The sequence below is a fragment of the Melanotaenia boesemani genome, chromosome 2 (genome assembly GCF_017639745.1).
Source record: "Melanotaenia boesemani isolate fMelBoe1 chromosome 2, fMelBoe1.pri, whole genome shotgun sequence".
Taxonomy (NCBI): domain Eukaryota; kingdom Metazoa; phylum Chordata; class Actinopteri; order Atheriniformes; family Melanotaeniidae; genus Melanotaenia; species Melanotaenia boesemani.
In genome coordinates this window covers 29,741,605-29,813,693 of record NC_055683.1, presented here as the reverse complement: position 1 = coordinate 29,813,693, position 72,089 = coordinate 29,741,605, and the positions used below count along the sequence as shown (strand labels likewise).

Sequence of the window (72,089 nt, the reverse complement as noted above, 5' to 3'; positions counted from 1 at the left end):
AACACATAATATATCAGCATGTCCCTTTTGTGTCCCTGCTTTTTCCAGCTCTACTCAGCGGATTCCCACTTCTGTTTCAGCACAGAATGTAATACCACCTTCTGCATCATTTCAGACTGGCATGGTATAAACACTGCTTACATGACATCACCTCATTAAAAGTATTCACCCATTAAAGAAAAAGCTGACATGGACATGTTGCTCTGGTGCTGTCATTGCAGACAGAGGAGCAGGCTTTACAAAGAGCGCTGGAGATGTCTTTGGCTGATTCCAGACAGACTGTTCAGCCAGCCCTTAGGTGAGTTAACCACATTATAATCCCAGTAATCTCCTGTTTTCATCAATTCAAACCACTACGGAGTATTGAGATGCAAAGGATTGTATTTTTGTATTTGTGGAAATTCATGTGTAAGACCTCTGGCTATTTGGATAAAGTTAAACACACTTCCAACATTTTTTTTTAATTAGTTAACTATAGTTTTAAAATTCCAACCATTTCATTCAGTTTTTATTTTCATTTAAAGCAATAAGAGCTACCTTTCCAGCAACTTTGAGTGTCCGGCATGTTGGATAGTTAGGCCTGGAGTATCATTTCAGAAAGTGCTGCCATATTGCTTAAATATTTAATAACACTGTAAACTAGTAATGCTTAATGGAAATAATATTCTACTAGAGATAATGTTTAAGTTGGCAGACTGCCTGCAAGAAATATTCTTGAGTTTCAGTCCTTCAGTCAACTGAAATAAAACTAAAAGCAATATTAACTCCCATGTAATTTCTCAGAGAAACAGATGGTTTGATTACAAGGTTTAACAAAGAAGGGAATAAGCTCTTATTATTTAGATACTAAGTACTTGAACCACCAATATTTCAGTACCCCATAAAAACTGCCAGAGGGGTAATTTTGACACTGTTTGACAAGGATTAAAATGATACAGGTGACGTTTAAGATGCCAGTCCCAATAATCTTTGTTTGGAAGTAGATAAAGCTTAAAAAAATAAATAATTTATAGATTAGCTTGTGGGATTACTTTGGGGTTGTATTTGTATTTAAAATAGAAAATATTAAATACTAACTAGTTTGCAGCATTCACTTATCAGCTAACATAACAAAATAATTTTTTTTAAATGTATTTATATTTTTTGTCAAATATTTGAGGGGGAACGATTAATGTAAATGCATCATATAATGCCAAAGTAACAAAAAAATTGCTGGATGTCAGCTGATATTAATTTATTGTATCGCACGTTGACACTTCAATAATGAAGGCACACTGGGTCATTCTGGCATCGATGCAGCTCTGGAAGAGGACCCATCATTATAATGTTGTGTTATAAAACACCACAACAGGCCTTCTAGTTGCAGCTGGAGATGAGTACTGCCTCGGCATCGGCGTCAAGGCGTCTCCTAACGTGGTCCAATTGTAGGAAAAGAAGCTCATCATTTCTCCCCCATCTGAGTCTTCCTCATTCATTTGCTGGAGCATAGCCAAAGCTTATTCTGCATTCTTTCTTCTGCTTCTGTTCACTTTTTTTAATATGTTTTCAGCTGTGTTAGTTTGTCTGTCAGCAACATAACTCAATGTTATTTAGATTTTCTGGAATCTGGTGATCTAGAAGGTTCGAAATACAGGAGGTACTTGGTGGGTAGATGGCAGTTGCCTCCGCAGCTATTCACGACCAACAGTGCATGTCAGAAGTGTCCCAGTTGTGCCGTGTGTGTATATATCATATGTGTGTGTGTGTATATATATATATATATATATATATATATATATATATATATATATATATATATATATATATATATATATATAAATAAAATAACCACCCAGTCTCTTAAATTATTTTTACTTTTGTTTGATAACAAACTGAAGTAGTTTTCACACATGCTCTATTGTGGGACTCAAATGGACCCCAGGTTGAATGGCTACGATGTGAAGTTGTGACATTAGAAGTTAACAGTAGGTATTGAGAGTGAATTAGGTAAAATAATTTCAGTAACTTTTGAATCAACCTAATTAACAATTTTCTGCCAACATTCTTTCCTTATTTGCAGCAAGTGTTGCTTTTTATTTTAAAGAAAATACGTTTTACCGCTTTTTCACAAGCTTAACAGATATCCAGGTGTCTCAGTTAAATGTATGTGACATAATTTGGTCAAAATAAAGAAAAAATCCTTTTCTATTCATTTATACCTTTGTTCAGTTAGATCATTTGGGGGGTTGTAGCGTGACCACTAAAGTTCATTCTGCTTTCTTTCTCGGGATCGGCTTCTGTTAAGTTGTGTGGCACTTTATACCCACTAGTGTTACCAATAACAAAGTACTGGTACATGATTATTGTTTGTATTTTTTATTTGTAATAAGATTTGATTTTAAAAACAAAGCAAGAATAAAAGGATTAAAAGAGTTTCAGATTCCCACTTTAGAGGTGCAGCAGTTGCAGCATCATGTAAAGTTGAAACTAAGTGGAGAAAATGAGAAAAGTGATGTAACAGCTCGTTGGATGACACGTTTTCAGGTTCAGATCCTAAAACAAATGGTTGCTTTTATATCCTCGAGCATTAAAGTATCCTTCAGCATTAACATGCATTAAGCTTGACGAAGAAAGCCAGAATAAACAACACAACTGATGTCCAACACCATTGTAGATATTATTTCTGATTGAAGTTAAAAGTTTTTTTTAACCACGGTAAATACTTTCCATCTTGTACTTGCTTCATTGCACAGCCCCCAAGTTGTGAAGAATTTGGGTTAATACTATGTTATTTCAATGAGGCAGTACTAATTATAAATCAGCAATTCACAGCTTCTATTCCCTGGATTCTTTGAGTTTTTTTTCCACTCAGATTGGTTTTATGTGTTATTATGTTTGTGCCTCAGCCCTCAGGAACAGGAAGATCTGGCTCTCGCTCAGGCGCTCGCTGCCAGTGAAGAAGAATACAGACGCCAGCAGCAGAGACAACAGGTACCCGGAAAGCTTAGGCATCAGTAGCATGCTTACAGGAACACATGTAGGTACACAGTTGTCATGGAAACCCATCTTCTTGAACTACTTCTTCCATTGGTTTATTTATTTATTTGAAAGAAGATGAAAGGCAGACTCATTTTAGACACATTTTTAATGCATTTTTTAAACGGTGTGGATGAAAGCTGTTTCTAACTTTTTGTTTTCTCTTTGTTCAGGGGAGGGAGTCCAAACAATCCACCTGCAGCCTTTCTTAATCTCAGAGAACCATTTAGACTTCAAGCTGTGCTAATTATATACTAGAAACCGCACATCTGAGATGTTGCTACCCAGGATCAGTGATTGTTTCATGAAGACATGCTCTTGCTGAAATCTTAACGCCTTCTACATATAAGCACATACACTTTCCAGCAGGAATTGTCATTTTTATTAATGATTTGCCCTGTAAATATTTTATATGCTGATCATGATGAATCCATTATACTGCCTCATATGAATATTGAATAAATTAAAGATGCACTTGAATTTTGAGTTTTTTGCCTTGATTGAGATCAAAGTGATGAGGATGGTCATTAAGGCAATTCAGGAAGTCCCATCAGTGATGCAAGGTGGAGTAATCAGTTTATTTAGTGGGGAGTATCAAGGTTTATACATTTCTACAGACTGTTCTAGGACAGCATTTTAAGGATAAGGCATTAAAAGTTCAAATTCCACAAACACTGATTTTAAGGTTTCAGCCATCAGCCCTTCATTGCTAAAATTAATCATAGTCAAGGATGGCTTACTTAAGACTGTAGGTGCAGGTCTTTTTTCCATTTCTTTTTTTTTTTTTTTAACTCTTGGGGTGTGCATCATTTTATTGCCATAACTGTTCTAAAATATTGCACTAAAATGACAGGATTAAGTTGTAATAGTTTCCACAACTGTCAACAGCGTTACTATGCATACATGGAACCAGTCAAAAGACAAATTGCCATTCATTTTCAATAAGCATCAAAGCTCTGCACACAGTTTACTTTGGGAAAGAGCCACTTTGGAAAAGAATTTAAGGTGGATAATTAAATATGATTACCCTGATCTTGTTTAAAAATCTGAACAATCCTTGATCAAATAATAAAGAGGTTTGTTGTATGTTTTTTTTCCAATAGGGCTGAAACAGTCTTGTTGTAAGATGTTGAACAAAAAGTCTATACACATGATCATCAGTGAATGGTTTATGTAATATATCAGCAATTGAATGCTTAAGTGATTTGACAATCTGTTGCTTAGTTTTTCAGTATTAATATTGTAATATCAAACGAGGTAGCACATAGAGGACATCACCTTGGGAATGTCAGACAGGCATTTTGCAAACAGAATGTTTAAAACTGAAGTATAGGCTTTGATATATTGAAAATAGATGTAATTGGGGCGGCTGCTTAACCAGTTGAGCTACACGCCACCCAAATTTCTCCCATGTGGAGAGGTTACAGCTCTTTAGAGCAACTGGCCCAGGTTTGAGTCCTGGCCTTGGATCCTTTGCTGCATGTCAGTCCTCGCTCTCTCTGACCCGCTTTCCTGTCAAGCTACTATCAAATAAAGGCCACAAGAGTCCAAGAATCTTTAAAAAAAGAAAATGGATACACCTGCAGTAGTGTAATTGTGCAGCTAAAATGATTCAGCTAGTGCACAGCAGAGGGCAGTAAGATACCACTGATGATCCTGTTATTTCCATGGCAATCCGAATTTGTATAACATAACCATTTGTTAAAAGTGAACTCCACTGCATTTCATTGTTGCATTGTCTGTCAATGAAAAGCTGGTGAAGCCTTTCCTTTATACCTTTCCCACCATTTACATGTTAACAAAAATATTCAGGGGCAGTTTTAAACAACCAACAATGACCACAGCTGAAGTGCAGTGCTGGGGAGGAGAGTGTGGTGACAGTAGCTGACCAAAGCCATTTACATAGTGATATTTAAAAAGCACAGCTGAGGGGTATGCAGGTGTTGAGCACGGCCTCTTCAACCTGCAGCAGCTTGAATGTGTCACAAAAAGTCTAATTACCTTTATTGAATGACAGTGATGATATGGTTAGCTGAATTACATTTTCCAGTATACTGTGTGCAGCACCAGTATTATTTACTGACTTAACACAACTAGTATTTTCCAGTTCTGCAATCAGTGCCTGCTTTATCATTAAATGCAGATATTATCTAGATGATCTGATCAATCGTAGCATTTTGCTGCATGAATTTGCATATTCATGAGCAAAATCTTTTTTTTTTTTTCAAATTACTAAATGCAAGCTCTATATAGGACAGCTAGATTTTGTAGTCAGTAAAAAGAGGATCACAAATTATTTAAAGGTTATACATAGCCAGAAATTGGGTAGTTGCACTATATTCTTATTATTCATAAATGTGTTTATTTTGAGATGCAGCAGTGTTTTGTGGCCTTTGTAAAAGCAGGCTTTTTTATGTAGAGAGATGGTTTTTACTGAAAACTGACAACTTTATGAAAGTGGGTAAAAAAAAATTAATCAAATGAAACATTGGTCTCAGTAATAGCTTTAAGCATTTAACATTCACAAAGGAAAGGGTTTATGAGTTTACTGAGACACAGGATGAAAACAAAGAGCTACTTTAAACAGAAATTCTCATTGTGGTTGTTTTAAAGGTCACTCTGTGGGTGAAGAAAACATTCAGACTCTGACATGTGTAACACAGAAGCTTTTCACCTTTGTTGGTTTTTGTCTCTGCAGATTTCAGTCCAGATTGTGACAAGGTGTGTTGAGGCATCTGCGTTCAATGCACCTGCTCCCCCATGACACAACAGCTTCTACTCAGAGAGCCAAACAAGCATGTTGTTAAATGTGGCCATGATCTCCTTGGTGTCCTTTGAATTTGTTTCAGAGTACTTGAAGGTTTTCTGGCTTGTTGCTCATTTGCAGAGAAATTGACAAACTGATGAAAACTCTTTGTAGAAATAGAATTTTAAGACCTGCTGTTGTGGAAATGTCTCCAAATTTTCTCTGTAACAGAAACACAATAAGACCAAAGCATGACAGCATGTTATTGACATATCATATTACATACACAATGATAATTAAAACATTTAAACAAGTGAAAATAAAGTAACTTATAAAAGTAATTTTTTCTAAGAAAAAGCATTAAACACAAACCTACAAACAGTGAAAACCTGTATCAAACAGACAAAAGTACAAAGGAAATTATTTTCTGTCTCTAAAATAGAAAATACATACAAGTGACAAACAGCACAAATTTACTAACAGGTGAGGGTGTCATGATTGGGTGTAAAAGCAGCATCCACCTAAGGTTCAGACAGTGACCAAAATCCCACACTACTTCAGAGTTGTATTAACTGGGATATGTAGTGAACTTATATTCATAATGATAAAACACCTTAAGACACTAACTTAGTATTTTTTTAGTATCATGAATAATGTGATTGCTTTGTACTGTACTGTTCTGTACTGTATATTTCACCTTTTTATATCCAAAAAAATAATCAAATGTTTAATGCTTCAACTTATTTGTGTCATGATTTTCTGCTCTGATCCTAGTAGTCTTTTTGAAATAAGTGAATTTTTCTCACGTATTTAAACGGAGGACCAAACAGATTTTGAGTCCCATGTAATAGTGATGTTAATTTTTAACATCTAATGCTAAGAAAATTAAAGTAAATCACTTTCAAATTCTTAAAAATGCAGATCAAAGATTAATTTTATTGTATGACAGGTTTTGGAGCTGCTGTAGGTCTGTTTGACATGCATTTGGAAACCTTTTTTTCCCTTTATTGTAATGGTAGATAATTTTGGGTTAATGAACAGTGAATTTACATTGCTTTTCTGGCACATTGTGGAATGCTATGAGTACACTATGTCATAATACCTCACCACAATGCAGCAAGCTCACTAAAGTATATTGCAGATGATTTTGGACACAACCTCAACCTTTCCAAACAGATGTGGGTCATGGCTCACAGCTTTGAATTAAACTCCAACTGCAATACCACCTGCAGAAGATCTCCACCCTGATCAACATGGGCAGAATGGATCAGGGTGTCCTTCTTCCATACCTTTGTTTTCTTTCTTGATTCAGGTCCAGGAAGCCAGTTAGATTAGATTTTATGTGCACAGTCTGATAGGTAGCCCCTTGTTCTTGAAAAATATGAATACATGAAAGCATGTACAGATTAAGAAACAGTGGCCCAAGAATTGATCCCTGTGGAGCTTCATACATTACAGCAGCTCTTTCAGATTCACAGTCAGCATACTGACTACATATCCCCAGCCAATCTGAATGAGACATTGTTTTTCAAAGACCGACTAAGGCTTTTAGTCTGTCAAGAGGAAATCAAAAATCCTTACTGTCAAATGCTTTATTAAGATCTAGTAAAACAAACAGTTTGACTCCTTGAATTTTTATTGAGATATTTGGCATTTGCAATCTTTATAAAGTATTTAAAATGCTTTGACATGACCATGAAAGTTTTCAAGGATCTGTTTCTGCCAGGGGTTACTGATTTCAAAACAAGAAAAAATAACATTCTCTCTTATTTTTCTGGTGAAGGAAAGATTGATCCTATTTCTTTTTTAGGACAGATCTGATGACTGTAGTAAACAGAAATCCAAAATATTTCTACAGCATCACTAAATCAGTGAGTAAAGGCCCAATGATATAAAATAGTTCAATGCAAATCTTTAAATAGCAAATGGTTCTTCTTTGCAGTGCGTTGGTATTATCCTTCCCAGAGATTAATGGCCAGGAAGTTCAGGAGGAAAACACTCAGAGCTGTTGCATGGCTGTAATTTCCTAGTATCACAAGTGTCATTTCACAGTACAGCAGGAACGAGAGTGGACCATAATATGTCCTTGTTGTTTCAGCGCTAATGGCAAAGTTGTGAGAAAACAGGCTGACAGTAGCACAGAATCTGCTAAAAAGATCCAAACTGATCCCATATGCACATCTTTATAAGTAGCTTTTTAGAGACTATAACAGAATGTACTTCTGAGGGAACACAGTGACTTGCTTTTGTGCATGTACGATGGACTTAATCATGCAGGAAGCTCTTGAGGTTTTGCCATCAGTGAACTAGATAGATAGCAGTAGCATCTTAATATTGACAGCTGCTCAAACATGTATCTACTATATTTTAGCACAGAAGCCACCATATTCATTACAAGCTGGCTTGATAGAGCGGGGATTTGTTTTCATCTCTTATAAATGTGCAAACAAGAACACCAAAAGACTGAATTGTTTTCAGCAAGAAGAAACCAGGGATTTGTTTTTATATATTTTTAATTTACTGCTGTTATTCTATAAAAAAATGTTTTATGTATTTGACATAAAATTAATTAACGCCATTAAACACTGTAAACAGGAGGCTCGGAAGGTTCTTGAAGCTCAGCATGTATAGCGAGTGTACTTGACACTAACTGAAGTATAAAATTGAGATGTACCGGACAAAAGAAGCTTTGCCTGAGTTTTATTGTTATTTCCCCAATGAGAAATGTTGCGTCATTGAACAGATGAGTGCTGTTCAAGAGGTACAGACATGTGCTACAGCATATAAATTTAGGTTCCTTTGTAGAATACACACGCAAGTGTGCAATGGTGAATTAAATGAGCCTTGAGTTTAATGAGACCTAAGATATTGATTCAACCACTCATCAATCCACAAATCCAATATAAACAACTCAAACGCTGGCTAAAAACAAACCAGTTTTGAGATAACTTTTAACGTGTAAATATATTTCTAAATCTTAATTTCATATTTTCTTTATTTTTTATTAAACCAACATTTTATTTTTTTTTATTGCATTATGTATTCTTTCTTCACCTGCCTAGGGACTACAGATGCAAATTAGCTTGGTGGATATAATCTGACATGTTTACACCTTTTTTTTATTAATATGCACTGTCCTTATTAAATTAGCTAATAAAAAAAAAGATTACTTCACATTAGAAAGCAATGTAAAGTTAAAAATATACTTCTAGACCAGTGTCGGAAGACAACACAAACACAAATGTACAGCAGTATTGTATTTTTGTAACTTTTGACCAATCTTGAGTGCTCTTTGTTTTTCTGCTCCAGTTACCATCAATTGACTTGTCTCTTGTTCTGTGTCTCTGGGCTCCTGCTTATAATTTCCCTGCCTCTCACATCAACACCATAATTATACTCTGAGGAGCCCAAGGACATGGGGAAGACTGCTTTGATCAATAGGCCAGTCTATGTCAGCCAGAGGTGAAAAGCTTTATTGTACCTGAGTATTTAATATCACAGAAAGTTTATTGTCATTGCATGTTTTTTATGAAGAAATATCCATAGAATAATATGTGGTGAAATTACAGGTTTACTCTTCTGCCTTACAGTGGATTTGGCACCAGGGATTTGTTGAAGTGAGGTGTGGCTCCCAAAGGTGGCACTTGAAAAAGACTGCACAGTCAAGCAGAAGATCTCAGTCCATCTCCAAAAGGATGATAGATAGATAGATAGATAGATAGATAGATAGATAGATAGATAGATAGATAGATAGATAGATAGATAGATAGATAGATAGATAGATAGATAGATAGATAGATAGATAGATGGATAGATAGATAGATAGATATCTGTTTAATGATATCAGGATTTTACTGGTTACATGGTGTGCTAATCAAAAAGGGCTTCAAATCTAAACTGATCTCCATCTAATGTTCCAGTCTCCCTGAAACTTTACTCAGTCTTCTCCTTCTTTCCAGTGGATTAAATATGCAAGGCTGTTACTTGATCATGGCGCTGTGATCAATGCCCATCTGTTGTTTGGATAATGTTTTGTGTAAAGCAGTGTTTCTACAGCTAATGGATGCTTGCCTTTGTTGATAATTAATTATGTCCGTTACCCGTGAGGTTTGCTGAAAAATCATCCGCAGAGCATTGTTTGTTCAGCATCACTGAGATGCTACATACAGAGGTTAAAAAACTAACAGACTTGAGCAGCATAGTCTGCTTTTCAGTAAAAGGCTTTCTGCATGGTTCTGAAAAATCTGTAAAATCATGGCTTCAATGTGTTAAGATTGATCTGTGAATCTGCAATGTTTTATAATAGTGAGGAGAAAAACAGGTTTCAGTGTTGTGATGAAGCATACTGACTAATAATGCTGTTGTTGTGATGACATCAGGCCAAACACAACCTTTTTCTTGTTTTCACAGTGTGATCACATGTTGCAGATTTCTAAACTTTACATTTTCAATTAAGTGGCTCTGATAACATTTTGTTAAAAAAAATATTGTCATCTTCTGTCACTTTACGTAGCTGTACAAAAATCTCCAGACAGGTTCTCTTCAGCCTCAACAGCAGCTTTTTTCATATTGCAAAACAAATCCAAAAGATGGACATACCAAGACAAATTTGTTAAGCTCATTATCGAGTGCAGACATATTATCAAATGCATTGGTTTCTATGGCGACAAGGGGATAATCATACACCGTGTTTAGCCTATACCTGGACTGACTCACAGTGGCACTGCAATCCTGTCTTAATTTCCAGCTGTGGTCACATCTCAGTTTGTTACTGTCTTCTGATGATACAACTGTTTTTGTTTTTTTTTTCTTCATATTTATTTTCTCATTGACACTTTATTAGTGTACATTCCCAAAGCTCGCTGCAAAGATGGTTAAACAGATGGATTCCACACAGAGTACTGATAAGCATTTGTATCAAAAGGCAACATAATCCAAAAGTGATCAAAACCCAAAAATAAACATGCTGAAAAGGCCACAGTGACAATACTAACATTCCAGTAAATAATGTTTGCCAACACTGAGCAATGCTTACAATCATGCTTACTATTCGAGCATAAGAATGACATTTGTTAAAAATAAATTACATTTAAAAAGGATATAGTATGCCTTTTGTTTCTTTTTAATGATCTTATCTTTCAGTATAATTCTAACTATGTTGCTTATTATTACCAGCATTAACTATCTATTGACTAATATCTTCCAAGCAAGAAAGTCAGGAATGTGTCTCAGTGTTTTAGTGAAAGATGTTAGACTACCTCTATTTCAGTTATGCCCTTATTTGAAAAGAAAAAGGATAACTCTTGCTGATCCAGTGCATTTTTTTTTTTTTTTTTTTCTTTTGGCTGTCCCGTGGTCCCTTAAGGTGCCTGACTGGGGCATCGGGGTGGGTGCTGACATGCATCGGGTGGCCTGGTTCCCCCGATCATTGGGCAGGGCCTTTCCTTTTGGGGAGTGGGTGGCTTTCAGCCTCCTGGGACCCTGGGCCCTGCACTCTGTCCACTTCTGGGTGACCAGTGCCCAGCGGGTCTGGTGGCTCCAGTCCCTGACCTTCTGGGGCCTGTGCCTCATGGTCCTAGAGCACTGTGGTGTGGGTCTTTCTCTGCTGTCTCCTGGTTGGATGTGTAATCATCTCTTTGGTGGGATGGCTGGGATTTGTGCTCTGGTGTGACGACTGGTTTCCGGGTTTTACCCTGATCTGCCTCTGATCTTTGCATGGGCCCAGTTGTATTTGTAAGATCACTGATCACCATTCATGCCTGATATTTTGTCCCAACTTTTACTAACCTGCATGCTGATAAAGTTATTGTATTGTTTTTTGTGTGTTTAATTACCAATAACTACAGTTTTGTTAATGTTTTTTTTGTAGTGCTGTTGTTTTTGTTATGATTCATGATTTTTTTTCAGCTTGTCTGTTTTTTATAGGTGTTCCTGATCATTGTCAGCTTTGTTTTTCTTGAAGACGTTGCAGGTCGTTTTCTGTTTCCTTACAGGTATAGCAGCTGGTTGTCTGTTTTTTACTTTTTAGACTAAACAGCTGATGATGTTGATTCTAATCTGTTTATCTTTGTCTACTTTTTCTTCACTTCACTGTGTTTTTGTCTTCTGTGCACTCTCTTGTTTATTTTGCCTCCCTTGTGAGGTACAGCATTAATATGTAAATTCAGCAAAAACCTAATTTAAAAATAAAGGAATAATACTTAAGTATCAAGAGGGGCCTTAAATCCATAAAGCTCCTCTTGGCAAAGCAAATATGTTTGGCACAACACAACAGCCAGACTATCATTCTGCTTGCTATGATGGTGGACAGGACAAAAAAAGACCAATATATCTCTTTGGATATTTGCTGAAATCGCTGTGGATAAATTGCTAATGAATATGATGTCTTATGGTGACAAGAATGAATGAATACAGACATGTTCAGGAAAACATCATGCTGTTCAAATATAACTATCCTAGACACAGAAGCCATTTTTCAGCTGAACTTCTTCCCTCTTCTTCCGTCACCAACCTGAACCAATTGATCCATCAGCACAGTGTTGACACTAAGCTTTTACTTCACCAGTCTGTGCAGAGCCGGATCTAGCTAATGTAAATACTCCAGCGATCATGACCAGAAGTGAGACTGTGAGTTTAACACTTCACCTCAGACACACCTTTCATTTCCTCTGAGGACATTGCTTTGATTGATCTTCTGCACAGAGGGAAGACCAATAAAGCGGACTCAAATATAAACCGTGTGCTCACCAGGTAATTGATCTGTACTGTAAAACACCAATCTTTAATGCATGTTTCTTTCTCTAAGCCAGAACACTAATTAGTGGGAAAGTCTGTTCAAAATAACTGTGTTGAGAGTGCCATTTTAATCTTTTTTTTTTCCAGATATTGCCTCTCAAAGATAATGATTCAATCAGTATTTTTGTCACAATTTTATTATTGGAGCAATCTGACAGCTTGTCAACACTGGAGTTGTTATTCCCACAGGCTACACACACAATGGTTTCTCTTCACTGTTATTATCAGTTTAAAGAGTGCCAGCATATGTCACGAGTACACTGAATAATATGCTGCTTTTCCTGAAGAAACCCTCTCTGCATTAGTGGTAACTTTTGTTAATAAATGTTTTGAAATGATCTGTGTTGTGTGCGTTTTGTAATGCTTATAGGATGTTACATGTGACCTGAGGTTTGTCATGTAGCTGAATTTATTAGATTAATCTTGTCTAATCAGTTTCATTTGAGTAACTTTGTTGCCGGCAAACATCCAGAGACTTCCAAACTGTTCGATTCTATAAAGAAATGTTGAGGTTTCAGTCAAAAGAAGAAAAAATATGTTTGATTCTGTGCCTCGAGCTGCTGTTTAATAATTCACTTGTTCACCACATCTTAACATGTTTGAGTCTGAGAAATGTCACACTACTTCTTGTATTCTGTGTAGAAATCAATCCTGTGTTTTTGCCATCCCTTCATGGTGATCCATCGGTCGTTGCCATGGAAACTTTCACATGAAACAACACCCCAAGGTATTTCTGAATGTTAAATTGTCTTATACTGAGGCCAGAATCCATCATTGTCCAAAATTTCTCTGGCGATTGTTCTCATTCTCCTTTTTGAATAGGTGTGGTCTGGTTGAACTAGGAAGCAGCGTGAAGGTGATTTTTTTTTTTTTTTTTTTCTTTGCTGGAATCAGTCTGTTGAGAAAAACTTCATTCGTTGTGAGTGTAATGCATATGTTTACATACATGAACATCCTTGTTAAACTACTTCCAATTATTACACAAGCTTCAGAAATATATGAAAAAATAAATAAATAAATAAATAAAGGCGATACAATGTGACAAAGTGAGAAGCATGTTTTTTTCACAAGTGTTTGCTCCCTGTGGACAATGATGCTTTGTCTGACCGGGTGTCATGCTGGCAGCTGATGGATAGAGGCTGACAGCAGTGCAGTCAACCTGTCAGGGCTTGGGCTTGGAACATAAATGGGCAGAAACGTGTCAGACTGGAGGTTCTGAGGCTGCATCTGAATGTTGTTTGACTTAGGATTCAGGACTCAGGGGGGAGGGAAGCCCACGCCTGGTCCCTAATAATTTGGCAGAACATTCTTTATTCTTAAAGGAGCGTAATAAAGTGAATGACAATACCAGGAGCCTGAGGGACTCATATGGGTTTGCAGACGACATAATCAGTACATATATAAAGTAAAAGTAAATAGATATCATCTTTGTAACAAAAAGGTTCTTTATTAGAACAAACTGAAAGCCGTCTCAGATGATGCTGTGTGCAAGCTTGACAGTGTCATGGATTGGCATATATATATACACACACACACACACACACACACACACACACACACACACACACACACACACACACACACACACACACACACACACACACACACATATACAACAGACCCTTGCAGTGCAGTTTCTATATGTAAAATTTGACCGACTGAATCAGTCTTTGCTGTTCACATTATATTTAAGTTCAGTTTATCATTATTTTGCTCCACTTCCCTTCAGACCACACAGTTGTAGCTATAAAATCATGAGTATGGTGGCTGTTGGAGCTTTCTGTAAGTGGTATTAATACCTATAATTACTATGCTGCTCATATTGTAATATATGTATTTTGTACACCTAGGAATTCAATCACTGTTTGTCACATTGGGTACATCAGTGGAAAGAAATCTTGTAGAGTTTAGTGATCTGCGTAACATTTTAGAGTGGGTGTACTGAGGCTGGGGCCCCAAGACAGTTTACCCCCAAGCATTGGTGATGGCAGGGTGAGTCATAGCTTGCAATGAACATTAACTGGCACTGGCCAGATCTCTCTGTATCCGCAGTATGTCCTCTTATGCAATATTCAACTCAGGTCAGCTTGACCCATTACTGATTTTCAAACCAACTAATTTTACACCGGAGATGAAGCTCATGGCTTAAATTTGTCTTCATTTGGATCCCCATCTAAGCAGTTGCATTATTGCTGATATTCTTCCTGCACTGCTGATATAAAAATATCTCTAGTGACAATTCAATTTGGTCATACTCATTAAGGTTACACAAGATAGAAAACAACATAAAATACTGTAGAGAAGATGAATAATAATCAGATTATTAATCAGAATATTAATCTATAATAGAAACCGTTGCACAATAAAAACAATATCTTGTGGCTTGTTCAGTTTGCTACAACAACTGTACTCTAGATCATTTCTGCACAAAGCTCTTTTTGTTTATAATGAACCCCTAATAGATCCCCGAAACTGCTTTTGGCATCAAGCTAGCAACGATTTCTGTGTTAATTCTCAGTGGAAGTAAATTCTTTTTGAGACTGGTGATGAATAAAGATGGACCAGGGTTTGGTAGTTCTTGCAGATGGAGTCTTTGTTCATCAATCAGAAGATTAGTTGAACCCCCATAGCATGAATATGACTTGTAGTGTTAAGTGCTTTGAGTCATTAGCAAGACTACAAAAAAGCACTTTATAATTACAGTCCATTTACCTCATTTTCCAAGACTAAGAGATGTTACCAGTGCAGAGCTTTTGAATCCTGTCAGGAAGATCTCAGGACATTTATTATGGAGATCCAAAAAGACATTCTTTCTTTCCATGGAACCAAAAGATTTTACAATGAAACAAAAAGCATGTTAAGTTATGTTTTTTTTTAAAGTGTTGATTATATGTATATGTTTAAATTGAGTAAAGATAGAAAACATTATTTTTCCCTTGTCCAAATTTATATTTTTTCTAACAAACATAACTGAAACAGTGTTAAAGCTGTATATAAATGCAAAGATCAGCCTACATTTGAAGATTTAGGTGATTCCCAGAGAGACTATTGGTGCTCAGAAACTTATCCTCAGATGACCTCAAGATTATACAGCAGGCCTGTGCAGAGACCTCTAAAGAAGCAGGGGATTACAGTTAAAAAAAAAGCAGAGCACATCAAACCTGAGCTTAAAAGATTGCATGGGAGGTAGGAGTCTGGTAATGACACATCTGATACAGTTGCAATAAACTACAAACACAATATACTATTATATACTGCAATACAGATAGATTTTATTTTGACATGGACATCACAATTACAAACCAGATGCAAAGGGAAGAGGTGGAAAGAATGGGGATTTTACGTATGAATGGGACCTATTATGTGCGTAAGGGAGCATAAATGGGTTTTAATTCTTCTCAGAAGTGGCTTACTGTGGCTGACTACCATATTTTTTGGAAAATAAGTCGCACTTAGTTTGGCTGGACACATGTGACATCCTCATTGGCCAAAGTGTCTCAGAGAAAGGGCAGAAGAGTGTGAATATAGTGACAACTAGTCAGGCAGACTTCAAATGATGGCATGTAGTGAAGATGGACGGAAAATGTCAAAAGACAAATTTCCTCCCACAGTTGTCATTGCCGTGAGAAAGAAAGAGTGGATGGAACAAGTAATGATTAACTTTTGGCTTACAAAGTGCTACACTGTCCTGATGGCTTCTTTAAAACATGCAAAGCCCTGCTTGCGATGGACAATGTGCAACGCACATAACGGCACAGTTGAAACATAAAATAAAAGCTTGTAGCTCCATACCTGTCATAATCCCTGTAGGCTTAACCAAAGTACTCCAGCCACTTGACATCTCAGTGAACTGGAGCTTTAAGGCAGTCTTGAGTGGATGGTGGATGGAGAGCATAGCTTCATGGCAACCGGCAGGATGCGCCATGCAACTTTCCAGCAAGTCCTTGGGTCCTGATGTCTGACGACAACCCCGCTGAAGAGGAGACAATGCTTCCTCTGGAGTTGGCGGAGTTGTTTGGAAGCGACACCGAGGATGAAGAATTTAATGGATTTAGTGATGGAGAATGAAACTGAGAGCTCTTTGAACTTGCTTGTTTGAGTCGCTGGCTTATGTGACTTTAGCCTATTCAGGTATGTTCTTTATGCTGTTGTGTAGCCAGATAACTGATAATGTATTACGTTAACACACTGGACACATATTCAGCCTGTTGTTCTGTGTTCTTTTGTGCAGTTGAATAACTTCCATTTCCAGATTAAATGTATGTTCTTAGTCTTGGATTTCTGAGACAAATTTCTAAATAAATGCAACTCAGTCAAGTGCTACTTACATGTGTTTTGTTTGTTTGTTTGTTTGTTTTTTTCTGTCTTCATGATGCATTTTTGACTGATGCTTAAAGCAGGTTATATTCTGGAGTGATTTTATAATCCAGAAATTACTTTACATTCGGATTTACCCTTTTGTTTTTGCATGTGTGTTGCTGGTACCTATTATACATCTATTACACACATTTTTTTCTTTTTTTTTTTTTTTTTTTTGCAGAATGTGCCTCTCTTTGCATGAAAGAAGAATGAAATATAATGACTAATAATAGAAAATGAATGAAAATGTGATAAGCACCAGTGTTTTACATTACTTAAAAAGTAATTAATTATAGTTACTAATTACTTTTCCCACAAATTAACAGCATTTGTAACAGAGTTACAGCATTATAAAAATAACTTATTACTCGAGAAAGTATTTATTCCATCACTTTTTTTTAAATGTTCACATATGTTCCCTTTAAGTGTTCTTCAAATTCATTTGCATGTTCATTTTTTCATTGTAAAAGTGAATATTAGCTTTACTGATTAATGAAATGGAAACAGAAAAATGGATGTCGTGGCTCCATCTCCTCGTCAGAAGAGACACGTGATTCTAACTGCTACCAGCCAACTCTTTGTTTCTAGTCATAATGAACTTTTCTCATAACATTGCTGTCTTTTATCTCTGTGAGGGAAAAGTGATGTGCCTAACCGTGATTTGGAATAGACCACCAAATGCTGCAACCTTCCTCCATACCTCTTCTCAGTCATCCTTTTCTGCAGTGAAGTGTGAACATTAAAGTGAATGTGGAGGAGGAGCCCTCACGGGGGGAGAGCGTGGTGGGGGAGGGCAGGCAGAAAAAGAGAAAGATACCAGCAACACAGGCAGATAGCGATGTAAGCTGGGAGAGCAGAGGAGCTTCAGTGCAAAGAGAATGAGCATCTTAACAGAGCAGCTCTGCTGGGAGTGTCGTTCCTGATCTGAGCGGAGCGCTGAAGCTTTGGATACCATCCGCACATCATCAGTCCGGTGGGTTTATCTTGCTGCATCTACCTGATCTGCATACTAATGTTGGTGTTCATGCAAAATAAAAATGTTTGTAAAATAAAAATGCTTAATTATAGTATCATTCACATTACATCACCACATTATAGCAGAAATTTAGAAGTTTGGCTATCACAGTGCAAAGATCAAACATCATGTACTTTATTTTATGCTGCTGATTGATAAAGAAGTGAGGTGCTGGTATATGCTGTTCTATTTATGTTCATTATTTCAAGCTTCCCAAGATAGGTTTCTACATTGTTTAGGCTGTGCTACACTCTCTGCTGTTTTCTATTGTTTTCATTACCTTTTGTTTCCATTCCAAAATTTCTAATTACACTCTCACATCCTGCTGCTGCACACTCAAGCAGTGGATCATTAAGCTCCTGTTTGTCTATCCCTGCATCTTCTGATCCTAGCAAGACTTTAAGCATATCCTGAGCTGACTGTAATGGTACCCTTGATATCACACTGCAGCTAAAAATTTTATACCAGTTGAGATTGCTTTTTCTAGGGGTAAGGAAGGAGAATCAGCCATACCATGACAGAGCCTACTAAAGTCTGACATGGGCACACAGCTGTGAAGAAAATTCCTCTACAGCAGCAGTCGCCTGATGTTACTGCCTCTATATAGATTTAATAAGGGCAAACATACTTCTATACACTCCACTTTAAGTGGCAGTTCTGCTGTGATAAATATATCTTCTCCATTTTGTTCTGGACTAGATGAGCAATACAAACACCAAAGGGGTATCAGTGTTTTCAATTATTAATTTCTTGCATTTAAATGAGAGTTAGAGGATGAAAACATGACGTTTGTTTTTAAAAAATAATATTAGTATTTATTGCATAGGTTATATAAGCAGTTTTTGTTCCTTGTGATTTGGCTTTCAGCCTTTAAAAAAAAAAGATTGATTTCTTCCTAGTTTCTAGGGAAACTAAGAAAACAAAAAGCCATCTATCCACTAAAAGGCCGCTGTAGTTTCAGATCTCAATGTGGCACCTTTCTCTCTGCTCTGAATTTTGCATCACACTTATAATAAAAGAATTAATCCTATGGCATTTCTGTCATGTGAAAAAGTAACCTGTTTTTTTAGGTAATAAGCAGCCTTCATTCAACTGCTGTTTTGCTTGAGGGTGATTCCATGAAAAAAGCATTTGTTTGATCTCTTCTGTACACTGTGATGGTTGTAGCTTGAGCTTGATATGCATGGTGACAAATGTGTGGGTTGCTTCCTGTCACTAATCGCTTTAATAATTGAAAATTGTAAAAGCAAGACAAATTATGTGATGCCTATCAAGATGAAAATAACTGTCTTAGATGAAAACTATGGTCATCCAAAATCAATTTTAGCTGTTTGTACACTCTACAGAAAAAGGCTTTGATAAAGAAAGCCGTTTCTAAATGAAATGCTTCCTTATGAGACTTTACATCAGTAGCTTTCAGTGCAGGCTGGAATCCACTTGGGAACCAATAATCTTATGATCAGTGAACAAGTGTTGCTTTGAAGTCTACTTAGTTGAAAGATTCTGTATTTTCTTTTTTCAGAGAAAAAAATACATGAAGAGCTGATTCAATCATACTTGAAACAAATGCTCTTCATCCTCTTCCAGCTGCCTCTGCAACGCCACAGCTTCTGAATTATAGCTTAAATTGGTTTTGAAGGACATCAAAGAAGTAAATGTGCTTATTATTGTGGGAAATGTGCTGCTAAACCAACTACTAAACCAGCAGTTTTGCCTATCATGTATAGTTGTTGCTTTTTCTTGCCTGTCTGTGTACCCTTTTGGTCAAATTATGCCTGTCACTTCCTTTGGTGATTATAACTGCCTGTCCATCATTAACAGCAGTATACCATTTACAAATCAAAACAAGGAAATTAACCCAACCCACACGGTTTACATAGCCGTTTGTCTTTCAAACACTGCAACGTTTTCATCCAAAACTGAATCCTCTGACTGTTTGACTGGAGAAAATATGTTTGGTGAAGTGTTGCCTTGTGTTAGTGTGCACATCTGTCTGACTCACCATCAAGAGCACCACTTTACTATCAATTTTGCACCAATTGCCATTCTGCAATATGGCAATCTATTAAAATAAAATATCAGAGTGCACACTGACGTCACTGAAGGCATCATTTTATAAAACACTGCACGTCAGAGGGTCTAGAGTGATACTGTTTCAGGTCAGAAATTGACAGAGTCAAGTATCTTCTCATCTCTGCTCATCATAGCTGATCAATTCTTCTATGATCTTTGTTGGAAGCAAAGTATTCCAGGCAGGGATGATTTTGTTCTCTTTTTTTTTTCTTTATTTTAGCTGAGTCGATTTAACCAGAAAACCAAACTCAGACAGTGGTGGGTTAAAGGCAAAATCCATTCAGTTAGAGAAGTGGAGCTGAGCGAGGTACATTGAGTGGCTTGTTGTCCACTTACCTAAAAACCAGGTTATATTTGAAGCAAACAATAGAAATATGTGGCATAATTAAATAGGAGATAAGCCTCTCGCACTCTGGGTGATGCTGACAACCACCCTTTAAAATACTGAAATAAATTTTAGAAAAGGTAATCTATGACATTTTATCTTTGGTATATATGATCTACAGTAAATAAATTAATAAAATATCCCCAGTACACATCTGCCACAATAACGACAACAATCCAGAACCTTTCACTCTTAAAAAGGGTGGCACAACTCGACTGGGTATTATTTGAAGAAAACAATTTTCAAGTCTATCAAGGCTTGTCAGTTTTATAGAGTAATTTAAATAACCAGGTATGAAACTACCTCTGAATCAGCACTTTGTCATCACCTCTGAATGAGTCAAAAGTTGAGATTTTAGATGTCTGTGAACTCAGAAAACTGTGTAATGTTTTATATATTTAGAGTGCTTAGGGTTTGGTAATATTCCAATGTACTCATGCCAAACTTCATTTTGCTTAACTGTATATTTATTCTCCTTCTTATGGTGCCAGTCAAATTATCGGGGCAGCCTGTTTCCTCTCAGGCCATCCCTTTGGCTAGGGTCCTTGCAGACATATGGAGAAGAGCTTGTAACACAATCAAAGACCAGAAGATGTTAATCAGAATTTACTTGACATGTAAATCTTCTTTCTTCTCTTAATTCTAGACTTGCAAAATGTCTGATCTTGAAGATTTCAGCAGGCCAGGAGCACAGGCCAATGTATCCGACAGCTACCAGCTCAACCCCACCAGTGTGATTGTGTCAGTGGTCTTCTCCCTCATTTTCCTGCTGGGCACCATTGGCAACAGCCTGGTGCTCGCCGTGCTACTGCGGAGCGGACAGGTCGGGTACAACACAACCAATTTGTTCATTCTCAACCTCAGCGTTGCCGACTTCTTCTTCATCATCTTCTGCGTTCCTTTCCAAGCTACCATCTACTCTTTGGAGGGATGGGTGTTTGGCTCCTTCATGTGCAAAGTGGTCCACTTCTTCATCAACCTCACCATGTATGCTAGCAGCTTCACACTGGCTGCTGTGTCTGTTGACAGGTAGGTCATATTTCATTTCTGGAAGGGAAAGTATTTAAATTGTACTCATAATAATACACTGAAGTATTTATGAAATGCAGAAATCACACATTTTACATAATTTCCTTATATTGTCAATATTTCTACCTGAGTAACGGTAATTCTTTCATCAAGTTATCTCTTGATTGTTTTTGTAAATAATTAATTTACTGTGTCAATCACAGAACAAAAATCCTAGAATAACAGATTATATCTTCAGTTGCTTTTTTGTTTTACTTTATTTAGCAATAAAAAGCAGATAATATCAACTAACTCACATTTTAGAAGTTGAAATTAGAACATTTTTCAGTCATTTAGTCCTTCAAAATAAATTATCATAATTGTTAATTATTGAAACTGCTTAGATCCTCTAATGCATTAATTGCTTCATCTGTAATCATTAATCATCCTCTTGTGCTCCTGCTGTATTTAGATCAGAAGTTCAAAGAGTGTGATGAATGTTAGGAGGCAGCAGGAAAAGCTTTTGGTAATTCTTCTTTTCTTTGTTGCTGGAGTGTCAGGTCTCCAATTAAAAAAGACTGATTCATGCACTCTAAACCTTTATCAAGTCTAGGGATGCATCCAGGAGTCTTTGAACTAGCATTCTTTTCATTTACTTGTTTTTCTCATCTCATCTCATCAAATTATGACATTTTGAACTGTGTGACTTCTACAGTGACATGTCAAAACTGATCTTTATTCATCTCTTTTGGAAACTGCACAAATTCTGCAAGAAAGGCATCAACTTTGTTCACCCAGTTTTATCTTTTTTGCTTATGTCCCCATATTGTTTCATAATAAGGAGTCCTTAGCTTATATAAAATGTGTTTGCCTCATCTACATGGATGTATATAGAACAGTGAGATCCCACAGGCACAAATTAATGGAATTAGTCAAAGATTCATAAGACTTCACAGAGACTCTGAAGCTGTAATTGAATATCTTATGAGGTAATCATCCAGTATACTTGGCTGAAAATTATATCCCTCATAGAGAAATTGCAAAGCCATCATTGTTGGGCCACACAATCATCTCAGCCTATACAAACAGTCAGTGAGCATCCTCTGCAGCAGACACTTACTCACACTGGCTGTGTTTACACTTCATAGGATTTGATAGTCATTTCCTCCTCTGTCTGGAAAAGAGCAGTAACATCTAAGTCACAAAGTTAATAATACATTTGTTCTGTTTTGTGCTCCATCTCTGAGTGATGTGTTTTTATAAAACAATAGCACACAAAAAAACTGCAGCTTACAGTTGCCCTTTAATCCACAAATCCCCAGTAGGAATGAAATCATTGCACAGTTTGAAAAGAGAGCAGCAAACACTTTCTCACAGGAGCGTTGCTAGACATAGAGCTCCACTGGGGCACATCATTCAGATCCTATTTTTTACCTTCACCAAGGCAGAGGTTAGTTTTCAGTGGCGTTGGCTTGTCGTCTGTCTGTCTGCTAACAACATACAGTAATTCAATAAGTTATGGATGGATTTTAATTAAATTTTCAAGCTGAAACTGTCTGTTGGTCTGCATATCCATCTTCTACATCGAGCATAAATGGGCCTCAAGGCTCTGTTCACACTGCAGCTCAATGCCGATTTTTTTGCCCTTATGTGACTCATATTGGATTTTTCAATAACAGTCTGAATAGATCAAATCTGAATTTTTCAAATCCGACCCAGGCCACTTTCATAAATGGTCCAAGATTGGATATGTATTCGATTTGTGTGGAAGCGACCTCAGTCTGAACGGTCATGTTGCATTTCATCCGACTTTGACGTAACAGAACAGACATCGCAATGCTGCTGTTTCAACATATTTACTGTATTGTGGTATTTTCCTTTTTTTATTGTAAATGAAAACAACAAAACAACACCATCACTTTCAATATATGTATGAATTCAGCAAAGTAATGCAATGAAGGGAGGGACAGGGGTGTATTTACAATTAGAATGTGTAAAGGTGCAGATCAGGTCACGTTCCATTTCCTACATTGTCGGGTTGGGTCCAGATTTCCCAGGAAAATATCACCAACGTATCTGCTCTAGTGGATCTCTGGTAGTCTCTCTGTTTGTGCAGCAGCTGCTTCCTCCCTCTCCTCTCATGTTGTTCCGTGAATCATGGCGGCTGTCGTTGATCAGCTGATTGGCTTTCTCTCTTGTTGTATTTGTTTATCGCTCAGCTGAGAAGGAGAAAACCCTGTCACATATTTACAATAAAATATTGTTTTTGGCAGGACTTTCTCTAACACAGTAGCTGGCTTGTGGTAGCCAGATTTGCTGAGATGCAGGGAGGGGCACTGACCAGGAAAAGAGGAGCAACAAATGAGACCTTTTGTTTAGGTCTAGTCTTTATGAAATATTGAACTGATTATTACAACTAAGGTGATCGTCTGATAAAGACAATCTTCTAAAACAAGCAGCCAATGATCTATTTTATCTGTTCATTTACTTTGGGTGATGCTGCTATATATATATATATATATATATATATATATATACATATATATATATATATATATATATATATATAAAATCCAACAATTTGATTTTTCTTTCTGCTATTAAATTAGCAGATAAACACAATGAAAACATATAATAAAAAAAGCTTTTGTTATAAATTTATTCTAAAAATGCACTTTCAGAAAGAGGTAAGTAAAGATTATATTTAAAAGGATTAATTTGACTGTTCTGTGTGTCTTAACGCAAGAGAAAATACACGTTCATTCTGATACAAACAATTTGAAAATATATTTGCTTTCGTGTGTTACTGTAACACATGAATGAAAATTAGGCTAATTCAATGATAAATTATGAGTAGACAAATGTGTAACAAAATATAAACAAGCAAAAAATAAGGTAAAATACAGATACATGGAATTATTAAATATATTTACCTGAACCCTTGATTCTATCAGGTCCAATCGAAGAGCAAGTGTTTCCCTCATGAACACGTCTGGATAGTGACTTTCATTAAAAGCCTTTTCTAATTCCTCCAGCTGCCAACCAGTGAAATTAGTGCGAGTTCTTCTTCTCTTGCAGCCAGGGCTATCTTTGTCTGGCTCCCCTGAGTCTGACAGTAGAACAAATTCAAACAAAGGATAAACATTTTTTTTTAAAAAATCACACATATTTTATTGTAATTTTAGCAGAATTTTTTTCATGCATATGCAATGAATTCTGCCATAGAGATGGAAATCTTGTCAACCTTAATCAGCACTGCCACTTCTATTTAGTTTTTGTAAGTCAGGCTTGTTGAAGGACATTTCAAAGCTCTTCTGTGGATGTTTTCTGCCTTTTGTCCAACTTTCTGTCAGGATGATTTTACAGTGCTTCAGTAATGTTGAGGTCCAGCCTCTGGGAAAGATCCTTCACTCCATGAGAGCTGCTGCCACTGATTTTCTTCCCAGTTCTTAAGTAGCTTGGCATACTTAAGTCTTCTCTTTCTGTCACCCTTCCTTAAGAATGGTTTTTCAACCATTCCATTGTGACTGTTTCGGATGAAGTTTTGACAAACATGCTGAAATCTGCTAATTTGGGAATAACTTTATTAATGTTTTTCGTCTGTCAAACTCTGCAAGCTAGCTTATTATAAGCTAGCAGCATGATGAGGACTCACTTCTACACCATCACAAAAATGCTGTGCTTCAGGAGCAAAAAGACTAGATCAAAAGCCAACAAAAAATTGACTGGCTATAGTTAAATGCTCACCTGGTAGGGCAGCCACATTGAGTACAGAGGCCACAGCTCCTCGACCGGCACATTTTTCATATGTCTTTGTCTTCATGAACCAACAAAAGCATTCTAATTACAATAATAAGGACCAAGGAGTGCACTGAAATTTAGTGGCAAAAACCAGCCGAAGTTTAAAAAAAAAACTTCAGAAGACCTTAAGAAAGCCTGGAGAACTATCGCTCCAGACCAGTTTAAAAGATCACAAGAGTCTGACTGCTTAGAAAATAAAAAGAAACAAGATGTGGCTTAAATCTTTTCTATAGCTCTGGACATGCAGAATTTTTTAAATAGAATCAGATGTTTTTCTGGCAGATTTCCTGTAATTCGGAAAATTTTTTAATCAGCAAAACATACTTTAAATTCACAAAATCCAAATCCTCTTGTCAAAATTAATAAATTCTGTACTTGCTCATTATTCATTACAAATTTCACTTGAGACTAGATAGATGGTTTAGTAAATGAAGATGTCCAAACCATTGAAGCTCCACATGAGTAGGTTCAAAGTGTATGTTTTTTGCCTTTCATGTCAAACATAAGTGCCTCTGTCTCCATTTTAGTGAGATTTCAAAGAGCATAGAGGCTGTTTTCTGTTTCTGAAGAGCCGGCTAAAATGCCTTGTAAATGTAAAAAGCAAGGACATGAATTTGCTGTCCTCCTAAGAATCCCTGCCTTAGGTCAGAAAAAAGCAGAAATACTTTAAATACCCGTCAGAAAACATATCATATCATATCATATATGAAAATCATAATGTTAAATTATTTTAAGAGACAGCAGCTTTATAGCTTTAGGTGGCAGATTTTCGCCCACCTGCTCTTTGCAAAGCACAGAACGTGGTCATGTTCCCTTCTACAGCTTTAGTTTCACTGCTGTACCATTTCACATTTTTCTACAATACTGTCAAGCTTTCTCTGTGTTGTGTTGTCTGAAATGTTCCTGTGTTTTGGTTTTGTTCTTATTGTTGCTGAGTCAGGGCCTCCATCCCACCATACAAGATTAAACCTTTCTTTGGATATTGTACACAGTGTGAGATATTTTTCTTTTATTTCTTTCTTTTCTCAGCAGAAGTAACAAATGGCTGCTTTGTAAATGACTGCCATTCAACATGGAGAATTCAGCATTAGTCATGCTAACAATGTGTGTGGGTAGATTCCTTCTGAGTAAATACAAATGTTCCCATAATCTCATTCAGGTGATCAAAGCATCAGTAAAGCTGCCAAAAAAAAAAAAACATTGTCCAGTATTGGGCTAAAATCTTGAACAAAATTAGCTCCTAAGTTTCAACTAATTTACTCAGGTTAACATAATGGATGGCAGTTATATGTAGAGTCATATAGAAAGGGGCTTCATTTTTTTAAACTCATTACAAAAGAACAAGCTGTGGACAGTTATGCTCCAAATTTGTTTATGAGGATTATAAATGAACTTAGATACTATTTTAGAGGCTAATTTTTGTGTAAAAACACTGTCCAGAAGTTGGAATTCAGGAGATGTGCAGAGAAGATGCATCATCAGAGCAAGCATCTTCTCTCCCTTGCCAGCACGGAGGTGCTGATGCATGCCTTTATTTCAAGTAGATTAGATTACTGAAATGCCCTGCTCTCTGGTCTTCCTAAAAAGTCCATCTCAAACCTACAGCTACTTCAGAATTCAGCGGCACATGTTATGACAAGGACCAGAGGGTGGGAACACATCACACCAGTTTTAAAATCGCTGCATTGGCTCCCCGTGCGTTTCAGGATTGATTTTAAGGTTCTTTTAGTAGTTAATAAATATCTTAATGGTCTTGGGCCATCTTATTTATCAGACCTTCTTTTAAGTCATGAACCCTTGCGGACCCTGGGGTCCTCTGGTACTGGCCTTTTAGTTGTTCCAAGGGTGAGGACCAAGACATACGGCGAGGCTTCTTTCCATTGTTACGGCCCTCGTCTGTGGAACAGTCTGCTGGAGGGCCTCAGGGCTGCAAAGAACATTGATGTTTTTAAAAAGAGGCTTAAGACCTACGTTTTTAGCTTAGCTTTTAACTAAATTTATTTTACATTATTTTATTGTACATTATTTTATTTCACGTTATTTTATTTTCACTTTATTCAACTGTACTATTTATTTATTTATTTATTTACTTATTTATTCATTCATTCTTAGCTGTTCTTATTGTTTCTTAAGGTTGTTTAATTTTAATTCTAATTCCAGTGTTTTCCTCGTGGGGATCCTCCACGCCGGGGGGTTTTGCCTGCTCAGTCTGGGGGCTTCTGTCGTGGTGATTGCACCTATTTGGGGTGGCTGGGGCCCTGCACTGCTGCCTTTTGGCTGTGGTGTGGGCCCCAGTCTGTCCTGATGGGGGTGGTTGCTGCTGTTAAACATGGGTGGACTGGCCCCTGGTGTGGATGGATCCCCATGACACTGATATTGTTTCCTCACAGCAGCATCAGGCCGGATACTTTTCACTTTTAGTATTTTATAATAACATTCAGTTTGAGACAGAAATAAGAGAATTATGTTTGTATAGAATGGGGAGAGAAGGCTGCTTGGTGTGTGTGTGTGTGTGTGTGTGTGTGTGTGTGTGTGTGTGTGTGTGTGTGTGTGTGTGCGGCTGTGTGAAATATTTTGGTGAGTGTTTCTATTATTATGTATTCCCACTTTGTTTTGTTTTATATGTATAAATGTTTTTAATCATGTAAAGCACTTTGTGTTGCCTGTGGCATGAAAGGTGCTTTATAAATAAAGTTTGATTTGATTTGATTTGAACAACATCTGTCTAAACAAGCTGACATGACATCTTCTTCACATTTTGTGTAGTATAATTCGTGTTTCTACCACGTCCTGTTTTGAATCGTGTTTCATGTTTTGTCTCGTTCCTGCCATCCACACCTGCTTGTAATCATTAACCCATTAATGTTAACACTTTTAACAAAAAGCAATGGCATAAAAAGCTTATTTGCATTTTTACTTTTTTTTAAACAATAATAATAAAAATGCCTGTTTTCTTTTTTTTTTTTTTTAGAACACTGACATCAAGTGAATTTAACTATCAGATGGTTCGGCATAAATACATAGCTTAAAAAATAAGTAGTCAGAGGTGGACAGTGGCACAGTCAGGGATGTCCACAGGTCTGCAGGTTTTAGATTTTTCCCTGCTTCTGAACACTTGGTTTAAATTAAATGGATCTCCTCAACAGCTTGTTGTCAAATTCTGCCCAAAGCTGTTAACGATCCATTAATCTGAGTCAGGCGTCTTGAAGCAGGACATGTCTCAAACCTGCAAAACAGCGTCATCTGCAAATAATTCTTGGTTGTGCAATTTTCCTCATTTCATGTTTAACCAAATTATATTACAACACACACATTCCTGCTTGTATTGGTTCATTTGCTTTGATGGCTAATTACCCAGTCATAGGGTTAATAAATGGTTGAGGTAATATCTATTTTTGGTATTACATACCCAAACCATCACATAGCCCGGATGGCTCACGCAGTTTTATGTCTATTTTTAATAAGATTTACTATACCAATGAAAAATCTACTCTACCAAACAGTAGAGCAAAACAGGTTAATAACTCTGTTCATAAACAGAGTTGTATGTGACTAGCATTTTAATCATTAGCTTAGCTTTTTCAGTTTCAGCCGTTTACTTCACCCTTGCCTGTATAATTAGCTTTTGCTTTTTTTTTTTGTTTGTTTTGTTTACACTTTTTACTTCTTGGTTGTGTGTGATAAAATACCATAAACATGGTATTTTTATCTTAATTCATGTAACAAAATAATATGTTGATGAATTCATGTGGTCTGGATTACAACTCAGTATATATAATATGTACATATCCATATATTATATTCCTATTTTTCCCCCTCTTTGTAGGTACCTGGCCATTCGCTACCCACTACGTTCCAGAGAGTTAAGGACCCCGTGTAATGCAGTGGTTGCCATGGTGGTTATCTGGGGTCTTTCCCTGGTATTTGCAGGTCCATATCTCAGTTACTATGACCTGATTGATTATGCCAACAGTACTGTATGTATCCCCGGCTGGGAGGAGCAGAATCGTAAGGTGCTCGACACATGCACCTTCCTGTTTGGCTACGTCATCCCTGTGCTGATCGTGAGCCTCTCGTACACTCGAACCATCAAGTACCTTTGGACGGCTGTCGATCCGCTGGATGGTATGTCAGAATCCAAGCGGGCCAAACGCAAAGTCACCAAGATGATCATCATTGTCACTGTGCTCTTCTGCATATGCTGGTTGCCATACCACGTGGTAATATTGTGCTACCTATATGGTGACTTTCCTTTCAATCAGACCACGTACGCCTTCAGGCTCCTCTCTCACTGCATGGCCTACGCCAACTCTTGTGTCAACCCCATCGTGTACGCTCTGGTGTCCAAGCACTTTCGTAAAGGCTTCAAGAAAGTATTCAGCTGCATCCTTATTAAAAATGGGAGAAATAAGGTTCATGTGGTTCATGTTGCCAACACCGGACCTGGATTTGAAGCAGGCTCCACTGAGGTGTCGCAGATGAATGAGGAGAACGTGAGACAGAATGAATGTGAAATGATCAACAGGCCGAGGCTGGTCGAGCCAAGAGAAGCTACCGTGACTCTGAATTTGCCTTTTCAGCAACAGACTTGACATGTGATCCAACTTTGCTGATAGAATTAGTGCAGACTGCCTTACCTGAAAGTCTTTCCAGCTGCTTATACGAAAATCTGTGAACTTTTTATTATCATATTCACATTTTTTTAGTGGTAAACAGGAAGGACGATAAGCAGAAATTCAAGTGGGTTAATTCAATAGTTTATTCAAAAGAAGGGGAACCACCATAATATATTTGTTCCTAATTCACTTGAAAGTTTCTGTTCAATCACTGAGAGTATATCAATGTGAAAATTCTTTGTTTCCCATCTCACTATGCCTTAACAAATTGCTTGCACTCATGATAACAACTGTGCAGTGTTTGGGTATTCTCACTGATCCAGCACATTTTGAAAGCAGAAAGGGGATGTGTTACTGTATATTTTTATTTATTTATTTATTTTAAATAGTCAAATGATTCCAAAAATGCTGAAGATTTGGCAGCTGTGAAGAGAAATCCACGTGCATGCCTGGTTCGTGTGAGTTCTAACAGGATTTGATGAATGTTAAGCTAATGCGCATAATCAAAGGAAACTGTAAGGTGATGCTTCTGTTCTGCTGATGTGGCGTCCATCTTGTGTGACTCATCAACAAGCCGACCATTCCCACAACACGGTGTTTCTAACCATATGTTCAAGTGTAGCTTTGATATTCAGGAACTTCAACCTCTCTATATAGTCTTTTCTTCACATGAACTCTATAATTTTCCAATTCTAGTACTGTATAACCTTTTTGATAAGTTTTGAACCACTTCAGTCCTATAGGTTGTGGTTTCTGTGGAGCAGAGTGCTTGCTGTGTATCTTGCATGCCGTTCTGATGTGTCAAGATAATATTTCTATGACTACACAAAAGTGATGTAAAACTCAGAAATGTGTGAAAAACAATTACATATATAAATCAGTTTTGTACTGGCATTAAGAATATCATAATTTGGTCTGTTTGCAGAATTAGTTGTTTTTTTTGTTTTTTTTTTTTCTTCTTTTTTCTTTGTTTTTTATTGGCATTTTGCAAAGATGGCATGTTTCTCTTTGGTGTAAAATATTATACATTTAAATAGACATGTTTATCAATGAGTGCACTTATATATTTAAGAGTTATGTATTTATAAATGCGTATATTTAATATCTTAAAAGCTGTGATATGATAATCATGCATTTGCATACTTTATTTCTCCAAATGGAAGCACATCCTCAATTTCTCCTTGTTTTGCTGTAAAATTGTGTCCTTCCTCAGAGCTGTAAAAAGCCTCTTGTTTGTGTTCTGTTCAGGATGTTTCTATTTAATCTGTTAATGTGATGTAAGATGCTATTTTTCTTTCAGATTATTTTCCAACAAAATTTTCATTGCTTAATTTTCCACCAGTGTGTTTTGCTCACTGCACCTGTGGTTTATACTCAATATCTCTCTGATGTGTTTAACCAAGCAGAGTTTTCAACTGTCACACTCTGCAAATTTGAAATGCATATTATACATAAAGTTATTTATATGCAAATGTTGAACAAAATGTTATTCATGCTTAGATGACCAAATAAACAATTTTCTGCTATGAAATTGTTTTGGAGTTTACTCAGTTTTAAATTTGATTCTATTTAATTGAATTTGAAAACATCATATAGATAAACTGTGTAGATGGTGACACAGCTATTTATTTGAATTTTTTTTATATAATTTTCATCCATCCTTGAGTTATACCACGTTATTCGAGTAAAAGGTCACAAGGGGGTGGGAGTGCATCCCAGTGGATATTAGGCAGAGGCAGAGTATACCATTAACAGGTCGCCAGTCTATCATAGATTATGTAACTCATTAATCACTGATAAACATAATATCTAGTCACTTTACAGAATGAGGATGCCCAATAGTTCACCTCACAACAGTTGTATGTGGGCTGCATGATGGTGAGGTGGTCAGCACTGTTCTGAGTCATGACAAGAAGATTGTTTGAATTTTGCCTGGCTTCTTCATGTTTGTGTGGCGTTTGTATTTTCTTCCTGTGCATGTGCAGATAATCTCTGAGTACTCTGGCTTCCTCCCACAGTCCAGAAACAGGCATGTTTAGTGAACTGATGGTTCAAAATTCAAACCAGGTGAACATGCATGATTTTTTAACATCTCATATGTCTCTGCTGTAATGCACTGGTTCCCCTTCCTAGGTGTGCACCGCCTTTTGACTCTTGGTGGCTAGATTCCAGCCCCCTCCAATTCTGAACTGGATACAGCGAGTAAATACAGTAGATGAATGATGGATGGGTATTTGTTAGTTTCAACAATAGTTATTTACAAATGAAGAACATTTATGACCACTGTTACATTCACAATGATCACAGCCTTACACATATAGATTATTTACTTTTTGTTGAGTCCATCCATCTTCCATACCAGTTCAGGGCCGCTGCACCTTATCCTAGCAACTACTATGCAAGAGGCAGAGCACACCCTGGGCAGGTCATCTGTCCACTGCAAGGCCAACACAACTACACATGCATAGGGATAATTTAAAACAACTAATTAATCTAAGTTTTTGGACTATGGAAAGGAAGCAAATCCAGGCGAGGTTTGAACCAGGAAACCTCTTGCGACTCACACCACCATTCAACCCCTAAGTCCATCCACTACAGTTTATACAGTTTTCCCACTAAAATACTAAATTAAAAAATATATAACCTTAGCTTTGGATACATCACTGAATACATTTTGTACAGAAGAGTAACTGGCAGGCTGAAAACAACATTAACAAGTTCTATGAAATACTTTAGTGTTTCCTTAAAGCAGCTTTACTCTAAAGTGGTCTTTTTAGTTTAGAGTTTAAAGGTTTAATATCAGTACTTTTTTTTTATCATAACACCACACCATTTCAACACACTATGTGTGATGTCATGTTGAAGAGGTTGGCCTTTTCTATGAGATTAGGCACTTGTGTATCTCCTCCAGTGGCGCAGCAGACTGGTTTCTTTATATTATCCAAAGGGAATCAATTTTAGTGGGCTAATTTTCATTTTAATAGATCTTTAAATACTGCAAGGCAAACATGTGCAGTTATGTTAAAACCATTTTAAAGCATAAAAAGATTGTCTTAATATACAATTTTTTATTTTAATGAACAGATTATTTTGTATGAATTTAATTAATGTCTCAGAGCAATAATTTATTATGCATGAGATAAATAATCTTTTAATCTGTAGCATCATTTAATTATTTATTAATTTTTTTATTTTTTTTTATTTTTGTAGATATTTGTTGGAAGCGTTTCCTCGAGGAATTTTTTTACATAGCCCACACAGAGAAGATTATACATGGCTGCTGTATTCAGAACTGTGATTTTCTTATAGAGCTTAGTAAATGCATTCAATTAATGTGTTATCATGTTTAGCGTGGGATTTTTGCAGAACTTATGTCAATAAAAAAGACAATAATCATTGTTCCAGAGGGACAGTACATGTCGGGAGACATACCAGTTTGCTTGTATCTGCATTTCTCTGTTATGATGCTGGCTGCTGACCTGCAGCAGGAGAACGAGATAATATTAACAACCACATGCAGCACAAGAGGAGATCCCGAGAGACCTTTGCTTCTCTGTGAGGTAAAAGCAGAGTCATAGACCTTGTGAGAGACACTAATGAGTAAAGAGAAAATGCACAGAGAAAGAGTACAGGACATAATATAACAAAAAAAAAAGACTATTGCACATCTGATGGTTATGAACAGACCTCCTGTGGCGTTTAGTTGAGCTCCACAGTGGTCTCAGTCTATGGCTGAACGAGTTCTTACAAGACGTCAGTGTGGCATGCACGGGGTGAGAGACATTGTCCATGATACTGACGAGCTTCCTCAACATCCTCTTCTTGGACACCTCTTCCACAGGCTCCAGGTTAGCTTGTAGATCAAGCTCTCCTGTTGAGCTTGCTGAATCTGTTAGTGTTAGCTGTCTTCAGCCTGCTGCCCCAGCACACTACAGCATAGAAGATGACGCTGGATACCACTGAGTGATAAAACATCTGCAGCAGGGTCCTGCAGATGTTGAAAGATCCGAGCCTCCGGAGAAGAACAAGCAACTATGACCCTTCTTGTAGTAGCATCAATGTTTATGGTCCAGTCCAGTTTACTGTCCAAGTAGACACCCAGGTACTTGTAGCTGTCCACGATGCCCACTTCTGTACCCCTGATGGTAAGAGAGTTCAGACGGGTCCTCTGTTTTCTGAAATCCACAACCAATTCTTTTGTCTTTGTGACATAGAGGTGCAGGTGGTTCAGTTCACACCACTCCACAAACCTGTCCACTACACCCCTGTACTCCTCCTCCTGGCCCCTGCTGATACAGCCCATGGTGGCAGAGTCATCCGAGAACTTCTGAAGGCGGCAGGTCGGTGAAGACAACCTGAAGTCTAAGGTGTAAAGGGTAAACAATAATGGGAACAAGACCGTCCCCTGTGGTGCCCCTGTGCTGCTCACAATGGTGTCCGATGTGATATTCCCCAGCCTCACATACTGCAGCCTGCCTGTGAGGTAGTTGTGGACCCAGGCCACTGGATGGAGTGGAGCATCAAACGATGGCCTGACGATTGTGCAAAGACGTCCATCATGAGGCAGCTGCCTTGAGGCTTCATGAAAGAAGAAACTATCAGCACAAGAATCCACTAATCTGCTACAAACAAAAAGATGCTCTACAAGAAATGAATAAATAAACTCATTTGAGCCAAGAAATTATTTTAGGACAGCACATGTGGCTATCTATCTATCTATCTATCTATCTATCTATCTATCTATCTATCTATCTATCTATCTATCTATCTATCTATCTATCTATCTATTTATCTATCTATCTATCTATCTATCTATCTATCTATCTATCTTTGGTTTTTTTTTGTTTTTTTTAATGAAAAGCTTTATAACTTTTCCCAAAATTTCAGAAATTATGTTCCCTCAATCTGAACACATTGACTTTTAAAAAATCATAACTTATGCTGCATTAAAGAAACTTACAGCAAAAAAAAAAAAAAAAATATGTAAACACTTTTATGTTGTTGAAATATAATTATTAACTCTAAATGGGGATTTCATAACACTAGAGACAAAGTTCTGTTGTTGTTTAAGGCATGTTTTATTTGAGGCAGACATGCGGCTGTCAGGAATAGTTGGATTACTCATTAGCGTCTGTCTTTCTTTGCAGTTATGGTGTGTAATGCAGTGTCAGCTGCGTCAGAGCCTGTCAAAATCTTTTCCACCACATTCAACACATTGACTCAACATCGGTTCTGTCAGTAAGAGAAAAACAACTCTGATTAGTTTTTCAGGATCGTGAATAAACTGCATATAAATGTGACAACTGGGCTCATTTTAACACATGAACCTTAAATCCTCATATAAGCTGAGCTGTGTCAAAAAAATGACGTGTAATTTTAAACTGAAATAGGTTTTCGATTCTAAAAGACATTACTAACTAAACCTCAATAAGAGCAGATCCATTAAAGAAATAGAATTACATTTATTGATGTACAAAAGCTGAATTTAAAACTATTTGTTTTGGCATTTAGACTTTTAGATTAGTTTTGTGCCTGCTGCTGATCTCTCCACAGCCCCATTCCCTGAACCTCGAGTAAGCCGTCATCTTCTAGCTCCTCATTATCAATAGCCATTTCAATGCTCTGCTCCCATTTATTATGATTATTATTGAAAAAAATCTTATCTTACATTCATCTGGTTTTGCCCATTCTGTTCCTTGGGTCCAGAAAAACTTCAGCCATGACATAATGGAACAGCATTTAGTTAAATAGTCAGTAAAAATTGTTCAAGAAGCAACAAAATCCACATTTGGAGTTGAGAAGTGTTAAAGGTTGGAGCAAACAACCAAACATGTTTTTAAGTTTGGTCCCTACCACACATGTTTTAAAACAAATTGGCTCTCAAATGTTATTTGAGTACTTACATTTATTGGTTAAGATAAGGCATAACAATATAACTGGTTAGTGTTAGGCATAAAAAACTTTATTTTAATTTATTTTAAACTTTAATTTAAAACTAGTAAAGTTTAGACTAACAGTATGATGGAGTTCAACACAAATCGCTGACATGGAAGACATGATGGACAAGCTAATTAAATGCTCTAATGAAAGGCAAAACTTGAAAGTTGTGCAAGAAAACAGTGAAAAATACAAAGGACAGGAGTTCATCAGCTTGATGAAAGTTGTGACCTCTGATGCAGGCTTTGATTTACAAGCAGGAAGTAAAATAAAGTCTTTGTGGTGCACTTGAGAGCAGGGTTTAAATGTCAGTATGTTTAAGAGCTTTATGTTTGCCTTAGATTTCTAATAAGATAGAGACAGATTTGAATTTCTTGTATTTTCAGCATTAAATGGGTAAAAATTCCCACAATTAGTTTTGTCATCCATTTGCAGTCTTATCTGAAGTCAATTTAAGCTGCTTTTAATGCGTCTAAGTTAAGCCTGCAGTTATTACATTTGCTTTTAAAGATTTTAGTCACATAAGAAAACTATAATATAACATAAGAATTATGTGCTTTTGCAAAGGATAATTCAGTGTGGATGATTCATGATTTCAGCATAATTATTAGTGATTATGGCCTTTTTGGCTTTCTGTACAGCAAACTATAGATGTAACATTAAGTTGCACTGTTCGACACTCACATCTCCATTATCAAAGAAGTTGAAAAATTCTACTGCTTAGAGAACAAAGCTTTTAATGCTGCACATCTCTTTTACATAGCTGGATAAACGTGTGAACTTAATCATGATTGTTAATGCTCTCTGTGATAAAACAGCACAAATAAGCAATGACAGAAGGTTAGAAGTAATTCAAGAAAATCTATTTCCACCTACGTCACTGATAACCTTGACAGGGTTTGTGCTGTTTTTCTGGTTGCTCTGGAAACAGCAGTGCAAATTATCTCCGAGATTTTATAAAAGTATGATAATGTTGCATCTGGACTGCAGTTTGCAGCTCATGTTCTCCAGTTTTACTAAATTAAAACAAATGAAGGTGCAACATTTGATGGCTATTCTCCTTGAAATACACACAACTCACTGTAATTAAAGCCTGGGTAATCTGGAATATTTTTTATGTTATTGGGTAAAATAAATTGTTTAGAAAATGCAAATCCTAATGGGAGACAGCCACTGGTCTTTTCAGACCAGTTCAGGTGAGCTGTAGTAGCATGAAGAGGAAGCAAATTTTTACGAGTTAGGACATGGAGAATAAATGTGCTAAAGAACAGACTTTTAAAAAGAGTTTCTACATTTCTTACTCTAACTTTCCCACCTTTAACAGAGATGAATACTAAAACACACAGTAGAAGACATTAGAGGAGAATTTACAACCACTGCTGATGAAAACAACAGGCCAAACCTTGAAGGAAGCAATTCGAAGGTTACCAATCAAAGCCATGCTGATGTCATGCAAAAGTCAGCGTTAGACATTCAGTTACTTTATTTTTTATATTAAAAAAGGAAGTCATTTGTGTGTTCTTTAAAAAACATAACACGTTCTATAAATCAGGATAAGATAAAGATCAATAGTGATAAATAAACTGTACACTCCCTGGTTGTGTGTGTGTATTATAATCCAGAACAAAGGTATATATGTATATATATATATATATATATATGTGTGTGTGTGTGTGTGTGTTTGATTTAGTTCTTTGTTACTGAATTAGTTTTTCTGTTACCTCTCTTTGCCCCTAGATGTCCTTAGTTACCGTCATCGGCTCTGGATTACAGTGTTGCTGCTGCTCCTTTTGACTCATTACCCACCTGCATCCATTCATTCAATCACCTCTCAGTATATTAGTGTCACAAAAAAAGGAAACAGGTAAAATCATTTACCTAATATAATAATACCTAAAAACCTAATATGATCAATTATTAACCAAATATAACTAATGACAATTAATAGAAAAATCTATTATGCTACACAACTATGCTGCAACACTAAAAGTGAAAAATCCAAACACTCACTCTTGTGGACCCCCCACTATGGCCACTCTAATTTTAGGGCATATTAGTTGTAGAATCAAATTTTACAGGTTTTTTGTTCAGGGATATGGATGTGTATGCGTTCGTGTTGTTGGTGTAGCAAAATCCTCGGTCCAAGACAAATTTCTCCCAAGAGAGACTAATAAAGATACTTTGACTTTTACTTTTATATCGTTTATACCATTTGTAGAGTAAAAACAATCAATTTAAGGCTTAGCTAAATTATTTGTACACATGGAGCAGCTAAGGATTCCATATTGTACAACCACATGCTCACTTTCCCTTTGTGTTTTCTGTGCAACCTGATAAAAAAAAAAAACACTTTCTTTTATTTTAAGTATTTTGTATTTATTTTGTTTAGGATTGACATTTTAGATTAACACCCCTGTGACTCAGGGGGAAGAGCCTAGTGACGTAAGTAGCGTATACAAGCATTTTACAGAGATCTGATCGAGAGCAGAATGAAGTGATGGCATGTTGGAGCATGAAGTCATTCTTACAGGAGTGACTTAAAAACATGCAGTGCAGGTTTAAACAACAGGGTATAACGATTATATGAATAACTACCATGATGCTCTGCTTCAGTAAAGACTTTAATGTGCAAAGATTAATTCAGCTTTAAAAATAGTCTGATTTATATTTAGCCTTTTGGGCAATATCAGCTAAACAGGCAGTTTTTATTGTCTGACGTAGTGATTAATCATGACTCCATTAAGAGCCTGTGGGTTGAGAATTTGACTGGCTCACAAATAGAGGTGCATGATTAATGTAATATGGCAACAGCAGAATGTAGCCTCATTTGCTCCCTACATCCCATTTATTCAAATATCACTCTCATGTTGGAGGTGTTGTTTAGCTGGAATCAATCAATGTTAAAGCATTGCTTTTCCTAATAATCTTGGCAGGAAACTATTAATCATAAATTATTCAATTATTTCTCTGAGTCAGCAAAGTCACAGAAAGGAAGCAGTCTTTGCAAGAGTCCACTCCTCTAATCCTTTCAGATACTGAATTAATCCAGGTTTTTAAACAATAATTCCAAATGAGATTTCAAAAGAAAGCATTTTCAGATCTTTGTTTGCAGTCTGTAAACACATTGATCCCCACAGAAGAGCGCCACCTACAGTATGTTGGAAAACACTCCAGCTGAGCTCATCTCGATGTCACGTCTCCCGCTTTAGGTATATATATACCAGAACAAACCTCAGACATCTCGGTCCAGAAGAGTGCAGTCCTAGAACAGCAACGATACTGCGCAGAACCCTCAAGCTCCCAGGCCTCTGGTAGAGGACCCGAGCTTGGATGGATGCGAGACCGCCCACACACACACACACACATATATATATTAATATATATATATATATATACATATACAGCTCTTAAATAACTATTGCCAATCCGCAGCCTGAATAAGCTAAATGAGACAAGACATCTAAAGGTTATGCAAAAGTACACATCAGCTAGAACCTCCAAACTTTTCTATATCACTCTTTTTCTTTTATCAGCTTGAAATATTGAAAGTCATGCTGAATTTTTCAACTTAATACTTTTTGAATATCAGTTATCTGCTTCTGTTTACAGTTAAAAGGTTTAACCTTTCTATAAAATGTTTGGATTTGGCAGCCCATTTTAGATTAGGGCTGCAACTAATGACTATTCTGATAGTTGATTAATCATCGACTATTAAAACGACTAATCAGATTATGTCACATAATTATTAAATGGCTCTTATTTCACTTTCAGCTTTGAAATTTTGCATGGGGGTGTTATGTAAGTGCCTCCTCTTTAAATACTCAAGCTTTGCAGACGTACTTCCGTGGTACACAAGGTCCACTTTACAAATCTCACATGTATTTAATTTATTTTTTAAGTTAAATGTGAAGTTATCCCAGACTTTTGACTCCCTCTGCCGCCGTTTTGTTTCCTGGTCGGCCACCATATTTTTCCCCTGGCAGACTTTTTTGCACATGTGCAACTCTCAGCAGAGACAAGAAAACGATAGTTTCCTTTTCTTTGCGCATGTACAACTCTCTCTGTTTACCAGTGCAACTGATAAAAGGTGAAGATTTAACAAACTACACTAAGTTCAAGTGCTGGTTTATTGCATGTATTTATTGTTCTGGTACCTTTTAAAATGGTTACCATGCTAATAAGTGAACAGAAACAGGTCCAAGATACTAAATGTGATGATTGGGCTGCTGGTCGATGATGGTTTAAATTGTACATATTTACATAAATAAGGCAGAGCAACAACAAACACTGAACAGGAAAAACTTCACAAAATTAAATAAAAACAAGTCTGAAAAACACATACATAAAGCTAGTCCCTGGTATGCATGTCCCCATATTTATCTGAAAGTCAGGCTGCAGACATAATTAGCATAGCAATAAAGGCACTCTACTTTTTTTTGTACACATTTCATTGATCTTAAATAAGGGAAGTTCACTTTTGTCACTTTCACAGTAACCATCAGAAAGGAACTGATCCTCTATGTATCTAAACAATTTATGGAAACACATTTATTATTCAACATAATTATGTAAAAAAAAATGTATAATTTAGCAGGCAAATTATCAGTGAAGACAAACACACAATAAAATATATTAAACTGATTAAAGTTAGTTATCTAGAAAGCAGCAATTTCAGTTTCTGTGAAACATCCCCTTTCAATCCAGCCTTGTAAATTCCACTGGTCCTCCCTGTTATTATAAGAGGCCACACATCTCTAATGACTCATTCCTAACTCTGGGATCCAGCACAATGAGAAAGTAATTACAAATAAACAGTGACCTTGAATCGTCACGTCTTCTGGCTACTCCACTAGACTTTGTGCTGCTGATTTCTGTTCGTGGCTATTCCAGTGCAAAAAATGTCATTTACATCACCAGATAAAGACAGTAAATGCAAACTAGCTGAAAATGTTCCTGCTTCCAGTGGTAAGAAGATATAAATGTCCTGTAAGCATCATTAAGTGTTTCTTCAAAATTTTACTGATAACTAATGCATCAAAAATCTGCAACCATATATGTTTAGTCTTCCTTAAGAGACCTTCAAAGTTGTAATATTTTAATAAGTGCTGCTGTTAAATGTGAATGTCTCAGTGTAAAAGGGCTAATGTCAGAGCATCATCTACCATCTATTATTATTTTTCTTTGGTGCAAAGTGATCTATCTGACATAGATCCAATTAAATTCCTTTCAGGCACGAGAGGTAGCTGTGATAAGCTAGAGAAGGCTTCAGATTGGACATCAGCTCTTAGTACAGCCCCCCTTTCAACTCAATGACCGACTAAACACTGACTCAAGGTTTAAAGTGGAAAGTTGGGGATAAAAAAAAAAACAAACAAAAAAAAAAAAAATAAATAAAAACACAGAGATGACTAACTAATTTAACATGATAATGCCTTGCATGTGCCGTCAGTGCAAACAAATTCAGAACACAGATGCTAGTTGAACAAGTTTTGTGCTTCTCTTCTAATGGAGTAACTACCTTTCTACTTAGTAATCCAATGAAAACTAAAAGAAATTATCTTAGTGGCAGTATTTTACATCAGGTGAAAAGTTTTACATCATCAATCACAAATTGTAAAACCCGACCTCAACCTGGCTGAAATTAGATTTAAACACCACCCAATTTTATGTGATTAAACATCTAGACAAGATGTGCATCCTCTAGTTATTTGACATTTCTCTAATATCCCAAATGTGCTTCTCTCATTTAGGCAACATTATAATAAATAACTTGCATAGATTCACCAATTGTATCTTTTCTGCAGTATTATTGCATTTAGTGTCAACTGTTTACTTTGAGACCCTTCCTTTGAACTGCAACTGGACTGGATATATAAATGCTGTGGATGAATGGACATAAACATCATAAACATAAACATCAAAACTAAGATAAACAGAAACATTTGACAGAAATGCAACCCAATGAAAAACTGCCCTGTAACTTTTAAAACATAATCTATTTCCATCCATCCATTATGTATACCTCTTCGTCCAATGAAGAGTCACGGGGAAGCTGGAGCCTAACCCAGTGTTTTAGTAGATGAGAGGCAGGGTACACCCTGGACAGGTCACCAGTCCATCACAGGGCCAACACAGAGAGATACAAACAACCATTCACACTCACTCCTAGGGAGATAATCTATTTACATTTTAAAAAGGAAACAGATTTAAATAATATAGTTCTCTGTATTTCCTATATCAAGCACTTTAAATGCACGATAAACTCATAGAGCTACCAAAAGAACCACACACCATGTAGAGTGAGTCAAGTCAGCTGGACTGGGTTAAGTTTCTTGAAAATTGTTAGACTCTAAAGCCATCAGTGGTTTCAGAAGATACTTAAAGGTATAGTGCGTAAAGACAGACACAGGAAGTTGTGAATGGATGTTTTTGTCTGCGAAGTGATGACAGCACAATAGGTAACTACTTCAAAATGTGTACATGTTTACCGTCTTCTTCTATGTGCCTTTTAAGTTGTTACTTGTCCCAAATGACGCTCTAGCACCAATCAAAGCTGGTACTGCAGATTTAAGGCTCAGGCTTAATCACTTCACACAGAGTTATTTAGACACACCGTAGTAAAAATGGTGGCACAAATATGGCAGCTGCCATGTATGTGGATGCACGGCAACTAGATATAAATGGCTCATTATAAGAAAATAAAAACAGTTACTTTAGTTAAGTTTTTACATAACAATCTAAACAGTTCTTAATTATATATTAAAGTTTTCTGTCAATGTCCTTTGATGTTGTGAAATCTCTCACTATTTCCATCAGAACTGAAGAAGCTCTTCTGGATGCTTGCAAAACATCCCAGTCCAGCCGACATGATTCAACCTGTGTTGGATAATGTGACCTGGATAAATGAGGACCTTCCTAGACAGGACCACAAGCTTCATTAAAGCCCTTCTTTAAGACACAGTGGATTGCATTACTGTTCAACTGCTTCTGCTTCTCTGGTTACTCATGGCTCTGTTATTTAGAAAACCTACACCAAGAATTAGTCAGTGGTAAACATTATGACACAATGGACAAGCTGTACGAATGAATGTCACAAAAAGGAGTTCTTTTAAGTATTAAAAGCACTTTAAAGAACACAAACATTAGTCCAGAAGAAACAATCAACAAATATCAGCCCTATTAAAAAGATTTACAGGGGCAATGCTGTAATAAAATCGAAAATTTGTGTTTTAAATACTTAAATAGATATAAAATTTTGTTATCCTTTAACACAAACTGTACACATCTGGCATCAATACATATAAAAATGACAAGTGTGGTTACTTTAAAAAGGAAACCTTTTGATACATCTTTATAAAAAATATGTTGCTTTAGTAGCACTTCTGTTCTTCATCTATCTAGTAAACTTTACAATGCTACATTACACTCCAACAAATGAATGAGGTCTTTTTATTTCGGCCAATCCGCTGCAGTTCCACTCTCCATCCGTCTCTTCATCACTTTCCTCTGGTCTCCATCTGAAAACACTTCCCCGTCACCTCCACCTCCTCCTCGGCCCATCATTTGCTCACTCTTTCCTCTTTTACATCCACTTCAATCAACTTTTTCCACTTTCCCAATTATCTTCTCTTTGAAAATTGGCAAGATGGCATCATCTTCACGTACTTCTTCAAACACCACCCCACAGTCAAACTCATCACTCACCTTCTTAAAATAATACCTAGGAAAAAATCAGAGTGAAGTTTACTTAACTTGGAGAATTTATCTACATATTACATAATCTGAAACCTTTTCAGACTATAAATTTTGAAGACCATCAGCATTAAATTGCTCCAGCAAAACCCCAAATTAGCTGTGTGACAGTCTTCACATAGCACCATAAACCCCACCTGTAACTGCCTTTCTTCGTAAGCAGTTCTTTGAACTGGCCCAGTGTGACGACCCTCCCTTTGACAGACGTCCTGTACGGTATCAGCTCCTCACAGAAGTAGTACGCCACTGTAATGTTTTCACACGGCTGCTTTTTAGTGGCTTTATGTCTACAAATGAAAAACAAAGAAAACAACTTAGTACATGAAGCTCTCTTTGTCTCACCTTTTAAACTTATGTTAAAATGTTTTTCTCATAAAACAATTAAAACCTATGTACAGACATGTAATCAAAAATGTATTTATGAGGCTGTGAGAAAATCAGACAAACATCAAGTCTAAATGGACAAATGGACACAGTGAGAAATGAGGGTGAATCCAAGCAGATTTGGTTTTCTCTCTTGTTTTGAGCTTCAAACGCTGTCGGGTGTCAGTCACAGATGTATGACTGGCACCTAAATGATCAGAATAAGATTCTGGATCCAGTGGTAATCCAATATCTCCAAAGTCTGGGACCAAAGTGCAGAATCATCACAAAGTACCAGCAGAATTTGTGGAGGTAGAGAGGATGAAATGGCCTGCTTTAGGTCCAGACCACAACTAGAATGCACACTTATATTATGTGGGTGTTTTTGTGGGTGTCATCCACATGTTTGGCCCTGTTGCTCATTCCACAGAAGCATAAACCTTACAAGTTATAAATTGTTTTAGAGATGATTAATCAGGCTTTCTAACTATGTATAACATAGTTTTATTAAAGAGGAGAAATAATCAACCAAACATAATTTTTTTTTTAAATTTTTGTGCCAAGTTTATATGCAAACCTAAACATCAGCAGGGCTGAATACCATCAAGAAAAGCTGAAAACTTTCATTTTAAAGTTATTGGTTAACTAACAATTTAAAATATTTTAAGTGATTATAAGTTAAATAAGTGGTTTAGTAAAAAAATAATAATTATTTTACAATTCTAAAATGTTTATGATTTTGTTTTTTTCAGAGGCTGTGAACTGTGTCCAGGATGCGTCTGTGTCATTTACCAACATATTTAAGTGGGTGTATGTTCACACAGCATTACATCCATCTGTCTTCTCAGATGGCAGCGTGTAAGGCATGAGAAGAGATGCCCAATCACCCTTATTTGCATCACAAATCCTCCTCTGTGTCCGAGTGATAACTCAAGACACTGACTTCAAACACATTAGCTTCACACCACAGCTACCAGTGATATCATGATCTAAATTAAGGCTCTATACTTTGAATTAAAGGAATAAATACACTTAAAAATCTATTTCTAGTTTTCATCACTGAGGAGCATGCTAGTCTCCTTCCTTTCAGGGTTGACACACACACCCAAGACTTCGACAAGCACTGCTCCAAATCAATACAATGAAAAAAATAAACCTTGCTACTGTGTTGTTTTAATGTTATTTTGATTTACTGCCAAACAACACCAACCAAATTCCAGTCTTCCAGTTGTCTTTGAGATCTGAGGCTCTGCAAGGTTTGGTCAGTAACTGCAGATAACTTTCAGCCCTGATGGGAGGATTCACCCTCTGGGACTGCTGTGAAAACCTCCTTTCATCTCTCTCTAACACATTTTTCCTCCTCTCCTCCATCTGTTTAGCGCCCATCTGAGGGGGCAGTCAAGCATCAAACAGAAACACATTTCTCACAAAATATTAAAAACTGACCAGATCTTTAATGCTCCAGCTAGTCTTCCTCTGCAGGAACACAGAAAAAAAAACACTGCTACTTCCTTTGTGATCCTTTTCTTAGTTTTATTTTTTTTTTATATATAATTTTTCTGGTCCCCATGGGAGAAAAACAGCTCAAAGTCTGATCAGTTATTTATGATGGGGTGAGGAAGTAATATCCTTTTTTCCATGCCAAAAGAAACCATTGTTTTCTGATTGCCTGCTGTGTACAAAAATCAACTATTTCAGCACTGCTCAAAAGTCATAACATAAATATTTTACATTTAATGTATCCATAGCAACAATATTTTCTGCTAAACAGGCCTTGGGATAGGTGTGATGCGCTCAGTCGTGTCTTAAGTTGGACAAGAAGAATAAAACTTTCTTTCCGTCATGTATTTGTTTGGTTCTGAGTCTAACCCTACAAACAGCAAATACAGGAAACAGTGGAAAAGACAGCAGAGACAGATGTAAAGAAGTGAAGGGATGGGGGGTAATTTCTACATCACTACAGGTGGGGCACAGTGGACATACTCGGGCTCGGAGAGCTCGCTGTCTGAAACGGCGGGCACCACGTTGAGCGGAGGGAATAGTGCAGGCCTGACTGCCGTGCGACCCCTCTGGATCACCTCCATCACATACCTGAGGGACCGAACAACCCCAGTGGTTAGACACACACCGATCCAGGGAGCAGACCTGACGTGTTCCCTTTCTGGCTTAGAATGACTGCACTGATTTAAGTCCACAGATAACTGCCTCGTACCTCTGCTTGGGCTGTAAGCCTCCAGGTTTGATTTTCTCCTCTTCTAGCCGCCTGCAAACTTCCTCCAGCTGGATGAGGGGGCTGGGAGCTGGGTTCGGGGGCATGGTGGGGTCCTGGATGAAAGGGTGAGATGGCTGCACGTTGCTGCGCAGCTGAGCGCTGAGGCACGGATGCATGGCTCCTGATCTGTCCACAGAGCTGAGGCGGGATCCCTCATGGCCCGTGGTCTTCTTGGATCCGCTGACACTCCTATATGTAAAGGGGGTCATCAGTTAAACCATTCATAGGCACTCACTCTTTAATTAATCAGAAGTGTGAAAGCTGTCTTTCTAGGTAACACAACAGAAATATGACAGCAATGAAATGAGTACATGCTTGTTCTGACAATACTCGGTGTGAATATTTTTTGAAAGGTGATGTTAATTGACTGTGATCACTGACCCGAAGGGACTCCTCTTGTGTTGAACCATTTCTTTCTGTCCTTCCATCAGCCACAAAAGGATTTTCTGGTTTTTCTCCATCTCCTCTGCAGGCCCTGGCATGTCATAGGGCCGCACTTCTTCACCCTTCTTCAATGCTCTCTTACACTGTGAGCCACTTTTGCTGTTGTTTCATGGGAGAAAACGATTGATAAAGGGGGAAAAAAAACACAAGGTAGAATTAACAAGAAGAAACAAGTAAAAGGTTGCTCCATACCTGTACCCTGTATGCTCCGAGAGATTGGATCCCATGCCATCTGCATAGCTGCGAGATTTTGAGCCATAATGACTTGTCTCCATGCTCCACGGAGAACCACCATGCACACGCATGGTAGCCTCTGCCTCAACATGCTCTTTGGGCTTCCCCACGCCTGTGTAATGGATTTGGTGTTTGTGGTGGTACAGGTGGCTGGCCTCTCCTTTGAAACTGTGCCTGGTTGGATGTTTACCCTGACCTGACTCACAGATGCCTTTGACTCCTGGGAAACCATCTGGTGAGCGCGACTTAGGAGAGTGGCGGCCTGTTCCTGGAGACTGACAGCCGGGTGTCTTCATCACCCGCTGGACATGGTCATCCAAGATGCTCTCAGGGTTTTCCTCATGAGCGTCTCTGAGAAAAGGACTACTGTAGGGGATGTCAGCGTAATGAGAGTTGTAATTCTGGGAATATGCACCAGGGGGAAACCTGTGACTGGATAATGATGGAGCTGTGGCCATGTGGACTTCATCACCTTCCTCCTCCTTCATTAAAACACAAACACAAAGAATGATAAAAAAAAACAAATAAAATAAACAAGAATTGCTTTCACTAATCAGCTAATTTGAACACATTGAGGTTATTCCACCAGGTTGTATATGTTGTACTTATTCCAACCAGTAGACGGCAGATTTCCACCATATCACTGGTAGGTAGATTCTTATTCTTACTGCAGAGGTTCACAGATGAACCAGTAATACAACTGTATCAGTATGCACACAGCACATTTTTGCTCCATATCATGACAACCGATCCAGCTTCAGCTCTGACTGACTGGGACAAAATTGTGCTCTGACACAATCTGCTCCGGGGGGATTTACTGGGTGGGGTGCTGCACACATTTATAATAGGTTTTGATAAGCAGAGAGGGGAAGAGAAGGGAGTGCAGGGAAGAAAGAAAACAACACCGGACCATGGAGGTTCTGTCAAAACTGGTAATGATCAAGTTAGAATTTATTTCAGTTCACTAAGTTGAATATTTAGTGATCCAAAACCTTAACAGGAATTAAAAAGAAAACAACAACTAACTTTTAAGCACAGACTGCATGCATATTTGTCCCTTTTTAACATTTAAGCCACAGCAGAATGTTTATAAAGCAGAGCACGCAGCACTCGGCTGGGTTTTCACCTCCACAGTTTTCTCTGTCAAGTTTGAAACAATGTGGTAAACGGAGAACAAAAACATACCGAAGAAAGGCAGCAGTTAGGTCAGTTATGTTAATAATAACCTAAACCTTCACTTGTAAGCATGCCAAGTTGTTTAAGTTTGCTTCTTGTCTGTGCTCTCCATCAACTATCTGTATCAAAGAGATTCTATGTCTTTTTATAATTATATATATATATATATATATATATATATATATATATATATATATATATATATATATATATACAAACTTGCTATAGCCTACTTCTCTCTGAGATTTAGGAACTTTTAACAGATCATCTTGAACAGAGGCCTCATGTCGACCAACCAATGCAGATGACATTTTCCACACATTTTTCTGCTTGCCCCCACTTTCAAAAGACAAACATCCTACTTTGTGCAATCTGGCTTAAATGGTGGATGGAAACTTTCTCATAGCAATTTAACTCATTCTTACAATACTGTGCCAGAGTAAATGGTTGCATGTTCTCTTAACTTGTTAGCACTCAATAAAAGTCTGATTCAGACAAGCAATGACCATCCTGCTCACGAGTCTTTCTGCCAATAATTTACTTACGTCAGCCACATTCTGTTGCGCTTGTGTGTCCATATGGCCCACTGTTCACAAAAATTACATTAAGGGAAGCCATAATTTCATTCTAGGAGTGCGTGACAGAGCTGTGGCAAAACGATGTGGTACTCACATCCTCGTGAAATCAGAATGTGAACTTTTTTCCTGATAGCATTTAACATACATCCGATTGTTAGCATACTTCATATAATTTCAAAAGAGATAAAATCTAAGCTCACGTTTTGTTCTCCAGATGCCTTTTCATCCTTGCTTCCAGAGTTCTGTGATGGCATCGTCTCTCCTTTCAGAGCCAGCCACATAAATTGTCCACCTAGAGACTTAATACCTGGCTCTGTGTACTGAAGGAGATTTCAGACGTAGTAACAGTAACCTTTTCATCACCGTTCAAGAGGCATCAAACAGGCTGCTCACTGTTCCAGGCTTACGAGTGGCCGAGCGTGCAGGTGCTCCATCTGATTCAACGACAAAGCCAGACTGTTGACAGGCCAAAGACTGAATTGTCCAAATTCATGGTGCTCTTTTACACCCTAACTCAAATGGCTGGCCTCATTAATTTCATTAAGGCCAGACGGATTCAAGTCTTTTCTGTTTCTGAACATTTTTAAGCCTGATGGCCAAGTGCACACCTCGTTGTCTGGCTCGGTAACAACCTCTGCTAGCATCTACTGAAGCTCTTTAACCTGGTTTTCAATACTCCATCTACAGTCAGCCTAATAAATAATTCTTTTGTTTTTAAAACAATCAATAAGAGGATTCTTTGATACTAACATTTACATGATGATGACTTAAAACAAGATATTTAAAACTGTCACATCCCTTTTGGAAAAAAAACAGAACATTTCTTGATAAGTTTGATGTTATTTGACAAGCAATTAAAACATTTTTTTTTCTTTTTTTGACTGATATTATTTAGTTCGTGTGGCACAGATCATCATATGTGCACTACATGACCTGAATGAATAACAGAGAGGAAGCAGCTCTGAATCACAGCAAAATGCCCGTGTACCAATTCCATTCATGCTCTGCCTCGCTTGTATTATGTTGGATATAAAAAAGCCAAAAGGAATCGCTATTCAGTGTAAACCTTTGCAACAGCTGCTCCTTCTTTCCACATAGCACTTGAAATGAAAAGTGCTTTAAAAATCATAAGCTGGTACAGGAAATGAAGCGATCGTACCAGTCGTACTCTCTTCAGCCGTTCCTCTAGTTTCTCCTCAGCCTCCCGCTCCCTCAGCACGCCCTCCAGCCTCCTGATCAGCTCTGCAGCAAACCTTTGCGGCTCCACATGTATATCCTTTGGAATCCGGTTTGTGCGCTGTAAAGGGGAAAGAAAAAATGTCAAGCTGTAAGCACTCTGTGGATTTTTGTCACATTTTACCACCCTGACCCCCCTCACATCCTGTCAGTGGTCAAATGAAAGAACTTAAAACACAAACAGGAAACACTTAACTGGACAATGTTGAGTGTTTAACTTCATAACTGCTAAAATGTGATTTAACCCTGTACACAACTGAATATTATTCTATTTTTTTATGTTTATAGACATTTAGCCAATGCTTTAATTAGTTCATCTTCGCATATTAAATACATCACATAAGGAATAAGGATGTCTTTGTTTACCAGGATATCCACATTATTTCAGACTAGATTTAAGAACCTTTTTTCTTCTAGTTTACATTTTTTTTTTAACAGATATGTGAACAAAAATAAATCCGGGCAATAAAAAAAACAACTAATTCAAAACAAAACACTTAATTTTCTCAATAAATCTTCCAGTGACATGTATTTCGTCTACTGACAGAGCGCGTTACTGTGCTATCATGATTATTTAAAGCTGTTAACCCCTGATTTGAAACTGTTATATGGGAAGAAAAATAATGAGAAAAAAAAATCTGAAACCAAGGTGACATCTCAAACTAAGCATTTCCAAACCGTGACATTCTTGTTCTATATAAAGAAGTCGTGATTCATTTGTTTGGATTGGAAAATGTGAGAGATCAGGGATTTGTGCTCAACTATACAGTCAAGTCATACATCCTAATAGGATGCTATGTGTGGAGTTTTAATTTGACTCTTTATTCCCAGGTCTAATTAGGGCCAGGGTTTTCCTACCAGGAGACAGCCTGAGCTGCAGATGGAGGCATCAGGCTGTCACAGGGGAGGATTCATGTCTGCTAGGCTTCAGCACACACAGCTTAGGAAGGCATCAAGCTGCATTTAGACAGCCTTCTTTTTCACCATCAGCTATTCTTATACTCCATCACAGGCTCTGCGACACAGCAGAGCTTAAATATGCACATCTCCGACAATGGAGCAGAGAAAAATAAGCAGAGACAGACAGCTGGGAAGAGAGAGAGGTGTAGAGGTGGAAAGCGAGAGGGAAGGGAAATAACCCATGAATAACTCACTGGAAAATGAGGTAGTGGCACTCGCCCATTTGCTTTGGCACTTTCGTGCATCTCCCGGCGATGCTGTTTGCGGTGTCGGTACGGTGGAACCCCATCTCTGGAATTCACAACAAAGACATTTTCATAAAACATCCTCATGAATAAAGAACAGAAGCAGCTCTGAAGTTCAAAGCTTCTCATGCATTTTTGCCTAAAACAAATACCTAACAAGCTTCGGTTATCCGGTGCAGCAGGACCGGTATACTCAAGCATTACGGTGTCTGTGCCACACCACAAGTGGTCTTTCAGATCACAGCAACATGTTAAATCACATACACCAGTCTGTAATTCCATGTGGTATTGGTCATACTGGTTTCACACTCTCCAATGCTGAAAGCTCTGGAGCAATTAGCTGATAAGAGCTTCTAATCTATTCAGCTTCAAACACATTTTTGTCCAGCTGTGTGAGCTTTGAAGGCTCAATTTCCCAGTGCAATCTCTGCAACTGGAACACATTATTTTTCAAATCTTTCTTAAACAGCACACGACTGACTAGCTCATTAACACGCCACAGAAATCCAAGTTCGGCTTAAATAAAACCAAATAACTAAAAACATATTTTGGATTCTTACTCATCTAATATCTAACATTTGCTGCTGCTGAGTATTTTGGGGATTTAAGATCAGCATTAAAGAGCCATTCTAAAAGACCTTGTAGCAGGTGAGTTGGGTTAAATAGGCAAAAAGTGCAATTCTGAGGCAAATTAAACCTTAATATTTGAGCAACTGATTCATTTTTTTTTTACTTAAGAGTTGTGAGCTGATGTAACAACTCTGTGCAAAAAGTGTTAAAAGGTGTTTGTGTGGTGGTTTGATACATACACACTGCTGTCTGTGAGGGAAAGTGTGTCTGCATCACTGGACATGCTCTGCTGCTCGCTATCATTGGCACTGGTGACCGGAGCCATAACATGACCAGTGTTGACATAGTATGGGTTGATAAGCTCCCGGCATGGCGCACGCCTAGCAAGAAAAAAGAAGAAAAAACACAAGGAAAATGCTGAAGGGCAATTTCATATTCAGAAATAGGTCATTATGTAATAGAAATACCCATTAAAACACATGTATAAACAAAGACAGTGCACAGCTTGGATGTACCATAAAATGATCACATTTTGATGTCTTTTTCTAATTAGAATAAATACAGGAGGAGTAGTGCGTAATCATGTTGGACTCTGAGTAACACAGACTTAAGTCTAACGCCTTCCTTGTGTCACATCCCCCGACTAAGTTGCCTAAGTTAAGTAAACAGACATTTACTCGTTTTAACAAACAAAAATTCAATCCTCAAATAGGAAAAAGAGACATGTAATTGTCCCCCTTATGTGGATGCACATTCTTCAGAAAGCATCAGAAAGATGGAGAGACTTCATTTAACACCACTCACAGCCATCGACATTCCTGAAAGGGCTTTGTAAACATGCATTATAGATGTTAGGCATCATTATTCTTTATTCAAATTGGAATTCCCTGAAGCATTTACCGTGAGCTTTCTCCCTGCTTGGCATGCAGAGGCACCAAGAGTTCAAATTAAACCTTTGTGACCAACTGATCTTCATTAGCATCAACGTTCGACTGCGAACGATTACGGCACCAGGTTGGTAATTAAGAGGCATATATGCAAAAATACAGTTGGGATTGTGGTGAATATGGCAACAATTTTCATGTGAATGAGAACAGCAAGGTCAAAAGGAAGCTCTAATGCGGTTGTTTGATCAAATATAGATCAGGCCACACGGCGCACAACCAGCAGCCAGTTCATTAAAGTACAAGAATTGATTCTCATACAAATAAATGATACTCCAGGCAGTAAAAAGCAGGTAGAGGTATTATACCTAGATCAATGCACAAGCCTGAGACCAAATTCAATAGGATTTATGCATAATAAAATGTTAGGTGTTAGACCAAAGTTTGAGTACACCAATATAAATGTAGCTATTATTTAAAAATGACGCAATGTTAATTAACATCTTTTCAGTCTTTAAAGTGCCCATATTATCCCAACTTTTTGGGTTTATAGTTCTGTATTAAAGGTCCAATAAAACAGCTTTACATAATTTATTGGTCATAAAGTACAGTGTTTGTCTGATGCACACATTGTTGGAACAGCTCCTGTCACTTGGTGCCTGAAACAGACCCTGTCTCTTTAAGACCCCTTCCTGAAAGTCCGGACTTTTTAAACATGCCAAAAGTTATTGAAGAAGTCAAAAACCTAATGTAATCTTAAAATCACTGAAAGGATGATCCACTATCTGACCAGAACTGATCTACTACTTGAGAATAAAATCACAGGGGTTCAGTCATTTGGTATCAATTTATAATTTACAGACCATCAAGTGTCAATCTGTCAATATGTTCTTTTTTTTTAAATGAATTGCTCAATATTATGTTTTCTGGAATAATTATTGGAGACACGTGATATAACAAAACGGTATCAAAATATAAGTAATACGTGCAATGGTAACAAAATGTAGTCATGCAAAAAGCCTTAAGGGTGAAATGAGAAAACTTCCTGCCTTAGCTCAAGAAAAAACAGACAAACTGGAGCCACATGTGCACGCTGCCAAGCTGATGAAAAGGATAAAAGTAACATTTCAATGTACTCTAGTAGGAATGTTGCCCCCATCTTTCTTGGTCTAAAAGGCTTGTCATATATCACTGAAGATGGTAAATACATAAAAATAATCAGAGGAATGACAAAGGTTTGTTCATCTATCATAATTCCATGTATGTGTCAACTTCTCTCTTACAATAAGACTGAGGGCTGTTAAAATCTCTCAAAGGAACAACAACTTTAAGAAAAGTCACCAAAAAATGAAATCTAGCCTTTGAAAGTCACCCCCCCCCCCCCCCCACACACACACACACACTCCTAGAATAAGAACAAAACTGAGCTGTTCAAAACTCTCCCTAAACATTAATGAATATAAAGGCCATTCTCTTTCAAGTCACTTCATTTCTCGAAACTGATCTGAAAGACTATTTAATGTCTTCTGTTGCCTGTCTCTGAAGGGATCTGACACAACTGTTGTAAAATTTAGTCTCACAAAAACCCACAGGGTGATGCTAAGAGGCTATTTAAAAATGAAGCGCGTCTTTTTGTAATTCTAGCCAAATGCTTGATTGCTAAAATAATTATGTGAAAATAAGCACAAAAGTCTGCCTCACACAAATTTTAACATGTTCTTTATTGTTTGCCAAGCAGATCTTCACATGCACATGGCTGAAATGCCTGTGGTGTATGTTTTTTTCTTCTTTTTTTTTTCTTTTTTGGCCTACATTTCAGAGAAGATTTCAAGCACTGATCTCTAACAAAAGTGCCTTTGGTTATGTTTTCAAAAATCTTACTTGTGCAAACAAGCATTTGCATTTTGCAGATATCAACGCTAAAAGTTACAAGGCCGAACTGCAGAACGAGATGAGACACAACCAGGGAGCTGAGCAGGAAAAAGTAGCTGAAGTGTGCAGCTGCAAAAGTCCATGGAAGATCTGATTTCCATCCGATTATTGTATTTTAACAGACCAAAATGTAATCAGGATTTGTTCTGTCTCTGCTACAGAGAGCAGCACTGTGCACAGTGTTTTTGTCACAGACAGGGTTTTATCTGGAACGTATTGTCTGTCTGTCAGCTGATGTGAATTCCTGCCTCTCTTCAGAACACTGGTGCTGCAGCAACAGAGGTCAAATGTGGGAACGTCTCTGTAGTGTCTGACTGAGAGGAAATTGAAATTATTCCACTGCAGACATCCATTACAGAGAATTAAACAAAAGCTGCCATCACATTACGATCTTGCATGCCACAGCTGGACTTTTTTTTTCTCCCTCCACCAGAATTATCCTTAATTCTCTGTTAAAGGATGCAATCTTTTTACATAACAAGATTTACAAGTTCATTTGCTGTCAGTAGTTTCTGTTTTCATCCAGTCATTGCTACCCTTTTAATTTCCAAATACACTTAACATTCCTACTTGTAAGGGGCCTTTAGACTTTTCCCAAACATACTCTGAACCTTCACAGAACAGAAAACATTATTGAAATACTCCATGAAACTACAACCACATGCAGTACGTTTAATATTCGTAACTCATTGATCCGACACTAAAGTCATCTTTTACTAGCTTGTTCAGTCTCACTCTTTTTAACTCAAAGCCATAAACTGCTGTCAGTATATTTCAGTAAATTGGAAAATGAAGGGAAACTCAGCTTTTCGACAAAATGACACATTTTTTGCAATGAAGATTTATTTTTATTCTTTATTAAAATACCTGCTCAACTAAAACAAATGTTGCTTTAGCTATATAACCCTGAAGCTCATGAAATAACACTAGTTGCATTTACATGGTGCACTTTTGTTCTGATCTCGTTCGGAAAGGTTTTTTTGTCCGATGGTTTAAACCTTTTCACGATCAGTATCCTCTCATTCTGATCATTTCTGTGGTGGCTGTTGTCTCTGTGCATGCTTGAACCACACGGGGCTTAGGAGACATAATGAATTTCGGAGAAGACTTGAAAAATGGCGACAGCAAAACAGAACTGGACTGTGGTGGATACAACATTTTTGTTGGAAACTGAAAGAGTTAGAGCATCTCGATGGTCAAAAGGTTCAAAATAAAAAAAAAAAAAATTCTTTATCTTCTGAATCAGTACACATTGTGCGTGTCAAAGTATTACAATCATATTAAATTTTTCCATCATGTAAATGCACAACTGATCAGATCCCTTTATTTAACGTCTGCATAAACATGTCATTTGGAAGCTCTGATCAGATTGATTTCAATTGGATAGATGAAATATTTGTCCATGTAATCGTAGCTAATGAGTTAGGATCCTGAAACTGAAGCAGCTAAATGTTAAACAACAGTGAAGTCAATACTGCAAGAGCCTGAGCAAAATGCCAGCCATCTGATATCACAGACCAATAAGAGCAAACAAAACAAATAAATAAATAAATAAAACATCAACACTCTTGTAGTAATTCAAAAACCCAGCTCTGTGTGCAGTACATGAATCAGATCAAGTTTCACAGCCGAGTAGCCAAAGCTGCAAACTCAAGCTGCGTCTTCACTGTAAATTCTTAATCAAGCTGAGAAATGCTGAAGTTGTGAAAACAAAATGAAAATAAAAATTATGTTGTAACATGCATTTCTAAAAATACAATAACAGAATCATCTCCACATTTTAAAATCAATGTCAGTACATGAATCCATACTCTCTACTCCTCGAGAAACTGGATCAACATCAAGCCCAAAAATTTGGTATCAGTTTAGCTCTAAAAGCAACAAAAAGTATCACTTATATTGGCAAATCTTTGCACAAAAATCACACTTTATTCTACAACCTGGCCCCGATCAACGCAGATCATTAGCAAGTGTCATATCTTTTAAGTTAGCACTGTAAAATATCTTAAAGTAGTTTGAAATCGAGAGGTTTGATTATAAGCTGCAGCTTTAATGAGCTTAGAGCAGTTCCATCTCACAGATAAAGAGGCCAACATGGCACATTAAAAATCTAATTCATGAAGCTGGACTGAAAGACATTAATGATACTGTATATGAGCAAGTTAAAAGCCAGCATCTAAAAGCACCTTTAATAAACTGCCAAAGTTAGCAAAGGTGTAAATTATGCAAAGCAGTGCTGTTAGGTTAAAAAGCCTCAAGGGGAAAATAACTGAGTCATCAAGAAGATGCAGCTGAGAGACAGACGCTGCTCAATCCAGTAGAGTAGCACCAAACAAGCAAAAAACTACTTACTAATACTGATCAGCTGAGCTATTTGCTTTTTTCCCTAAAAAATGTTGCTTAAAAAGAAAAAAATTAGAAAAATCATCTTTAACTTCTTTACTACAAAACTCAGTCCAGTGGGGAAAACACATGATTCGTGCTTACACAAAAGAAATAACAATTTCTCCTCCAACCTCTAAACAACAGGTAAAGTAGCCTCCTTAACTTCTGACACTTCCTCACCACCTGAGGTACACACACTTCACTTCACACAGCATCATCTCTGCTGTCTGTGGTGCAACACTCACACTCTGTTTTTATCTCAATCTTTACGGCAGCGCTCATGCTGGTGTGGGGTTTTCGGGTTTATTTCTAATTCAGCAGTTTGCAGAGAAAAGCTGTGCAATTTGAGCTGAGGTGAAGCTTTTATAGATTGCTGGGAGGATTTACCTGTACTCGTGACTGTCCTCAAATCTTGAGCTGTTGGCAACTCGCTGTGGTACCATCTCCATTAACAGTTTCTGAGCGAGCTGGCTGCTTGGTGTGGGGTCACACTCAGACTGCTCCTCTGGCCCTTGGTCGCATCTCCATTCCTCATATTCGTTTAAAGTCGGCAAATAACTCGAAAGTCCTTTTCCATTTCCAGAAACGGAGCTCTGGTCGCTGTACAGCTTAGGGCTCTCTCCTCCTGTCCTTGTGTATTCCAAATAAATGTCAGACTTTAGGAAGAGTGGGTAGGAGTTTTCCTCCATTATGGTCTGTATTTCAGTCTGAGCCTGGTCAAACATCGCAGGATCAATGTGAAGCCTCATCAAACAGTCTTTGATAAAGGACTTGGTGGCTGGTTTGATCTGTCTGGAGACAATCCCATTGTTGTCCAGGATATACTTCTTATAGATGGCCTTTGCCAGTTTGACCTTCTTCTCCTCGTTGCCCTCGTTAGCTTCAAGTTTGCGAAAGCCACTGCACGCAAACCAGAAGTCCAACATGTCTGCACACTCTTCCTGCTTGAGGAACTTCCTGAACAGATGGATGCCATCCTGGTCATCCAGGAGGGAATGAAGAGACTCTGCCCATTTTAAGTAGGGTGGTGTTGGTGAAGCGCTGCCCTCTGGCTCGTAACCCAGATCCAAGTCAGATCGCCTGGGCGTAGCCACAATCGCTTCACATTTGAGGCTCTCATTCTTTAAGGAGAAGCTGATGCTGCTGTGCTGGCGCCCGTCACTGCACACCAACTCTCCTTCTTCCCCAGGGACCGGAGGTCTGGGAGCGTCCTCCGTAAAGCTGCCTCCCAGTTCTGCTATGTAGCCCCTCTTGTCGCTTATGCTCATAGTCCCAGCATCCATATGCCACTTCCCCGTAGAGCCCACAATGCACGACTACGCGATCCAGAATTCTAGTTGTGCTGCTGTGAAAAAACTCCTGCAAGGGAGGAAAACATATAATGAGATGCAGCTCACATCACTGGGAAGCAGAGCATTGCTAACCTTGTCATTACTGTTGTACCACTGTGGAAGAAAATGAAAGATTCACAGAGGTACAAATGTTCTTCAAAAATGTCAGGATGACCTGTTAAATTAGCTATAAGCACATTTTCATGTCATGTCGGCCGGTTCCTGTCACCGTGCTGAGTCAGGCAGGCATTGGTAGAAGTCAAGACTGATACGACTGGATAATTCCTGGCTTTAGTGGTCACAGTCTCTTTAAATGACGTCAACGGACTGATGTTTAAAAAAAGGCCAAGTGTGTCTTGGTGAGATTTACACACCGGCTGGATATAAAGACACGGAAATCTGAGGTCTTTGTTTTTTCTCTGCTATCTGTTCTGCTATCTGCTATCTTATTCTTTTGTAGTTATAACTGATCTTGTAAAATAAATCACTAAAACGATGAATGGATCTGCCTATCATCTTCTGACTTGGAGTCACGGAGGGGGAGAAATTTCTCAGGTCTGTTTTGTCTGCCTCATTCTATAAAGACGAAAATTAGTTAAAAGATAAATTGAACATTGCAACAACACCTCTCTATAATTCACATCTTAAATTGATGTCTTTTTTTTACTCTTTAATATGCAACAATTGATCAACTCCACTGCAAGCCAAACCTTTACAATATAACGCTCAGAGGAGCTGAACAATCCTGTACAAGTCAGACTGGACATTATTGTGCTGACTTTACTTTCATTTTCTGAGCACTGTCATTGGGTAATGCTTATGAGGGCTTAAATATAAAAAAAAAGCAGGTAACTTTCTAATGAAATCCCAGAAACTGTGTGCTGATGTTTTCTTTATCTGCTTTTGTGACTGCTTATACATTTCTTTCAACTCTTGTTGAATTTCCAGCACTATGAAGATGTTTAGCACAAACAGGATCCTGCTGTTCAGCACATATGCATATTGGTAACTGGTTTGATTATGGTAACTGGCCTGCTTCTACCTAATCATTAAAAATAAATAAAAATGCTTTAAACCACTGAAGATCATCTTGATTGCTTTTCAATGCAGCATATGGTTTGCAAAGTCAGCCTTTTTACATTATGGGAACTTTTAATGACATTCCTTGGCAGCTGCATTTCAGTTCATATACAGAAAGATGTTTGAATGAATCAAGGAAATACCTTCTATTCTATATTCTGAGAAAAATCTGCATACTTGAGCTGAAACTGAAATCTAAGCTCATTATGCTTTTTGAATGTGGTTTTATAGTCCAGAGGCATTCTTATATTTGATATAAGCATGGATATGGTGTTGTACTAATATATTCTGTAATAACCTACTGATTTATATGCATAGGGCATGTCATTACTTCACACAGCTATTCCAGCTTCATCTGAATTAGTATTAGAGCATCATCATGATAAATTCACCAGGGGTTTACAGCGCCAACTCAAAAATGAAGCAACCTGAAGTCTCTTCACCATTAGCTGACATGAGCATTACTTTAAATGATTGGCTACTGTATTGATCCTCATGCCATATTAGAATTTTAATTAATTCCCCTGCTATTAATATTGAGGCAATATCAGCTATGCAGTGGTGAAGATATTAGAGGAATGATTTTATCAAGGACATATTTTTGGTCTTTATGTATTCACAGAATATTTTTTTCTGCTGGCGTGTACAGCTTATGACTAAGCTTCCCAGATACAGCTTCAACATTTAATTTTAGGTTTAATATAGCCACAGCTGACGATTTTAATTCACATAAAAACCACTATTTCTTGACAGCTGCAGACAGAGTCAAATCCTAATGAAAAAAAATGGAAAGAGAAAGAAAGCTGAGCACACAACCCTGACTTTGTTTTACATTTTCAGTCAAAATGACTTTCCTATTTATAGGGTATGAGCACTTGTTGACTCTAATAGGATTAAAAAGAATGCTAGGGAATGAAAAAAAGAAGATTATTATGACTTCACAAAGACAGACAGCAGGGTTTACTTTAGCCATGGTTTTTATAAGAAATATTTTAATGGTTGCCAGCACCTTTCCCTTTAGGGCACACCCACTCTCTGTCTGGTCCAATACAGATAAAAATCATTATCCTGATTGAACAATGAGGGTGTAGAATACTAAACTGGCAGCAGAGCTCATCCACTGCAAAATCATGAAGTGTGAGCAGCACGTGCATTGTGCATGAAGCCAGATGTGCAGGAAATAAAAATTACAATCATACAAGGAGGGTTTGAAACCGTTGATATGACAGCTGAAGTTAAAATGCTATGAAACTAATCATCTGGATGAACTCGCAGCTACAGGATGAGGATGGAGCATCGGCACGAGACGCGCGGGCAGCGAGGCTCCTTCTGCCATCACAGGTGTGCGGCTTGGCGGCGGTAACTACAAAGAACTAGGCACGAGCCGAGGTGTGGAAATGTCCTTTTTTTCTAACTGTATCTCTGAACTGAACCTATCATCACATTCATGTCTTGGCCTCTCCAGAATGAGCAGAACAGCAGCAGAGAGTGGGGGAGGGGAGCCAGAAACAAACTCCATACACACACACATGCACACACACACATGCACACGGACAGGCCTTTCAGCGGCCGATCGACAAGTGCACAACTTTGTCACACTATTAATATCTGTGTTGTATCTGCAAACAGCTGCGGAAACTATGCGCAATCAAACACGACCGCAAGCATTTCCCCTACCGTCAGAGGACACAGCGGGAATCCCGCACCGATTTCCGAACAGACTTAGAAGCAGCAAAGCGATGGTCTATTTCCCGACTACCGCAATCCCAATCTCTGAGCAGGGGGGAGGAAAAAAAAGTGACATATACTTAACCGGTGGGAATCTTCTGGCTGCTTTCGAGTGCATCGGACAGTTGGGCCGACACAAGTCACCGCGAACAGTGTCATAGTTTGGAAGTGCAGGACTTTAAAAACGACAAAGACAGTCCGCTCTCCACCTCTCCATGGCTGTCTCTTTACTGACTGTGCGAAGCTGAGGCTTCACAGCTGATGATGATGATGCACAGCGCCTCGCCCGTTCACTACACAAACTGCCTGTGTTATTATGAATTACTTTATGTGGTACAGCGATTTCCTCTCCTCCACCTCTCTCTGCCTCTAGCTAATTTCATCGGGAAAAAAAACAAAAAAAAACGTTAAAGTAGGTATTCTACTTTTTTAGGATCAACTTATGGCAAACCATCTCAGGTAAAAAAAAATAAAATAAAAAAGAAATAAAAATAAAGAAATAAAAAAAAAACCTTAGGCGTCCAAATAAATATGTTAATTATTAAGCGTAGTTAACAGATTTACAGCCCACATGAGTGCATTAAAATTAAATTTTGAGAACAAATTTAAAACAGCTCACTGTTCAAGCGTAATAAATACTGGATCCCACATTACCCATAATGCATTGCTGTGGCATCTTGTTCTGTCTTATAGAATGTAGGTTGTAGGGATGTACATATGTCTCTTATAAGAAATGGGATGAGGGTAGGGTCTAGACCATCTTTTTCTGGGGGCAGGGCGCAGGTATAAGTACAGATGACTAAAAGGATGCTACATACAATTGTGACTTAAAAAAAAGTAAAGTATAAAATGTAAAATTAAAGTAAAAATAAAAGCTAACAATGCTACACAAACGCTTGTTCTTACTTGATAATAAGACAGTTTGATCACTGTTTCTTCAGCAACATTGGTTATTTAGCTTTACACAGTTGTCACATCTGGTGCTTTTATAACTTTTACATCCTGTTCATAAAATGTAAATAGTTTGGACAGACAATTCTCGCACGTGGGCCATTGGTGAGATGATGCTGTATAAATGTTGCATTAAGATGAAGAACATGGTAGGGTTAATTAAAAATATATAGAAATAGATTACATGCTACATTCACTTGCACATAGGCGTCTGAGATGTACACATCTGAGGGTAGATTTTTACTACCGTTGTATGGAATACAATATGTATTTACAGTATCATGTTATTTTAACATTGACATGGAAGTCTAGCTTTGACTCTCTTAAGATCAGAAACAAAACTTGATTTTAATTGTAGAACCAGACTATTCACATTATATTCAATCCAGGGGTCTGAAATTTGAAGTACGGATTTCAAGGAATTGTCAAGTTCCCATAAGGGAACATAAAAAGGACCATAATATGTTGGTATCAGCTTATATTGCTCATCTGATTAGTGAGAAGATCGGGCGAGCCAATCCTCCTGGCTTTCCAACTTCCAACTGGAAGACTTGGCTTTGACATCATTCCCAGATATGAGTCATGATTTCTTGTGTTAAATAAAATACGACATATGTCCTAGTTTGTGGGAAGTAACTGATTTACTAAAGCAGTAAACTTAATTATAATTAACAATGTTTGAACTTCATTGAGCATTTCTGTAGATGGATTTCTGTGTAAGGTCATCATGCCAGATGTGTGTTTGCAGCTAGAGGGCACAAAGCTGCTCATCTTAGTCTGTTTGGCCAAGCCGAGCTCCAAAGCAGGAATGACAACCAACTGCCGAAAAGATTAATGGAAATGGTTCAAGACAGTGAGGGGATCACATCCCTTTGCCAAAATGAAATGATAAATGTGGATCCAGGCCAGTAAAGGAGCACACTGGAGTCCTACATCTCAAATGCAACAAACTCTTAATCTTATAAGGAAAACTTTGATCACTTACAGGAAGATTTTTCTCCTATAACAGCAAATGAACTTAATTACAGTATATGCATCTAATCATTCATATACTTCTTTTTTTCTTTCCTTTTTTTTTATTGTATAAGCTGGACTTCTTATTGACACATAAAATTACTCATATGCACAATTATTCACTTGGAAATGCTGAATCATTTGATATGAGAGGTTCCTGTAATTTTACTGCATATCTGGTTAACAATTTAATTATTTCCTGTCACTGCATTTTAGTCTTTGAGTCCAGTGAAACTAACTTAATACTAAATAAAGATAAAGTAAAAACACACAACCAACATAAACATAAAAAATATTCTCTGCTTATTTTATTGGGCAAAAATAATTTATGAATGATAAAAAAGTCCATTTTTAAGAGTTTTATTACCATCTTTCATCTGATGTATGAAATTTGTTTTTAATTTCGGCTTAGGGTTTTAATGTTTTTATTGCTCTATTTTAATTTATCTTATCTTATTTCTGTTTTATTGTACAGCACTTCGATCAGCCACGTTGTTGTTTTTAAAGTGCTTTATAAATATAGATGGTAATGTATGGATATATGCACATCTAGTAATAGATTTGCATTTACAATATTTTATGCTACATATCAGAGGTGATTATTGCCATTACTACCCATTTAGTTTCCTTTACAAATAAGGTTGAACAGAATAAATAACATACATTTTTAAAGTAGAACTAAACTAAATTAGTTCACCTTACTTACAACATGCAAGCTGAACTTGAAAGTGTGTGTTTGTGTGTGAGTTGTTAACAGTTAAACTCAACAGTAAGAAGTTTGGATAAGATGTTCTCTGTTTCCCTTTCTGTCAACCCTAGCATTGATCTGCTGTTCCTCTAAAATGGAATCTAAAGTTGTTCAGTAAAACTTGTGAAAACATCTTTCACCTCTGTTTGTTATAAAGGTCATTATGAATTATTAGACTTTGCACTGAGTCTGAAATAAAAAAAAAATCAGAAAATATTGCAGAGCATTTTTAAGAGACTGAGAACTCTCTAAGACTATTAGCTGAATTTTCTGTGAAACGTCTGTGGGGTGCCCCACGTAAAATCGTGTAAAACAATGATGCAATAATGTTTTCTTCTACAATTTAAACCATACATTTATCCAATCTGTTGAGTCTTTTTAGTCACAATATAAAGAGACTTTTTGTTTTTTGCATCTTTTCCTTTCTACGGTTGCGACTGAAAGTCTATGCCAAACTAAAAAGAATCTACAGAGCAGGTTGGGCAACAGTTTGTTTTGGAGCCAATCAGTCTACAGCTTTTTTTCTAACCAAAGACAGTGTCAGATGACTTCCCCGATTACAGCTGCCGAAGGTGCTTTGATACTCTAAATCAGCTGACCAATGCAAAGTTTTCTTATCCTGTTATGTGGTGCAGTCCGGAAGCTTTAGTCATAAAGTTTAACCACAAGGAAGTTTCACTTGAGCATCTGATAAAGCAGCAAGTAGCAGAACGTCACAACCCTGCAAAGATATTTGAACTTCAGCATACAACAGTACACCAGATTACTGGTAAATGCACAAATTAAATTAATTATCTATACCACATAAACTTTTTAAAAAAATGTTCAAACTGAATCGTCTCATTTGAATCCTCTCTTTTCAGTTGATCGTATGATGTATCAGATTTGGCAGAAACGCCGCTAAATGAACTGAATTCTAACTATTTATAGCCTTAATTAATCTGAATGTTGACAATATCATTCACACACATTCACCCAATTACTCTAACAGATTTTAAGATGCTTTTGATAATCCTAGTATGACAAAGAAACAATAAATCTTTTTTCAAATTTACACTTATTGTTTATTATTGTGGATCCCCATAAGCCACAGCTCATTGCTGCTGTCATTCTTCCTGGGATGTACACTCTCTCAATTCTGAAGCTTCTGCCGTTTGCTATCTCAGGACATAATTAAAAATCATCTGCTCCTCAACAGGTTGTAAAATTAAGTAAATACAACCTCAGATGGGCAACAACACATACACATATTGCTCTATGTAATTATAATTTCCATGATACTACATTTAGAGCAGTAACAAAAAGTAAAAATTTTCTGTACATTTTCACTCTCTCGCTTTGCTGTTAAGGAATTTTGGCCTTCTTTTCTTTACAACATTGCCTAATTTCAACAAAGTCTATATGCATTTTTTCATGCACAGCTCTCTGAAGCCCTGATTTCACCTAGGGGTACAGCTCGGTATGGGACAGGACAGAACAGTACACTTTTTTTTTTTTTTTTTGCATTCCTACAGGCAAAAAGAAAGGAGCCAGATTATCTTACCCTTCTGTTGGGGTCGCAGTCTTACCCATCCAACTCAAAAGAGTGTAGCTTGACACACTGTAATTCATTATTGCTTGAAAGAATCTTCACTTCCCTTGCAACGCAGCAACAAGAACACAGTAAAAATATTGACATGTTTAAATATAATGTCAATCTCTTTGCTGTTTTAACCCATGTGCCAGATTTTTCAACAGGTCCTTGCAACACTGTGATCATTTTCTTTTTAGTTATTCTGTAGCAGATTTGCTGCTGTACTTAGGAGCATTAAGGAGTATTATCCTGTTGAATGACCCAGTTTGGTACAAGTTTTAGCTGTCAAACAGATGGCCTCACATTTGACTCTAGAATACTTTGGTATGAAGATGAGTTCATGGACAAGACAATAACTCCAAAGTGCCCAAAAAAATCACACTCCCTCCACTACCATGCTTGACAGCTTGGTATGAGGTGTTTCAACTTTTGTCTTATCTGTCCAGTGGTTCATACAGTTGCAACTTAAAAAAAACAAACAAAAAACAAACTTGCAGGTGCAAAAATATGTTATATAACACATTACAAGTGAAATAGGGTGTGTTTTGTGTTTTCACATAACATGATCGTATATCAACATACTACTTTGTACCATTAGACAAAATCTGAATCTTCATTTTGGTTGTTCTGAATGAGAAAAACACAACTCCCATGCTGGTGCTTCACAGACAGGTAATAAATAAGCAACAGTTTCTGTTCAGCCACACGTTTCGCTGTGCAGCGGCCCTGCTCATGCCCTTGTTCCTGTCATAACTTTATGATTTTACAGCACCAAGACTAAAACATAAAAGATTCTACTGCTTTAAAGGTCATGTCTCTCCTTTTATAACAATCTCTGGGCAATCACACCAGTTTATTAAGTCCAACATGAAAGGCTGGTAGAGAACCATAAAACCAAATAACATGATATGGATCATAAATGACGATGGAACCATGTGAGAAAAGAAGCATAAACAGGTCATTTCCCATTCTTAGTCTGATTATATCATCTGAAAATCCTGCTTGAAACTGGAAATATGCTTAAGACACAGTCCTTATAATATTTATAACAGGAACATAAAATCATAAAAACTATCCTATAGCTATAGCTTCTCCAAGGCTAGAGGCAAAAATAAAACTATTTACCATCAATTTCAGTCACTTCTAGCAGGAAAACACAGATTCCCTTTAGTGATTTTCAACATTTATTCTAATAGTCAAGTTGGTTACAAGCAACAGAACAGCTGTGTTGTGATTTAATTTAAAAAAGTTGTTTGTATGACTCAGTGTGATACCTAAAGTTTCCACTGCGATTATGTTAGAATCAATGCATTTTACCTTGAGTTTGATTATCGTCCTCATGCATCCTCCAGCTGTGCATCCTTTCATTGAGGATGCCATTGCACGGTCATTTAGCACACCTTGCTGCAGTAAAGGTGAAGACATTCTCAATTCCACAAAATAAAAAGGCCCATCTTGAGTGGAATGTTGCCATAGCACCTTATCTTTACCATCCATTTGTTCCTGAAAGAGAAGAAATACTTGCTCAGGGCATCATAACACAATAAGGACAGGGTTTTAATTCTAATTCTTGAAATTCTTTAGTAAATGTAAAAAAAATTAAATAAAAATTAAATAAATAAATAAGTTCACTTCATGCAGTGATTTGTGGCTGTCACAGTACCTGCCTTGCAACATGAGTCATACTCTAAAACCTTTTATACATAAACTGATAAGTGAGCATGGTGCCCTCTGCTGAAATAAAGTTTTACTAACAGTGACTTCCTGTAAATAAAGTCTCACTGGGTTAAATACCTTAAATGGAGTTTGTTGCATATATTAGGATGATACTGATGTGTTAGAGGAACAAGCATACATGTAGAGAGAATTACACCAATCAATAGTGAGGGACTAGTTTTCGCATTGCTGTAAATTTTCTACTCCGTTGGACTCTGTGTCAAGTTACATATCTCACAGCTGATAAAACATGAAGCAAAACTCTGTCATTAATAGTTCAGAGAGAATAATTCAATGCACCCACAGGTGTAATAAATCCTCTGACATGCAATAAAAGTTATTCAATATGTTGCACTATGACGCGTCCTATATCACTTCCTCCACTAGATGTTTCGTTTGCATTCACACTGCAAGTGAACCAAGACCCCTGGTTTTCAAGAAGACCAGGGTTTGCTACTTTGATCCATACTAGAGTCTGAATGCGTGTTCATACTGCTCCAAACAAACTGTACTATCAGTGGAAGTGGAAAAGGGTTCATTTAAAGTGGATCAAACAGTGCCAATGTGAATGTGCCCTCCGTCCACAAATTGTCGTTAGCAAATGAATCTGCAAATGAATGAGGGTGCATTCACACCAGGATAGTCAGTGGGACTTGGTTCAACTGAGCAGAGAATTCTTAAAATGTTTGCACCTTCATTTGGTTCTGTTTGCTTTCACACTGTACTTTATTCGATCTGGACAACTTTATTCAGTTACAACAACTGCTGTTAGGGAGCAATATTCCCAGAAATTACTACTGACTACATACAAAGAAGAAGAAAATTAGACCCATTGATTGGCCAGAATTTGTGCACCACAAGTATACAATGGAGTAACAATAAATTTGTCCAGTCTTGAGGTTTCTGTTGTTACGTTGGTGTTCACATCTAATGCAGTTTTTACAAGAATTAGTCCATTTTGAGAAGCAGGAGAGGTAGCAAAATACCCAGCATGTTGCACTACGTTATGTCCTGCATCAGTTTCTCTCTTTGGTCTCATTGGATGGTTCAATTGCAAATGAACCGAGACCCGCAGTTTTCATGCAAATCAAAGTTAATTTCTTTGTTACACACCAGAGTCTAAATGCCTATTTACACTGCTCCAAACAGACCAGATTATCTGTGGAAGCAGGTAGTCCGAGTTCATTTAAAAGGGACCAAACAGTGCCAGTGTGAATGAGCCCTGAATTGACTTCTACAGAGGAAAGGGTATAAAAATACAAAGTGCTTGCAGCGGTCTGAAATGTTAATAACAAATGCTAGTTGTTGAGGAAGTGTGGAAGTTGAGTCAGAGCAAAAATGTCAGATAAAACTGCTAATCTGCTCAGGGAATAAAGGCCAAATTCACAAACAACTGCAAGAGAACTAATGTTGTCATTGTGCCACATTGGTGCACAACTATGGTCCACAAGTAACAGTTGTCAGAAGGAAACCTTGTCTATGAAAAGCAACTTCTGATGGGTCAGAGTCACCACAGCTGAGGTGAACTTAGAGAGTTCAAATAAAGCTTTTAGTCACAATCACAAAAACTTCTGGCTGTTTGACAAAGAAATGACATCATGATGAAATTCAGCATGAAAATATCCTGCAATCAGTAAATAAGAAGCCCTAAAACAGGCTGACGGTCCTTACAACAGGAATATAATCCAAAACAAAGCACAAGCTGACATTTTTAAAATAACCTAATTAAAAATCCGTGGTGATATTATAACATTTGTGCCTGTGTTCAACAACCTCAAAATAATTCAAAACATGAAGAGATAAGCAAAGAAAAGCACATGAAACTTTCTAAATCAAAGACTAAAAAAGTCTCTGCAAAGCCAAACATGCTTTTTACGTTCACGTTTTTCTAAAACTAAAGGTAAAACCAGACTATACTGCACTACTAGAACTAATAAGGTAAATTTTTGCACCAATTAAAACACTTCCTAACAAATACTTAGTCATATTGCATCATAAAACAGATGTACATTTAAATTTCTTTTGGACCAATCAAGCCTTACCACATGAAAGAGTGGAAAGAGCATTTTAGCTGCAATGACAGATTTCAGTAACACAAGCTAGAAAAGTAACCAGAGGGCTTGTAAACTGAATCCATTGGGCAGCTAGAAAGAGCAGGGTGTGGAAGGTGAATGAAAAATACTCATCATCACTGACTACAAACTGGAGGCCCCGAAGCAACCAGCTCAGCTGAGCTGCTCAGCTCACAGAGGAACAATAGAAGAGGCGTCTGTTTCTATCTCAGAGGCGTGAGCGCATGAACAAACCTTACATAAAGTAAGACATTTATATGAGGAAGCTTAAAGAAATGCAGATGCTAAAAGTTTAATTTTCATCATTTCCTTTCTACTAATAAAAAAAAGCTCATTCTTACCCTTACTTTTAAAATTATATAATTAAAAAGGCTTCTTTAAAATAATAACAATAATATTTGCATTTGCAAACATCCAGCTGCTACCAGAGGACAACTTCATGTCTACCAATTCAGTCCTTTTAGTGCTCTTTTGTTCCACCTGTCAGGGTGGATTTAGACTGAAATAGGCTTATCTCTGCTGAGGACTCTCTTATGAACAAAAGCCCATTAAGATATCTGAATGAATGCTTTCATTATAAGGATTTACAATGAAAGATTTCTACTTTTCAAACTGGCTATCTTTAAAAATTCATTAAAAAAAACTGGAAACAACAAATAAAATTAGTTTAGTGGTTAGTGGTTAAAACATTTATAATATGACCACTACTCAGACAAGAGGGTTAAACTGTGTCAGGATTATTAGACCCATTCAGCTCGTTTTCATTCTGAAATGATCCAAAGATTGATATCAAAAGACTGTCAGAAAATTTATTTTGGAGTCCTGCTGATGTCCTTTGTCCAGGCTGAATAAATCATGACTAACAAGACTTGGAGTGGATTAGGCACAGACGATTGAGCAATTTGCAGACTTTAGTTTATTTTTCTGGATATCATAGCTTGTGGAGCACCACATTCACATAAGAAGGGAAAAATCTTACTAAAAGGCCTTTATTTCCAATGGCAAAACAACACCAAAGGCTTATGTACGGAAAAATCTAACGAATGCTACGTTGCTGAACATCTGCCAGCTTGAAGAAATTCAAATTAATTTAAGTGTTCAGCTCATCACGGTCTGCAGAAGTCCAGTGATGGGAGACACATTCACTGGTCAAATCAAATGATGTGCTTTGTTGTGATGAGAGGGAGGACGCAACAAACCAGTATGGCACTGGCATGGAAAACGGTAGCAGACATAATAGAACGATGCACAATACAATAGAAAGTTAGTGATAAGAGCAGTTTTCATCTTTACTGATCCAAAAGCAGCATTGCACCTGCTGATTTACCTTACTGTGTGCTTCTTGGTTCTGCTGAGCTGAACCGCAGACAACTCCCACCGATTTTCTAGGGAACGAATATAGTCCTTCGTAGTCTGCAGTAAAGACTGCCGCCATCTTTAATCACAACAGAGTCCATCTGTCGATGGTTCTTCCCCATCCTAACCTCTTTTTCTCTGTTCCAGTCTCTCTGTTCCAGCCCTCCGTTTGTTGTGGGGGGGTTTTATTTCCTCATCCAACATCAAACCACCATATCGACAGGCTCGTGGGCCGCCCAGCAGGGGGGCAGCTTGAACATGCTGCATTGGCTGTTGTCCTTTTCCAAGCTGCAGATTAACTGACCACACTTACTTTTCTCTGGATTTTGAGAACAGCTCATAAAAACAATGTCAGCTCTCAGACTTTTGATTTTAACAAGCTCGGCCTCAAAGCTCATCCACGAATGTCGGTGAAGGCATCTTGTCTTTAGATGTTCTGATTGATGGGATTTAGAAGCGCTCTTGGAATTCATTAATTCATTCACCACAAATTTGGATTATTTAGCCCTAAAAACTGCAATAATGTGTTATTTTTCTTTTCTTTCCCCAAGCTATTCCAGACTATGAAACATGGAAACATTTTTATTTTCCTCTTAAAAAAAGGCTCAGCTGGAATTCTTTGATCTGGCCAACTGAATCCAAACTGAACCTGACCCCCCCAAGACAACATTTATGAGTATAAGTCGTCTCTGTCCATCTGCTTTCGTCCAGCTAATGCATTTCATTAGAGGTGACATCTCTTTTTTTGTTCCTGTTGGTCCTTTCTTTTTTTTTTCAAAGCTTGAATGCAAAGCCGTATCTTGTTTACAGACACTGTTTTGATCCTCAAACTCTTTCAATGAACAATAAAATGAGTTCAGATTCAAAATGGTTGATGTGCTCACCTTCCTCTCCTGCTGTGCGGCTCGTCGTATCTTGTTGCTGTGGTCCGCCATGACTGGGCGCAGTCCCCTGCCTGCCATTCCGCAATACTTTCTGTTACTGATGAACCTGTTTCTCATTTTCAGAGTGTTGCTGAAAGATGAGCATCTTTACTTTATATTACAGCTCTAGCTGTGCAACCCCATTGGAGGAAACAAAGACCAGATGACTGTCTGCACAAGCATATCGTAGCTATGGTAACAGACGCAACAAGCATGAGGACAAGCGCCTAATTTCTTCACGCAAATTGTTTTAAGAATTAAAAAGGAATAGAAAATTGTAAATTCAACATTTACATTCGCATAACTTATACAATCGTCCACATTTCAGACTGTTTGTTTGGTAAAACTTTCATCTGTTGGTCATATAAAGTCCAGAAAAGCAGATTAATGCATAGAGAAGAGAGATGGGCCAAAAGAAAATCTGGAGAGAAAAGGAGAAATGATATCGCCTTTGTAATGTAGCTTTATCAGCTGCTTGCCTTTCAACTGGATTTCACACTCACATATCTGGCTGTGACCAGGGTCAGATGCAGCATACCCTTCACACAATGACCCATTTTCTCCTCACACTGAACCAGCAAAGACTTGCAGCGTTGGCTTCTACTCACATTCGCATTGATTGTGATGTATTTATAGATAATTTCACTTCTAATTCTCATATGGACTTCCACATGAAGGAAAATGCATTCTCTTTATTTCAGCTGCGGGAGATTTCAAATTTTGTCACCCAATAAGCCAAAAATGAGGGCATTTTTATACGGTATTGTGCCCATTTTAATCCAAGTCATGATGTCGTAACTCTGCCTAATGACACTC

At 37.4% G+C, this 72,089-nt stretch overlaps 3 protein-coding genes across 9 annotated transcripts in view; 2 read left to right on the top strand and 1 right to left on the bottom strand.

Annotated features, from left to right (window-relative positions):
• The window catches only part of zfand2a (zinc finger, AN1-type domain 2A), a 4,954-nt gene extending 1,459 nt beyond the window's left edge, over positions 1 to 3,495 (top strand). The window contains exons 6-9 of one of the 3 annotated variants that reach the window (XM_041975653.1): positions 49 to 124; positions 222 to 298; positions 2,886 to 2,970; positions 3,189 to 3,495. In XM_041975653.1, coding sequence (XP_041831587.1) covers positions 49 to 124; positions 222 to 298; positions 2,886 to 2,970; positions 3,189 to 3,227 — 277 coding nt within the window. In that variant the 3' untranslated portion in view covers positions 3,228 to 3,495. Of the gene's footprint in view, positions 1 to 48; positions 125 to 221; positions 299 to 2,835; positions 3,017 to 3,188 lie in introns of all 3 variants that reach the window. The other 2 variants (XM_041975655.1, XM_041975660.1) reach the window with 2 other exon arrangements.
• A 13,120-nt stretch (positions 3,496 to 16,615) lies between these two features.
• On the top strand, positions 16,616 to 31,339 carry galr2b (galanin receptor 2b). 2 transcript variants are annotated; one of them, XM_041997113.1, is made up of 3 exons: positions 16,616 to 16,687; positions 21,035 to 21,417; positions 29,024 to 31,339. In XM_041997113.1, the coding sequence occupies exons 2-3, from the start codon at positions 21,044 to 21,046 to the stop codon at positions 29,787 to 29,789; spliced, it is 1,140 nt and encodes a 379-aa protein (XP_041853047.1). In that variant the 5' UTR covers positions 16,616 to 16,687; positions 21,035 to 21,043; the 3' UTR covers positions 29,790 to 31,339. The 2 variants fall into 2 exon arrangements, with proteins under 2 accessions (XP_041853047.1, XP_041853038.1); XM_041997104.1 differs by lacking the exon at positions 16,616 to 16,687 and adding an exon at positions 17,772 to 17,888.
• Positions 31,340 to 42,468: 11,129 nt separating this feature from the next.
• On the bottom strand, positions 42,469 to 71,328 carry axin1 (axin 1). Of its 4 annotated transcripts, none has more exons than XM_041975154.1 (12): positions 71,235 to 71,328; positions 66,524 to 66,709; positions 57,169 to 58,140; positions 51,820 to 51,960; positions 50,960 to 51,056; positions 49,729 to 49,866; positions 46,774 to 47,297; positions 46,519 to 46,680; positions 46,078 to 46,326; positions 45,849 to 45,956; positions 43,640 to 43,789; positions 42,469 to 43,470 (listed from the first exon to the last, which is right to left on the bottom strand). In XM_041975154.1, the coding sequence occupies exons 3-12, from the start codon at positions 58,062 to 58,064 to the stop codon at positions 43,344 to 43,346; spliced, it is 2,592 nt and encodes an 863-aa protein (XP_041831088.1). In that variant the 5' UTR covers positions 58,065 to 58,140; positions 66,524 to 66,709; positions 71,235 to 71,328; the 3' UTR covers positions 42,469 to 43,343. The 4 variants fall into 4 exon arrangements, with proteins under 4 accessions (XP_041831088.1, XP_041831097.1, XP_041831081.1 ...); XM_041975163.1 differs by lacking the exon at positions 71,235 to 71,328 and adding an exon at positions 70,322 to 70,502; XM_041975147.1 differs by lacking the exons at positions 66,524 to 66,709; positions 71,235 to 71,328 and adding an exon at positions 61,006 to 61,163.
• Between the last annotated feature and the right edge of the window lie 761 nt (positions 71,329 to 72,089).

What these genes read in the sequence shown, in the direction of transcription:
- galr2b (XM_041997113.1), top strand. Translation starts at nt 21,044, where the DNA reads ATGTCTGATCTTGAAGATTTCAGCAGGCCAGGAGCACAGGCCAATGTA. An exon ending in GCTGCTGTGTCTGTTGACAG is followed by an intron (nt 21,418 to 29,023) that starts GTAGGTCATATT and finishes CCCTCTTTGTAG; the next exon opens with GTACCTGGCCATTCGCTACC.
- axin1 (XM_041975154.1), bottom strand. Translation starts at nt 58,064, where the DNA reads ATGGATGCTGGGACTATGAGCATAAGCGACAAGAGGGGCTACATAGCA. An exon ending in GAGGACAGTCACGAGTACAG is followed by an intron (nt 51,961 to 57,168) that starts GTAAATCCTCCC and finishes TTTTCTTGCTAG; the next exon opens with GCGTGCGCCATGCCGGGAGC. An exon ending in CACAAGAGGAGTCCCTTCGG is followed by an intron (nt 46,327 to 46,518) that starts GTCAGTGATCAC and finishes CTTTACATATAG; the next exon opens with GAGTGTCAGCGGATCCAAGA.